We start from the raw sequence: 71,643 nt of genomic DNA on the forward strand, positions 1-71,643 counted from the left end.
GGATAGACCTCTGCGCTCCCCGGGTGGGAACTCCGGCTACATCACCATCGGGTACAGAGGCACCTACACCATCGGCAGAGACATCCAGGCGGACGCTAAATTCCGCAGGGTGGCCAGGATAACCGTGTGCGGGAAGATTTCTCTGGCTAAGGAGGTGTTCGGGGAAACCCTGAATGAGAGCCGTGACCCGGACAGACCGCCGGACAAATACACCGCCCGCTACTACCTGAAGTATAACTTTCTGGAGCAGGCGTTTGACCGGCTGGCCGAGGCGGGCTTCCACATGGTGGCCTGCAGCTCCACCGGGACCTGCTCCTACGGCAGCAATGACCCGTCCGAAGACAAACTGTGGACCAGCTACACTGAGTACGTCTTCAGCAGATGAGCTGCTGGACTCGCACCACCAGCAGCTTTTGTTATAATTACTAAAAAGTAAATCAGCTTTGCCTTTAGATTCAGCTCATAACCTGCGGGTAGGGTCAGCTGCTGCAAGAAACTTCAGTCTCTCCACTCATGGGCGGTTCTAGACAGGGGCCAACGGGGGCCAGTGCCCATACCTGAAGATATAATACATAAAAGAAATTCCAATGATAAGAACAGACATGGTTACTGATAGGTCCTTTGGATTTATTTCATTTTTTTTCTTTACAAATTATGTTTTACTAATTATTTAAAAACAATAAGGTGATAGCTTCAGTGGTATTGAGATAGGGTCGCAGTTTTCATCTGCTAAATGTTGTTTTTAACAAATTTTTACAGCTGATTTTATCAGTTTTTCTTGAGTTCTAATTCAGATTTTATAGAAAATGTTAATTGAAACTTAAATTAAGTGAAAGATATGTAAAATTCCTCAATTATGAATGTATATTGACCTCATAAGAAATATAATTTTAATTAAACCTAATTGAACAGAAATTTCACTTCATGCAGCTATATTTATATATTTGAATCCCTTGCCCTTGTTTTTTATTTCGTGCTTTTCTGTGCCCCCATGAAAACACGCTGGCCCCCTGGTACATTTGGTCTAGAACCGCCACTGTCTCCTCTAGAAGCAAAGACAAGCGTGACTTTTCAGATAAAATCACAGGGATATTTTTATGCTACACTGGCCTCATGGCCTGTATGGCTTTTAGAGAACTTGTTTTGTTCTTAAATTTATTCCACTGTATGCTCTAGGGCGGAGGTCTTCAACAGGGGGTCCACGACCTCTAGGGGGTCCACGGAGATACTGCATGGGGATCACAATAGTTTAGGTTTATTAGACTTTTTTTATATTTCCCCCTGCAATCTTTTCCACTAATTGAAATTTCTTTAAATACACATTAACATGAATTCAACACAGTAGTAAACAAATAAATGGAGGCAGAAGATGTCTTTCAACCATTAATGCACACATTAAGCGACACACAGGAGCTCTTTAAAGCTGTGCACCATTTCGTTCACAGCACCTGTCCCATCAATAAGGAATCAGAATCAGAAATACTTTAATAATCCCAGGGAGAAATTACTTTCGTTACATTAATCCATCTGTAATAGAGTGACTATAGGACCAGTTTGTTATAATACAATTTCATACAATATATATAATTAGGGGGTCTCTGCTCCAGCTCGCCATCAGTTTGAGGGTCCTCCTTAGCCTGGAAACTGTTGAAGACCCCTGCTCTAGGGCGGAGAACTGAAGTAGCTTCTCCAGTTTTCCCATTCTCACTGTAATGTTGCTGTGGAGATGCTTTTAAGGAACATATTCATTAGGATGTTCTTCTTTAACACCCTGGGTGTCTCCCCTAACTGGGTCTTTAATGTTAAGTGTTGCCTTTTTAGATTTTGTCATAGTTCTGTGTTGCTTTTATGAAACTTAAGCATGTTTTTGTGCCTTGATCTGCTGTAAACATTACTTCATTCGAAACACAGCCAATAAAGTGTGACATTTTAACACTATCGTTTCGTCCTTTTGATTCCTGTTTCCAAACTGTTGTGTTTCTCTGTGAGTATCAAGGTTTCTTGAAGGGAACTGAGTTCAGAAAGATACGCATAGACAAATAAACTGACCCCTTTTAATCACCCATTTCTGTTAAGTTTATTGTTTTGGTGGGGTTGTAGATGATGCAATGACTCAGTTTAAAAAAACAACAAAAATACTGCAAAAGACAAAATGTTGATACTAAATGGTCAGTATATTAAAATGTTTGTGTACTGTCTGGCATAGTAGCTCAATACTTTTTCTCTGCTGCTTGCATGCTCTCTCTGTGCGTTAAGGTTCCCCAGCTTGCTTTAATAGCGTCCTTCGGCTTTTCTGCTGTTTCGCTTGACAATATTTCAAAGCTTCTCAAACAATAAATGGCATCCCCAAAACATGACTGAACTTTAAAATGTTCTAATGAAACTTAAAAATAATTTAGATTCCTGCTCCAGAATCTGGGACCTCCATGTCCAAATAAGAAAGAAACAGAAAAAGTTAGACTGTTTCTAAATCCTCTTATTAATCTGGTTATGTTTATTTATCCATAACCCCTTTTTCTTACACTTATCTCGACCACATCTTTTCCTTCCCTTCGCCTCTCTATTAATGTTTTTTGATACACTTATCTGTGTACAGCCAGCCTCTTTAACAAAGAAGTAAATGGCCTTTAGCACCTTTTTCAAATGAAAGGACTCCAAAGACGTTACCCTACATGCAGTCGCACACACTGATGGTGGCAGGCTACATAGCTACAGCTGTCCTGGGGTCAGCTTGGCCCTCTGACCCCTGGTCCAATCCAACCCTTCGGTTGCAGGGCAGAATCCTTTATCTGATGCCACTGTCGCTATAAGATTATTCAACACCTCCCTTTGAGGGTGTCACTGAGTCTGATTAGGTCAAAACATCCGTGTGTTCTTCTGTAATCTCAAATTATCTTATTGATCTATGTGAAACTGAGTGGTAAGTTTCCATGAGCTATAATCATCAAAATTCACTGAAATAATCAGTTAAAATAAACAAATCATCTGTTGTGTAATATGTACTGGAGTTTTATTAGATTAATTATTGCAATAATCTTTGAATTGACTTGAACCTTATAAAGCATGCACTGGAGAAATCTCTGCATTTGACCCATCCCCCTCAGGGAGCAGTGGGCTGCCACTGTGCAGCGCCTGGGGTTAAGTGGCTTGCTCAGGGACCCAGAGTGGCAGTCCATGGGAGTGGGGCTTGAACTCAGGACCTCCCGCATCCAAGCGCAATGTTCTAACCATTAGGCCACCACTCCCCCAACAAATCTTAAGTGTCATTCTACTTAAAAAAAATTGTATGATCTTCCTCCGCAACTTTAGAAAATTCAATTCAGATCGTCACTCTTCCCCTGATCTACTCATCCCCCATCTTTTGTTGCACCCAAGGACAAATGGCCTTAAGCATAGAGGCAAGTACGCAGGAACCACTACATAATTATGTCAGCTGGCCATATATGAAGAAAGTTTGCTTTCAACAGTTTTATAACTAAATCGTTGAAAGGTCACTAGAAAAAGAAGACAGGAAGTTGACATGAGTGACAGTTTTACATCTAGATTGAAATAATCTGACAAAAAACATCAGTGTTTGAGTTTCCTGTGTTTTAGTGTCAGAATGATCAGCTACTCAAATACAAGAGAAAAAGCATTTTAGCTCAACGCTTTTACGATTTTTTTTATTTTTTTTTTATCTTGCATATCTAGCAGCTTTTAAACCAAGCTAAGACATGTTACCTATTGCTCTTTTTATGTTTCCCAATCAAGGCTCTCATTGGATTCAAATGATTCATAATGAATTTCCAGCTAAAGGCTACACTGCAGAAACTGCTGAAAAATGTCTGAAAAAAAGACAACTTGAGTTGCTGTTTTTCCAAAGCAGCACAACACAGAAGAGGTCTCTTTTTTATCTCCCTTGGGCAGGAAGCGAATGAGAACGGGGGGGTCTCTTTGGCTGACAAGTACAGTAATCAAATGTCTTTTCTCCTTTGGGATCCTGGGGCTCAAACCCAAGCGATCCCAGGATAAAGCCAAATACAAAAAAGGCTTTGTATGTCAAAGTGAACTTGAATACAAACCTGCAATAAAAGTTAGATTTGAAAAAAGCCACAAAGTGAATCATTCATAAAGAAGAATCTGTCTCTAGACAAAGCCTATGTTCGTTAAATTTCTGATTGTAAATTTAACAACACAAATGAAAACACAGTCACTTCTCAAACATCCCTCATGCACGTCTACACTACTGAGACGCTTCAAACACTGTCATGTCTAAAGAAGATACTTTCTGTGTCCTATCAGCTGATGCTGCCATCTGGACAGGAAAAAGGAAGGATGGACTGCAACTCTTCCCCTAATGTCATCTCCAGAAACAGGATATAGTAGGCCATGCTATTTTCTACCAGACAGAAAAAAACAAAGCTCAACAAAACGAGTTAAATTTCATTCTATTTCTAAGAAAAATTGTGTCTATATTTATTTTTATAAAAGAAGAAGATGCTCTAAATAAACAAAGATAAATATTGGTTAGAAAGATGATAAAAAGACTGAATTTTTCTAAGTGTACTGTAAATTCGAAGCAAATTCTGCAATCTCTTTTTGAATTCTCTTCCTTGTGAAATAGATTCGTGTCGCTGCCGATTAAACACCTCCCAAACACATTTCACTCACTGCATGTTATTTTCTCTTTTGAAGAAAGCTCTCATCACCAAATGCTATTAATGTTCTCACATCCATGCACAGGCACACACACACACACCTCTGAGTGCACAAAGCGCAGAAGGAAGACCAACGAAGGGAGCCAAATTAGCCAAATTACAGAGCTGCAGATCACGCCAGCCTGCTGGCCTCCTTTAAATCAGCTTCATGTGCTAAATCTTTCACACTTTCCCTTTCAGCTTCTATCTGAAGCTTGCTGTGACCTGCTTGTGTTTAACTCTTTTTTTTTTTTTGTTTCTTCAGTGTACACACTCAGCACACTGTTCACACAGAGATGTGGGCATGAATAAATAATTCAAGCTTTGTATATATCAGGTGTGTGGGAGCAGTAAGAACTGGAAAGGATTAGTAGTAAATGTGAAAACGTTTAACCTCAAATGTCCTTTTTAATACCATAGTTTTTTGTTAGGGCTGATTTTGAGGGCAGATTTGAAGCTTTATTTTTAGCATAAGCATTAAATACAATATACAGGTGTTTTTAAAAACTTTTCTAGACAATATATTTTACAACCTTAAGCCTTTAAAAAATCAACATAAAAGTTTAAAAAATGTGCATATGATGCTTTCATTTGGAGGGAATAAGCAACATCCTTTCAAGCAAGTGAATTAGTTGTACATTTTTTCCACTCTTGGGAAGGAGGTTAATCCATCTAAATTACCATTTTTCTACAACCAATAAACTGTGTTCTGCATTAATTACATCCTAAGTATAACTTTATAGGTAAAACAGCAAAAGTTTAAAAATGAAAGAAAGTTTGCTATACAGAATGTACAGTATGGTTGAATTAAGTTATAATAACTAAAGGATCAAGGTGTCCTTTCGATGTAAGGATTTAAGCTCTCAAGGCTAAAGCTGTATAAACTTAGCTGAAAATGATCCAACAATAAACAAAGCATAAAACTGAAAAGTTCTTTTGGAAGATTTGATGTGTATGTTTTTTCTCTTAAGGCTCTGTCACACTTTATCTTGCCACAAAATTTGCTGTATCTAAAAATACTTTTTACGTGGGTGTAACACAGAGAGATGTTGTGAAACATCAAGTCCCGTCATGTTTATGAAAAATGCTTGTATATGTCTATGTTGCCTAGATACTTACACATATTGCATGTGTATGGTTGAAAATATTACAGTATGCTATGAGTACAACCCTTGTAGCCAAATCATTTAGTTTTCTTTTTTTTGTTTGCATACTTAAAGATTGGTTTATTTTCAAGGCTGACTATTAATACTGTATCTTTCAGTCAGTGTCCCAAGAGCCACAGATTATTTAATGTTAATCAGGAAAACTAAATAAATGAATACATAAAAGTCTGGGCCGCTCAGTGCTGCAGTGGGTAGCACTGCTGCGGGTTCGATTCCGTGCCCAGGGTCTTTCTGCATGAAGTTTATGTTCTTCCTGAGCATGCATGGGTTCTCTCCGGGTACTCCGGCTTCTTCCCACAGTCCAAAAACATATTAGGTCCTTGGGGTGTGAGTGTGTGAATGAATGAATGATTGTTTGTCTCTGTGTTGCCCTGCGATAGACTGGCGACCTGAGTAGGCTATAACCCGCCTTTCGCCATTGACAGCTGGAGATAGGCACCAGTAGCCCTCACAACCCCAGCTGGGATACACGTGACAGAAAATGGATAGCTGGATGGATGGATAAAAGGTCCAAGTCTGCAACTTTGAGAATTTGTCGAACCCTGACAGGAAAGGTTCAACAACACAGACAGAGCATTGGCAGAACATAGCAGGAGAATAAGTGATGACATCAGCGTATCGCCATATCTCTAGCAGTCATTGGGCCTGAGGTTTGGGTGACCAGGACAAGCAGACGGTCCATCATGTGAATGATGATATAATTATATATGATATAAGTTATTTTGCAATTTATGAACTGAACTGATATAATTACACTGAGGTCACAGTAATAATTAAATAACAACGTACAAAGTATTGTGTGTGTCTAAACTCTTTAGGGTCAAATAGTCATAGTAAGAGTACAACTTTTAAGATGATGACATGATTAAAGTTTTCAGGGTAAATACTTCGTGAAAATATTGTAGATTTGCACTGTGTTGTTATGTGTTGCTTAAATATACACTTCATTACCCACAATGCACTAGGCAATAGGTTACCTCAGAGATTATGTACACAGATAGGGATTTATTTAGTAGTTTCAGCATAAACCCATGCAGACCGTGTGTGACTTTTCATTAACGCATTACACTGCATAACATGCAGCTTGAGTAAAAATCATCCTATTACTTACTTTATGCATCCAAATGTTCCAACAAACATCTAAGGACAAAGAAAAAGAAAAAAAAAAAACAAGAAAAAAAAACAAAACATTGTCCTATTTACTTATAACATTTTTTAACTTTCATATGATTTCCTAATAAACAATCAGGAACCCTTTGCAGATGTGTATGACCTTAAAATCTATTGCTCCATTTATATATTAAATAAATAAAAACGACTTTTCTTGTTAGAAAGTGGTTCATTATGGCAACACCTTAACAGACAGGAACAGGAAAGACAAGTTTGATATCTTTAAAAGCATCTTTTTGGCCGTCAAACATCCTTATATTAGCAACTTGAAACAAAAAGTTGGTATTTGGCCAAAGCAGTATTTTGAGCCATTACACTGCCTTACTTGCTGATGTCCTTGTAAAACCATTAGGCTTTAACAAAGTAAATAATCAGTCCAAACATTAGGTTTTTGGTTCATTTAAACCTCAATCACTATTTGTAATGAGAGCTTAGACAAGACTATTAGCCTATCAGACACCCTTAAGTCCAAAGGACCTCATAAGTGCTATTGGATTGTCTTTAGCTCATTGTTTTCCTTTGTCAACCCTAAATTGCTCAGATTAAACCTATTTTGATTTTGCAGAAAGACATTCGTGAGATTCCAATGATTTTTAGTAAAAAAAGAAATTGAACTATATTTTAACAAAACTAAGCCGAATTTCAAAAGCAAACCTCAAGTCTGATTATTAGCTCACACTTTATGATAAACAACTCAACTAGAGCATCGATTGCAGCTGATAGACATAAAAAAGTAACGATAGAAATAGAAATGTAACAATAGAAAAGTAAAAGCAAATGTATCAAACAGCAGAAAAAGTGAGTCATGTGGTCTGCTAAGGCTTGCAACATCATTTTTGAGATTTACAGAACACTTACATACAGAGGAGCAAAATTAAAATGCACAACTACAGAAAACATGCAGGAGGGAACTTGCCGAGGAGAGACCAGGAAACCAAAACTAGTCCAAGATCACCTTCAGCGAGAAGCCAACAACCCAGAACCATAGGAATGAATGACTTGGAAAAAGTGGGCCCATAGGAGAGCTTTAAGATAAAAAAAATAATAATATAAAAATACTGCTGATTCAAAAGAGCATAACGTTTTGTCACACAATTACAATAAAAAATCCAGATGATACTCAAAACTTTAAGGGAAAGTATATGGGAATAAGGAGACATATGTTGACCCTTTTTTTCATAATGACAAATCTAGTGTTAGTTGGTGAGGTTGACATTGTTTTGCTTCCACAATAAGCTGGAGGTTTTTTCCTGTTAAAAGGGAGTTTTTCCTCTCCACTGTCGCTATAAGCATGCTTAGTGTGAGGGATTGCCTTCGAGTCAATGAGTCGATGCAATCAACCTGTTTTCCTTAGATTGAAAACTTTGACTGTACAATTTGACTGTATAATCTGGTGAACTGTAAAATACCTTGAGGAGACATGTGTTGTGAATTGATGCTATATAAATAAACTGAATTTAATTGAATTGAATAACTGGATTATTTGACATTACTGTTATAAAAATGATCTCCACCAGAAATCCTTAGATCATATTCATCAGTAAAGGATCAGATTACCTGTTACAAAAATAGGTCTTTGAAAAATTCATTCCCTATTAACTTGCGGTTCATCACCAAACCTTTCAGTATGGGTGAATTAAAACATCCATAAAGGAAGAGGGTAAAAATTAAAGTCTCTGAGGTGATGTTCAAAACTCATTGCCAACCATCACAAAGTCTCAATATCAGTTGTTGCTGCAATGTGTGGGACAAATAGCTTACAGGGCCAGGTGGAGTTTGATGGCTTCTTTATCCTAATTACTAAATTTTCATTTGAAGTTGTCTCAATATTCTCTGAAAAATTAAGGCAAAAAGCAAACCACCAGAAATGTATCATCCATCCATCCATCCATCCCTCCATCTATCTATGGTGGGACCGATGCCTATCTCTGGCATTCTATGGGCAAAATGTATCACAATACTAAATATTGATGTTCACATTAAACATTTGTCATTTTAATTGTTTCTGTTACAAACATCAACACAATCCCCTGCCCTTTTCTGACACTGGTTTTCATCGTTTTTTTTTTTGTTTTTTGTTTTTTGTTTTTTGTTTAACTGTTTTGGATATTTAACAGAAAATTTTCATTGAAAAAAAATCCTCCTTATGTGTCCTGTTTCTAAAGTAAACACTTCACTGGTTGATTTAACAAGTGCCTTGTCATAAAGAGCTAAATTCTGTATCACAGTGCAGACCTTCAGTGCTTAGTTACCTCATAACAGTTTGTGTTTCCAAGCAGTCAAAAAATCAATTGTTAATGCTATTTGTGAATCATTTACATTTCTAAAGAGTGAATCTCCTTTCGTTTGTCGATGTGTCATTGTAAAAATGTTTGCATTGTTAAACTGTTCTAGTTCTCCGAATTGCACCGGCCCTTTTATAAGAAAACATCTTCTATTATATATCCATGCCGATTATCCTAGATTGATCCAGTTCCAAAGGCTGCACCTGGAGTAGACATCTCACAGGAACACATCTTTAAAGTCTCAATCTATCATCCATAAACGCTGATAGACTTCTGAGCTTTGCCTTTGGATTTCAGTTGCTGGTATCTGTGACACTCAGACATACCACTGATTTTTATAAATTGACTGTCACTGTCGCAGTACATTTCTGGAATTATTTCGAGCTTCGATTCCAGACATAAATGATTATCTAGCCAGCTTGTGTTTATGTTAGAGTGAAGGGATTCATTGAATTCACCAAGAGGCAGACTCTAATAACACATTCCAGACCAAACCTCATTCCCCCTGGATATCTAACACTCACTTCCCTCATATTAAAAAACCACCAAAGAATTTTGTGGTTGTATTCTTTAAAACTATGGCCAGATATTTTAGTTAAATGGACAGGAAATGGTTACTAAACAATTTAACAATGGTTATGCTGCATAGCTAAAACTCTCAAAAAGTCCCCAATAATCTTAATACTATTTTTTTTTTGAGTGATATATAAAACACATATGAATGAAAATTGCATGTTATAGTCGCATCTACAGTGAAGACAAAATCCAGATGTAGCTGAAGACAGCTACAACTCACTGTCTCCATGAAGAACTACCTCAGCTTCCCTGACCAAAAAGCTTTCTCTTTCTATCTGTCTGCTGTGGTTTTCTTTCTGTTACAGAGGCTGACGAAGCACATAAATGTCGCCAGTCTCTGCTGGGCGACTCCCAGTGCCCAGCAGCAGACCGGAGGTCGGTGCAGCTCCCAGTGACAAAGCTAAGCCTTACACTGAGCTGGTGAACTAAAAAGTAAAAGGCTGCCAGCATCAATCAACTGCAGGGAATAGAGAGGAAGAGAGGGAGCATCCTCCTCCCCTGCTGTTGCTGCAGCAGGCTTCCTTTCAGAAGAAGTGCAGCTCCCTTCTCCCTCCCTCTCAAGGCTGTTTAAAAGGGCAAGACGTAAAAGATCCATTTCAAAGTCCCAATTATGAACCATGTAAGCAAGTCAGTCTCAAAGATTTCAATCGAGGTCTTATTTCTGCTGTCATTCAACTTTTGAATTAGAAGAAACTGCCTTATATGTTTTATTTTAGGAGAAAAATAGTTCCCATCAGAAATAATGGATCAATACTATTAGTTTGTAAGGGGCATGTTTTCTTTCTAATATTGCTGATTAGCATCATTTCAGAAATGTTGAGTTCTTTACTTCACATGTGCTTTTACTAGATGACTGTTTGCACAAGGTAAAATAAAATACATTTCTTGAAGAACAAAGCAATTCTTAAATGAATCAAAAATCAAAAAATGTGCACAAGTTTTAACAACTATCAGAGTGGTGCCAAATGGCGGCTGTGAACATCCCAGCTTGTCACCATTGTTATGTAAGTGAGGCCGTTATATTCTACTCAGAGAGGGTTAGAGGGAAGGACAGGAGTGCCAAAGTGCTTTACAGTGAAAAACAGCCCCTCCTTTTGAGCAATGTGGAGAATAGATTATTTTTCATAATTGTTTGGTCAGGATTAATATTGCTTTTTACATTTCAGTTACATTTGCATGCTGGCTTCTCAAAAAGTTTCTGTTTTACTGGAATATTAATGCATGGTTCACTGGCCAGCTCTGTGCTGTCAGTTTTACTGGTACCAGAAATTAAAGATAAAACAGTATTGTTTTATTACAGTAGAACAGTATTAAAATATCCAGTATTGTAAACTATAGGCCCATTGCATTAGCAAGTGTGCTGTTTAAAGTTTCAGAGAGAATTATTTTAGCTAGATTCGAAAAATATGTACATACCACTGATGAACAAATTGGTTTTAAAAATAAACACAGCACTGATATGTGTTTCTATGGTTTGAAATAGGCAGTAAGCAAATAAACAAAACAGAACACTATGTTTCTCTGTTTTTTGGATGCTTCTACGGCTTTTGACTGCATCAATCATGGTAAATTATTTATGAAATTACAAAAGCGAGGGCTTCCTCCCAATTTGGTTCGGGTGTTAGATGTTTGGTGTACAAACCAACCCATGCAAGTTAGATGGGGGAAAAAAACAACTGATCCTTTCTTTGTGACAAACAGTTTTAGGGAAGGTGGGATTTTGTCTCCTGTGCTCTTTAATTTGTACATGGATGACGTATCAAAAAGTCTGTAAAACAGGCTGTGTGGTGGGAGATGGGCTTTTAAACCATTTCCTTTATGCTGGTGATTTAGTTATCATATCTTCCTATTCTGCTGGGATACAGCAAATGCTCAAACTCTGCTCAGAATATGCTCATCATTATGGAATAATATTTAACCCCCCGAAAAACTGGTTATGATTTTTAGGAAAAAGGAGAATAGAACAAAGACATTCCAACTATTCACTCTGTCAGACAATGTACCGGTAATAACTGTTATGGACAAGGTTAAATATCTTGGTCACTTTAGCAGGAGTGATTTTTGGATGATGATGAAATAGAGATGATAAAATAGAGAGATTACGTCAATGGTACTATATTTAAAGCCTACTGTACTCCACTATATGCTGCACATCTGAGGGCTTCTTACAGTGAGGCTAAAACACATAAATAACCAGTGGCGTATTATGATGCACTTGAAGCTGTACGAGTAAAACAATGTACCTACATTAAAGGCTGTGATCAGGAACTTTGTGTACTAAATTATAGCCGTTTGGAGGACTCAAAATAATTAAGTTATTGTTTTATTAAGAACATTTTTGTTTTATTTATTTAGTAGCAGGAAATGCTGAAAGTTGCACCTATGTGTTTTTTTTTTTATATGGACCAAACAGTGTCTAACATAAAGAATGGTTGAATTGATTGAATTTGCATGAAGTAACTTCAAAAACAGAATGCAAGTATATAGATGTTTTTTAACCTATATTTATTCTTGACATACATCTTTTTCCCGCTTTGCTGCTAGTTTAACAGTTCATAACCAAAAAAATTTTGAATATCAACGATAGCCAGAGAAAATTTTAAAAGAACATTTAACAGGACAACTGTTCAAACCAACCCTATGTGAAATAGCACTTGGTACCCTTTTAAAGTTTTGAGATAATGGCAGTCATCAATAGTTTTTCAGAAAATTAATTTCAATTTTACCAGCCACCCATACCGTATATGAAGATAGTCATACCTTGGTATTCAACAAAATTAATTGAATACAGCCTGTCTGAAAACATGAATTAGACTAAAATATCTCAAGACAGGACATCATGCCATAATCTAATTCAATGAGAGCCATCAGTGTGGAATGTATTTAAAAAGCCATTTCTAATTAAATTTAAAAGACATTATCTATAAATAATGAAAAAAAAGGAAAAAAAACAAAGACATTTCATTGCGATAAACTTCCCTTGAAAAATAAACCAATAATGTGTTTTTTCCAAAGAACACAAAACATCAACATCTCATTTGTTTCAACTAAGAGCTAATTTAACTATAAGAAAGGCAAGCTAAAATGGCTTTCATAAGATAGGCAAGTTTATTTGTATAGCACCATTAAGTGCATGGATAGTTCAACGTGCGATGATAGAGAGTGCGATAATAAAACAGAAGAAAAATAAAAGCTAAATAAAAGCAACAAAGATAAAAACATGTGTAAAACAAATAAAACAATTGGACAAATTGTTTTATTTGTTTTAAACAAATGGGTTTTTAACTTTGAACTCAGAGCTGAGGCTTTCAGCAGTTTTACAGTCTTCTGGGAGTTTGTTCCATAGTTGAAGCATATGAACTAAATGCTGCTTCTCCATGGTTTGGTTGTAGTTCTGGATGTACAGAGTAGGTTTGAACCAGAAGACCTGAGTTGTCTGGGAGGTTGATACACTAACAACAAATCTGTTATGTATTGAGTTGCTGATCCATTCAGTGATTTATAGACTAACATAGATTTTAAAGTCTATTCTCTGAGCTACAGGGAGCCAGTGGAAGGATTCAGAACCGGGCTGATGTGTTCTATATTCTTAGTTCTAGTGAGAACATGGGCAGCAGAGTTTTAGATCAGCTGCACCTGTCTGATGGACTTATTAGGCAAACCCATGAAGACACTGTTGCAGCAATCAGTTCTACTAAAGATAAATGCATTAATGATCTTTTCTAATTGGAGATTAGTCCTTCAGTGCTGGAAATGTTTGTCAGTTCATAAAAGACTAACCTGTTAACTGCCTTTACAGTATGTGCCTCTGAAGGTTCAGGTTGGAGTCCATCATGACACAAAGCAACACTGATGGGTTCATAGTCAGCTGGTGACATCGTGCTGTAAAGCTGTGTCGTTTGCATTGTAATGGTAACTAGTCTTGTTTGCTATAATCTGAGCCAAGGAGAGCATGCATTTAGATTTTGAATAGGAGGGGCCCTAGAATGGATGGAGCCTTGAGGAGCCCAGTATGTGATTTTTCTGGTCTCTGATTTTTTAGTTCCTTTCTGACACATTAAATTCCCTGTCCTTCAGGTAGGATTTAAACCATTTCAGTGCTGTACCAGAAAGGCAGACCCAGTTTTCAAGACACTATAATTAAATCGGGTGATCAACAGTATCAAATGTTACACTGAGGTCTAATAATGCCAGCACTGTGGTTCTTCCAGAGTATGAATTTATATGAATGTCATTGAACACCTTCATCAGGGCAGTCTCTGTACTGTGGTTGGCACGGAAACCTGACTGGAAGACATCGAAGCAGCTGGGCATTGTTAAGAGGGCATTTAACTGTTAAAACACAACTTTCGCCATAATTTTACTGATAAAGGGGAAGTTTGAGATGTGTCTGTAGTTATGAAGGACAAATTTGTCCAAGATTCTCCTTTTCAACATTAGTTTGATAATTGCTGCTTTTAAGGCTCGGGGGAAAACACCTGACACAAGGGATGTGTTTATTTGAATCAAATCAGTCTAAAAACAGGCAAAAACCTCTTAATAAAATCTGTGGGTAAAACATCAAAACAGCAGGAAGAGGAGCTTAGCTGCTGAACAGTTTCTTCTCAATGTTTGCAGTTTATAGGGCAGAATCGGGACATTTTAACAGAGTTTATTATAACTGGAGACAGTATTGGTACTGGAGTTGTCATTGATGTGCAGACTGCTTTTCTAATGCCTTGTATTGCTTCACTTAAAATTTTGCAAAGTCATTGCTGGTCTTTTTAGTGTGGAGTTCGTCAGTTGCATCAATAGGAGGGTTTGTTAACCTGTTGACTGTGGCAAATAAGGCGCGAGCATTGTTGATGTTTTTGTTAATCTCTTGGAAAAAAGATTATCTTGCATCTTTTAGTTGGAAATCATATGTGTGAAGTTTCTCTTTACAGATTTCATAGCTCACCACTACCCTTCCAATGAAATGAAAAGACTCATTAAAAAAAAAAGACTATTCATTTGTCTGAAATACACCTACATGATCAAGGGATTTGGGAAAATATTTAGCTGAGGAGACATTTTTTTTTATAAGGGAATGTTTAATGTTACATTGTTAAACATATATACACACCAACATCTCACATGATTGTGGAGGCTGATGGCCTAGGGCTGTCTTTCTAAGTCAGAACTTAGACCCCGTGTTTTCATTTATAAAACCATTACCTTTATGCTCTAACAGAAAGCTTTTGAGATTAGATGACAGATAAAATGAGACTTTGGTTGTTGAGGACTGTAGTCTGAAAACAGCTCCATCTTTAAAGGGCTTAAGAAACCCACAGAAAAACAGCCTTGCAGTGGTGAAGTCGGTTTCTTAACTTAAATCAGTTCTTGCAAATGCTAAAAACACGTTTTTGCCAAGGATGGCATGAACAGTTTTTAGATATACAGGGCTGTATCTTTTTCAATTAGGAGCAGGTTGTTTTGATGTACTTCACTCTGAATAAATCTTAGATACATTTTTTCCTTCAATCACTCCTTTGAGATTAAGATTTGTTTGATGATATTTAGCATTTAAATTTAATAAAAGTCCAAAACAGAAACAAGAACTTCATGGAAACTAGCAAATTTGGAACCAACAAGGGAAATTACGAGCAGTTTGCAGAAAATCACCAATAAATCAAACAATGAGACATCTCTGTGCTGCTTTGTAAAATAGTAGACTCTTTACTATTCCTGATATCTTTCAGATGCTATCCTACTTCTACTGGATTAATATACTTTCTCTTCACTTTTACCACCCAAAACATTCTACTGACATTTCCAGGTAAAAGTATTGGACAGAAAAATAGTAGCATATTCCCCCAGAGGAAAAAAAAAAACAACCTAATGAACATTTAGATGCTACAGTTGCCAAATGTTTTTTTTTCTCCAACAAATACCAAGAACTGTCTAAGAAGGTGGAAATTTTAATGGATGACAAATATTTATCAGAGAGGCTTTACCGATGAACAGAAGCCATTTTATCTAAACTGTCCTTTTGTCATTTTAACTGCTGCCTTTCCATAAAAACATCATAATACTTCTACTTTTGGAGAAAGATTAAACGATTCCAAGTCTACACCTAGAATGAGGCCCCGCACAGCTTGGTCACAAATCATCTAAGCTTGGCTACGTGATTTACTAAGTGCGTCAACAATCATATTTTCAAAAGTACTACACTTTTATAACCTGGAAAGAGACAAACATTTATTTATGATCACATTTAAATTTCATGATTATCATAACACATTCCACATAAGCCTCCCTGGTTTCTCGTGAGCTGAGCGTCTTGCGCCGGCTGTTTGGGCTCTGGATAGTGTTACAGTGACGTTTTCCCTCACACAACATTAATAGCTGAAAAGCAATGTCCCACCCACTTCTTCCTTGTGGGATAGCCACATGCTAGATCATGCAAGGAGAGATGAACGGCAAAGCTTAGGCCACATTTGCAGCTTTAAACCATTTCCTCTTGTCATACTTTCCTTGATAGGATGAGCAGCCACAAAAAGAATAACTTTAGAGGCATTTTTACATCAAGCTGTATTCTCCCAGTTATTTGACGCTTTCTGAATGTGTGCACAACCAAAACCATTTCAGGTTTCGTAGTTATAAACACACAGGAAAACTGGAAAAAATCTTTTCTGTACTATATTTTCTAGAACTACCCAGATCAACCCAGGATGGATAAAGGGTCTTTACATATTTATTGCTTGTGGTAATGCAAAGACATTCTCACAGTGAGGGAAGGCGTTGTACATTTTAAAAATAACTTTTCTTCACATTGTCAGTTCATCTCTAACCATCTCCAGTGTAAAACAATCAAATTGTACAGTCTTATTCTCAAAGGAAGTAATGAGCCTTAAAAATTCTTTAGATTCTTCAGTAACAAAGGTCAAGAGTTTCCGCTCAGTAACAGAAACTCTTAGCAAACCCATACTTCTATATGTATCCCAGAGTTACATACTTACAAACCACTTAAAAGGTTTAAAAACACACAAAGGGTTGGCTTCTGCTTTGGGGTTTTCCCCAACTATATAAAACTAGGTAACAGAACATATTGCATGTGGTGTTCAGGATTTAATTACAGCATTTCAAGATAAGTTTGTTTTCCCAAGAAGCATAATAATCAATTTCTGGTGAGCTAAAGGGCAAATGAGCATCTGACAATTCAATGGAAAAATGAATGATTTAATATAGAAATGGGATAAAGACATTTAGTCTGAGAGGGAAAAGCAAGCCATTTCACTGAAAGGAATGCTTGCTACTGTAGCTCTGTAAACACTGGTCCGCACTATCGATCAGTTCCTTTCAGCTCAAGTTAAATTAAAACAGATGCCTTGCAGCCTGTGGGTTCTGGCCATTTTGTTTGACCCTCCGGTGTTTCCACCTCACTCCACTTGTGGTATTTAAAAAGGTCGCAGTGGATCCATTCTCAAAAAACATGTGGAGTAAATCAAACTGAAAGAAAAAAAACAACAACTTCCATTTGTGCCTTTGGGGAAGTGAATCCTCTTACAAAAGAGCAGGGTGACATTAAAACCGTAAAATAACATTTCCATCGATTAGGCAAGGGGTGATGAAAGTTATATACAGTTAAAACTCTGTCTCTGACCTAGATTGTACCTCTAACATTCTTCCTGCTTACTTTCCCAGTGTCTACTAATTTAATTGTGGCAGAACAAAAACATACTGGACTACGATAGGCCGTTTGGGAAGTTCTGTGCAATATACAGCAGATGTGCATATTTGCATGAACAACTTCCTCATTCAGACAAAACTAGTGTGGTAAAAGCAGGCTTTGTTCATTTCATGTACCACGTATACTGGTGTTATGGTCACACAGGGGAAAATGAGAATCTGGAAATATGAACTGCTTTACATACGGAGACATTTAAGTTGGATTCTGTAAAATAAAAGACAATTTTCTCCAAGTGTAGTTAGCAAAAAAACAAACAAAAAAGCCTTTTAAAGCAAAGCATTTTTACACTGAAGAGCCTACGACAGAAAAAAGTCAGTTTTTACTCTGCAACAGCCATACAATTTTTTTCATCAAATTAACGTTAATTTTAATCTTCTTAAACCATTTTAAAAGCACTTGGGCTCAACCACGTGTTGTAAAATGGTAATGCAATCCAGCTTCATTATAGAGGAGCTTTAAACAGCTGTCCCAATAGCAGAAGCAGAGGTTACTGAATGAGGTTTCCATAGTTTGAGGTAATGAAAAACGGGTCCATTTGCAGAGTTTGATACAAGTGACACTAAGTTATGAGATCATTTGTATATTTAAATGACTGGTAAAAGTGGAGTTATTAAATTCCTGCAACTGGGCTGCCTTTTATCCCAGCTTTTTCAGTCTTTAACACTCAGTTATTTTAAACTACAAAACACACATACATATGCCGGTTCGGGGGTAAGCTATGGTTTGGGGCTTTGTTCAGGGACAAACATGTAGTGGGCGAAGCTAGAATCGAAGAAATGCCTCTCCACTGGTGAAAGACTACTCCCCTCCTGCTCTACAAAGGTCATATCTAAAGCTAAAACTGTTTTCTTTTGCACTGGAGATTTTTTTTCAATTACCCAGTAGAGTTAATATGCAGTACATAACGTAAATATGTAATTTGCAAATAGAAATGGATAAACAAAAAAAAACTAAAATCCTTTAATACAAGAATTTAGCCAAGTAAGTTTATTAGTCTACATTTATCTGTGGTAGTTACCAGTTCAGTAAGATCCTTATTCAAAAACATTAAAGCAATGAAGCAGAAACCATTTGTCAGTTCTGAGAAATGTTTAAGTAATACACAGTGTTGCTGCATATGCAACAAAGTGGAAGAAGGAAAAAAAAAGAAAAAGAAAAACAGACACGTCTTCCCTCAGCCAGGGCAAGAAGACTTCCTTTGCCATTCAAATAATTGCACATTTCCTTATTTTGGTCTCGCTTCTTCTGCCGACTTTTCACTTTTTGGTGACACGAGGCAAAGCCCACCGAACACAGATCTACTGAAAGCATGAATCCTTCTGGAAATTCCATAGAGGAAACCACTTTTAAAGTCTACAAGGTCTTCACTAGTAGCATGAAATCATTTGGTTATATTCAAAAGAAACTCCCATTTTTATCAACAGTATGAGATAGTTTCATTCCAAGACCAACGCTGCCATCATGTGGTTATAAAACATTATGGAAAACCCAGGTAGTTTGTGTAGTGTACTTTTATTGACAAATGTTATAATTAAGACAACAATGATCCTCTGAGAAACATACACACTGTATCAATGAGTTACCCCACGGTGCACTCTGACTTTTAAGTGAACAGGAAGTGCTTTAGTACATTGTTTAAATGTTCAACATTTTATGCATCTTGATAAACATCTGATATATTTAAACCCCACACACAGCAAATAGATTCTGATTAACAAGCAAATTACATCACAGAAAAAAATTTGATTTTTAAATGTATATATTAAATCTAGTTTTTGCAATTAAATTAGCAGAAACACAGTTCAGCTATACACCATTATCAGATAAAATCAGCCAACAGTTGTGTATTCCAAGACCTAAGATAGCACATATCAGTTTATTGTACAAATAATCATGAAAAAAGAAAGAAAAACAATGTATATCAGGTATGACACCATTTTCCACACCCTAATCTTGTATCTGCAGCACAGCGTGTTGGTCACATGCGGAGGGCAGAGTCTAAAATGGAACACAGTAAAATCAGATTTAATTTAAAAAAAACGAAAACAGTAATTTCTCCAAAAAAGATCAAGTGTCTTTATTTCCTTCCCAACAGGAGAAATAAATAAAAAAGGCTGCATGTTTATTGACTTGGATACTGTTTATCCTCTATTAGACAAAGAGGTTATTTGTTTCCTGCATTTGGGGTAAATCAGTCAGGGTCAGTCTTGCAAAGGCCAATACTTACACTTGAGTTGGAAATAGCAGTAATCACAGTAGGGCCTCCTGTTATGGATGCGAACCTGGACTCCAGTCTCTGTTCCTCCGAGGTGTCGATTGCAGCCCACACACTAAGAGCAGGATGGAGAAGTGAGAAAGGGATCAGGGCCAATTTTAGATCCCAGCTGATCTGAAATGTCTCAACATTGCTTCAAACTGTCCACCACCTTAGCACAAAGCAGATGTCTGTTTCCGTGTGAACATGAGATGCATGGCTGTGTGCAAGTTACTCTCAGTAACAAAAAGGAAAGTCATTTTACATCTACTGGTTAATGAACAATTTGTCCATGCCTGTGACATTTACAATTAACGTCTAAAAGCGAAGCATGACAGAGTACTGTCATCACCCATTGGCCAATTACACAAGTTAAAATAGAACCTGGAACAGAAAGAGCACTTATCACTACTTCTGAGAGAGCAGACACCACTGCAGAGGCTTTAAAGACTTAAACACAAACCATTATGCAGGCGAAGCAAGAATAATGAACACTACAAATTGAAAGTTCTGATTTCATTGGACAGAGTCAAAAAGGAGAAACATCCCAATAGAAGGACCCCCCCACCCGACAAAAAAAAATTAAAAGCAGGCAGCCTGGTCCGATTATTTGAAGCGACAAGAGTTTTGTGACCACACCCTAACCAGGCCTTAACCTCTCACCTGGAAACAGGTCAGGTGGAAACAGAGACTAAGGGTCTTTATGATCATCGCAGCCCCACTACCCAGGACACGCTCACACACACAGCAAGTCCTCCTGCCACTGACCATCCTGGGGCGCCACATGTTAACAGTGTAAGGCCACCATATGGGAAAAGAAGGAGAAAAACACTTGCACACCAAAGGTAGGGAAAATTTAAACAACACGAGTTGTTTACCTGGGTTGATGAGAGGACTCCATGTTCACATGTCTCTGGAAAGACAACGAGCCAGTGCTGTAGCGTGAGGAGGCAGTCCTAGTCTGAGCACTGTAACCTCCAGCAGCTGAACTGGGGCGAGGGTAAGTAAATGTTGCAGCACAGTCTGGGGATTGATGGAAAATATCCAGGTTGTCCAGAGACTCATATCTGTGGAGAGATGGCCACAAAACGATCTAAAAGACAGCCAGGACGCAAAGTGAGTTAAAAACCTAGTTTATTATTACCTCTTCATGGCGGTGCCAACATCATCATCTTTATGAAATCCACCGTTGCGTTGGCGTATCCAGCTGTTGTCGGTCAGAAGCTGAGTCCTCTTCTTCATCTCCTCCAAAATCTGCTGTCTCTCCCTCTCAGCTTTTGACATGGTTAACCCTCTTCTTTTCCTTGGATCACCTAAACCTAACATTTTAGAGGTTAGCCCATTGCAACAAAAAGAGAAGGATGGAGTAGGGTCAACTAACCTCTTGATTGTCTGCAGGGTCCAGATAAAACCGGAGTCGACATGGACATTGCCCTGTTAGAAAGATTTAAAGAATATGACATTTCTAGCTCCACATTATTGCTAGAAGTTTGTTGATGGCTCTATTAGGGCTGTACCATATGGTGGACAAAATTATTTATATTGACTGATATTGATATCTTAATACATTTTTCAAATGATTTAAAATAGGGACAAAGGATAAAAAGGCTGAACTTAAACTAAAGCCCTAACCCTGTTTGGACATAACCTTTAAAAACCCAGCCAACCATGCATCGTTTAGCTAATTAGTTAATCCTTTCCTCTGCCTATACCTCCCATATTATAGAGTTAAGGATCAGAATTTAGTGGAATTATTAAACATTTTGGAAACATTTTCTGTTTATAAGGTAACAATTGCAATAAATATTGCACAGCCCTAAGCTTTACTTTTTACAGATTATTCTAAAACTTGTCACCCTAAAAGAAACTAATTTCCGGTGCAGTTAAAAGGAGAAAAACAAAATGCATCAAAAGTCAATAACATTATATCAAGACTAATTTCTACAGGGAAATATGCTGTGTTTGTAAGCAAGGGGATGAAGGCAGAGTGCAATAATAAGTGGAAACTGAGCTGAGCTTGTTCAGACCTGTGAGCATGGGACAGCTGAGCGAAACCACTGGAACCCTCAGCCCTGATGTTCAGCAATAGGAGCAAAAAGGCCCAGCCAAAGCACAAGATGACCCAGCAGTAATGAAATGGGGAAAGAAAAACATTGGAGATCATGCAATGTCTGTCATTTCATACGTTTGCTTTCAAGAACACTTAAAGAAAAGCTTGTTTACCAGTCTTTCTCAGTAATCCTGTTACTCTGCACTCTGTGGGCAATACTGGGATGCATCAGTCCAGCTTCTTTCTGATATTCTCCATCAAGATTCACTTTCTCTTCTTTTTTTCCCTTTGTCAGTCCGTTTGCATAAAGCTGGGAACTGGCAAACAGCTCAGGACCACTGCCCATCTCAACAGCATTCTCCTATAAATTACAATTGTGTTTGGATGTAGCATTTGTGTTGGTAGGGAATAAAACAAAAGCCAAATAACCCATTAACTGACAAGAACAGTAACTAACTAAGCCAACCACTGCTTTGACCTGTTGGGGGAAGAAATTTATATTATGTATACAAAAAAAAGTATATCTCATGCACCTTTTCCTTCCTTTGGCACCTTCTTCTTTGACTATTTGAGCTGATGTAACGAGTACATTACAGAGATAAAAAAAACACCAATTTTTTTCTATCAAAAAACAAATATTAACAGAGCAATGCCACATATCACTTAAAATGAAGCAAAACAAACACTTTTTAAACAAGCTTGAATAATTAGCATTTCCTGGTTAGAAAAAATAAAAGATTCTAACAGGGGAGACTGTGGAAGCTAACCAGCAAATCACTCGTTAACTTTAAACTGGAAAACCAATTTATTCTGTCCATATTCATCTTCTTGATTTTTGCTTTTGTAATAATTGAAATTTATTGATCTCACATTGGAGAAATTGACCTCTGCATTTAACCCATCCCCTTCAGGAGCAGTGGGCTGATATTGTGCGGCACCTGGGGAACAGTGTGGGGTTAAGGGTCATGCTCAGAGACCCAGAGCGGCAGTCTGTGGGAGTGGGGCTCAAGCTCAGAACCTCAGGATTCCAAGCTCTATGCTCTAACCACTAGGCCTCCACTCCCCTTATTGAGTTCATATGTTTTTATTTGCCTTAAATAAAGTTCATTGCATGTGAAACTAATGAAAATTAATCAACAAGCATCACAAATGAGTTTAATATGCATGTTTACTTTTACAACTACAGGTAACTACTTCTATCTTAAAAACATGCATCCAAAAACAAAAAGATTTTAAATGGCTTAATTTGAAAGTTCTCTAGTTTTAGTTGAGAGCAAAACCGTTTAAGGACTGAACTTGATCATGTTAAAAATATCTACTACTGGCACTTTTAACATTGATGGTCAATTCTTTCATATCTAAGCATCAAAATGAAAATTGCTTATTGGTCAAGATAATCTTTAAGAACTAGATTGTATTTTAAAAGCTACCGTAGTGGTTGCTTTTCTGTTTTTTGGCATTTTTTTAGATGGCCGACAAGCTGTGAAAACTTATACCAGTACCATTAGATAACATTAACTATTTGGCTGTGTGTACACAAACCCTCCTGACCAAAAAGCAAGTGAAGGTATGATGCCAGTATATTCAGATTTAGGAATATACTAAAATCATAAACTGAGCGTTTAAGAAATTTACCCTCAGCGTCTCGCTTTCCATTGCATCCTGTTGTGCCCTTTGCCACTCTGCCTCCAACTTCTCTTGATCTCGCTGGTACTGCTCCTAAAGGAATAAAAAAAAATTGTAGTTTTTCCTATAATAAACAGTATATTATGATTGAATTAAAGCATTTGCCTGCAGAAGGCGCTCTTGCTCTTCCTGCCACTTCTCCTGCCGCCTACGATCCTCCTCACAGTCCCAAGCCCAGCTGGATGAGGATGGGTTGAGGGAAGGCACCTGAATCTGGAAGTGCAAAAACAGGTTGTAATTTTCAAATCACATGGATGTTCGTCTGAAATAAACATAGCTCAGGTACAGCAATGGAATAATTATATATATATATATATATATATATATATATATATATATATATATATATATATAAAAAAATATAAATAAATAAATAAATTATTTAACTTACATCAGATATTGCTGATTCCGAGCCTCCTGTGTGAAAGTATCATAGAGGATATGACATTACTTTATATAAAAAAAGTGCAGCCTTATATTCAGTAGATTTGACACCAGAGTCTGGGGATATATTAGAATGCTAAATATATATTTTACACCACATACACCATCTTTGTTTCCTCCCTTAGGCTGTACCTAAGGTTCTGTTTTCAAAATGAAAACAGAACATCTTGGTTTGTGTTACAGTGACTTCTGGAGGCCAAAACACAAACATATACTCCAATATGAATACAAGATTTTTTTCTATGCTCATTTTTATCAGAATAAATGTGTAAAAGCAACTTGTTGCAAGTTAACTGGACCCAGATTATAAATGAAATGCTGCTTTTACATCAGCACACTGATATTTCCCCAGCCTGAAGACAGCACAATGAAAAACACTCAGATGGAAACTGTTCAAGCACAGAACAAAAACTACAAAAAGAAAAGGCATTCATCTGTCATTCTGACAAATTCTAAACCATTTGGTTTTCCTTGCTGCTGCTCAACAAATGGTGGATTTCCAGATTTTAGCATCTAGCAAGCTGCTCAAAACAAACATGAACTCAACACAAAGCAAGCATTTACCACACAAGTAAACCCATGAGCTGATTCCTGCACAGCATGAGGAGAGAAACAATTGTAGGAGAGAAGTCACGTAAAGCAACAACCACAGCTTGATACATGGTGTGGCTGTCAAGTCTCCTGTTTCGACCGTATTTTATCCTCCTTTACTGTCGCTCTTCCGTATAGGCAGAGTCCCATAAATTTCCCAGATTATTGTGTTATAGAATATTATACATCAAGATAAAAAAGGTAGTAATAGTGCTGCTAGCACTGCATGAAAAATCTGATCACTTAATTTTGGTTTGCAATGGGTTGACAAGTATAAATTTCATGGGCACATCTAAAAATATAAGAGATACTTGACTTTGACTGGGGGAGTCGGATGGTTTACAGCAGATATTGTAAAATTTTCAAATCCAAAAATTGACAGTTACAACATTGGGAAAATCGGCCATATATTCATGGTCCGATTCTGGCCAGATAAATTCACAAAGAACCTCAAATTTTAAAATAAAGCTGTCAATTACAAAACGCTCACTACAGCATCTGTAAGTTGCAAACCATTGCATAATTAGATTAAATGTAAAAGGACAGGATCAGTGGTATCAGTCCTGTGATTGTGTGGCGTGATTAAGCACTTTGCAAAGGCTAGCACAATTTTGCTCAAACCTGCAGGAACCTTTTAATCTTGATACTCTGTATTATGAAAGGTCTATACAAAACTCAACTTTGACTAATCTCAAACGCCCCCTCAGGTTTTTAAATGATTATATGGTCAGAATTCTGCTAAAAGTGCACACGCATAACACCGATATGAGCAGTTTTATTTAATATGCATGCATATAAACTATTCTTCTCACACATTTCTAACATTGTAGTCATGCAGATTTAATATAATCTGCCCCAATATAACACCAGCATAATTGCATGCTTTCTTTTAATGCACCTTTGATTCTCTCATACTCTTATGGGGATCTGTCTGTGCGCTCGTGTCGACCTTTATCACTTTGAGGGTGGAGCCCAACAGAGAGAATAAGCTGCCGGTGATTTGCCACTTTTGTGGAAATCTCACACAGATGGTACCGTTTTCCTCCTAGCTGCGGCTAACTATGTCAACAACTGCATCGTTAGGCTTATCAGTGTTCTCTTCAAGAATAAAATTCTTACAGTAGCTGCAAACTGACTTGCATTTACATTTCTAAACAAGAGTGAAGCCTTACTTTTCTTAATACAGTATAAAAGTGAGGATAAGGTTAGTTTATGTTATCTGAAGTTCAAATTAGACTATCCTTTTATAGAATATTGCTACCGCTGCCAGAACAGAATGATTGTGTTAAACTAAGTTGCTTAAGGATGACTTGAATTTATCAATACTTTTACTTTTTAACTTTGCTAGCAATACTAGCCACAACTAGGCAGATAACTGTACTGTCTTAAGAAGCAGTCAAGCAGTCAAATCACAGGCAGTTTAATTCCTCTGGTTGGTTCCAAACTTAAAGTCACAAATTGATACAGGTTCCACGAGCAAGTCAGAGAGAATATACAACATAAAAAGGTGCGTGGAGAGCAGTTTATGTGTACACTTTAAATGAAACTGCTCGTATGAATATTATTATGCCCTTTTGGAAGAATTCTGACTTCCTAAATGAATTCAGTCAAAGTAGCCATTTAAGTAAACAAAAAGCAATTAAGGAAATGTGTATTTATTTTGACTAAATCTAGCAAAGCATAGCAAAAGCCTTCCAAGCTGTACAAACAAGAACTAATTTTACCTTTCTGTGTGAAAAACTCTTTCCTCCTTTTTTGATTTTCTCTAGTTATACTAACATTTTCTACATGGAAAGAAAGACTGAATTATAAAGGAGAATGAGTCTGCATTCGAAATGATTTATGTAGAAATAGCTACCTTTACATCTAGCCTTGGTTGTGTTAACAGAGAAGGGCCCACCGATGACTTTTTCTTGCGTTACCTAGGAGGATGAAGGAACAATCACAGCAAGTGGAAAAAATGGCAAAGTTTAAAGGCTAAATTGTGAGATGAGATTGTCAGAATAGACCTACATTGTCTGTCTGCCCATTAAGTTGAGATTCTTGTGTGTCTGCCATTTCTGCAGAGGCTGCACTGTTGGCATGGTGATCGGAGCGGCCTATTAAAATGGGTGCCGTAGAAGTCAGATTAAGGGTCAACATGCTGTGTCCTGGCTGGTTGTCATTACTTCCTTTATTCGTGCTCCAATCTGGAAAAATAAAAAATAAAAAATGTGTTTTAACAATTTCTGAATCAAAAAATTGGGACAACTTCTGTAGTAATCATCATCACCACCATTGCTGTCACTTTTTATTACCCTTGATGCCATGACGCCGAATGTCCATTGTTAAACTGCCAGAATCCAGGGAGGATGCCATTTTATCCTTCCACTGACTGTAGGTCATATGTGCAACAGCAACTCCATCAACTGCCACAATCTCATCATCCACACAGAGCTGGCAGTGCTCTGCTGGACTGCCTGTAGGATGAATATAAGGAAGAGGAGCAAAAAAAAAAAGTCAGATATCAGTTTAAAGAACATTTTGACTATAGTTGAAATGAAGCCACAGCAGCTCACTTCTCAAAGTTAACAAGTAGGCGAGTAACCAAGCTATTGGGCAACATATACAGCAAGTGGTACCTGTGTAGCATCTTATTTTTCATGGTTGAGTTTTTAAATACACATTAGATACACATTTGGAAGTTTTAATGCTGTTATGTGCTTTAGGCATACAAGTATTTTTTTTTATCTTTCTTTCTAGATTGTTTAGTATGGACTTTAGTTGAATTATTTTTTTGTTTAGTATACTTTGGAGTTTACCTACTTCCTTTTTGTAATTAATTTGGCCTCGTTAATTAGTTTTTGTAGGACCGCTTATTGATAGGTTGGGTTTGGAAATGTTTGGGATGGACTCTACTGCTCTTCTTCTCGCTCCTCCATCACCACCACCGAGGATGCGTCCTGAAAAGGTGGGCCCGTCTCTATTAGCTGTAGGCCGCAGCTGACATCCCCGGCTTGCCATTCGGCATTTTTGCTAGACTTTGTTTTTGTTGTGATTTTGGTTTGGTGGTATCGGTTCTCCTGTTTGATTCTTTTTTTGCAGTAGATAATTTTTTGCTATAATCTGGTACTAGTAAGGGCTTTGGACTGCCCTGTATAGGGTTGGCCCCCAGTTGTACCATTTTGTTCTTTTTGATCCGCTGTTCTGGTCCGACTTTCTGTTAATACTTTTTTTTTTTTTTTTGAGGGGGGGGGGATATTTAATTCTCTTTTTTTTCCTCTACACAACATCCAAAGCAGCTGAACCGAAAGAAAAGTTCACAAGAGTTTTAAAATAAAATATATTTTTCTGACCCTCAGTTTTGCCTACTGTATGTGTCCTCAAATATGTTGTGCCCTTGTCGGAACTAACATATTTATAGAGGCTCGTCTAATAAAAATGTATCTTTAGCAAATAGTTGTGTCCTGAGGTTGGCATTTACCACATAAGTTAGAACAAAGTTTTAGGATGATAAATATCAAATTAAAATAGTCTAGGCTTAATGCCAATTGACAACAAATAATGTATTGTTTTAGAATATGGCTGGGGGATTAATCAATAAAATAATTTTTTATCAAATAAAATTGGAAAATATTGATTTTTCCTCACCAGTGCACATTTTGAATCTCCATAACATTAGTTATTAGATGTTTAATTATACACAGAGCTGAAGTAAATATAAAATCACTAGCTACACAAAATTAGCCATATATTTTCATTTCAGACCGTTTTAAAACCATGTTTCACAACTAGATGTTCTTTAAAATAAGATTGCCTTCTTGGTTGGGGGTGGCGAATTAATATTTGTGACAAGTAAAAAAATAAAAATAAAAAATTCACCCTGCCCTATTCTAGAAACAATAATTAAGCAAGTGAGGATACATTTTAAAGTCTTACCTGGTTGAATGCTTTTTATTCTCACCCCTGTGCAGTCCCAGTGAGTTTGGAAGCCAAAGTCTGGGACGCTGTTTGGTTTCAGAGTCAGGCTCACTCTCATGTCACTGTGATCAACCTAAAAACACATGCTCACGTAGGTAAAGGTGACACCTGTAACCTGAGGTCCTGTGCTTTCAGGTAGAAATAAGAAACCTCTTACACTAGTGCAGTAATGGATACCCTGAACAGTCTTTTTCCCCCCATACATTTCTTCAATGATTCTTGACCACTAGATCAATTTGGTTATGATTAATTTGCTTTGTCACGAAATGTTTGCTACCCAATATCTAATCTGCATCTTATTAGGAATTAAATTATACAAAAAAAATAAGCCTTTTAGAACAAAGTCTGCAAACCAATGATGTAGCTTAAAAGAAATCTATGATTATAACAAACCCAACAACCCAATTAGTGGTCATTTGTAACACTTTATTTTAACAACAGTGTTGCACAAGCAAAAACTGTTAAGGGATATTACCTTAATTCAAGTGACCAGCTGCGGTAGCAAGTCAGTAACAAACCGATTAAGTTATTCTTTCCCTTCCTACATAAGGCTAAAACAATGTATGCAGTATAGGGATGAATGGAGGAACGTAATAATAATGATGATGTGTATTTGTTTTTAAAACTCAAACAAAATTATTATGGGTACATAGAATAAATAAAATGCATCCCTAAATGTAAAAAAAAGCTAAATATACAAGAAAGTAGGTGAATATACAAACGTCATTTGAACACAATTGAAATTTCTGCCTCCAGTTGCAGTATTCTTGGTGCATAATGACTTTCTAAGTTATTAGGCTTCTCCATTAGTGTTATGGGCCTACAGTAGGGAAAATAAGACACTTTACCGTCTAAAGATGCTAAAATGTGTTTATTAAAAAGAATAGAAATAAGATGCCTCGAGATTCAAAGTTAGTGGACATAATTATCCACTTAGGTACCATTAAACCACAACAGTTAAGGAGGCATAGCAAGGATTAAAAGAACTGCTGTCAAGCTTTTAACAGTGTTGTATAGCATTTCTCTGGCAAAGACATCGTTTAGAGTGGCACCAGCTGGCCAAATTTTAAATGACATTAAAGAACATTACCTCCACCTTTAGGCTTTAAAGATTTGAATGCTTTTTGATTTGTTGAAGTTAGATGACAGGTGATTGTTTAAGATCTGAAAAGATTAAATTTCATTCCAAATAATTGACCCTATTTATTTCAATATACAGCAGTAAATTTTTCAGGGTCCCACTAACTGAAAACCATTACCACTACCTTCCCATGTACGTAATGACAATATGCACATTGACATCAGTTATTTTATAGGACTGTCAATTAAAATGAAGCCCTGCAATCAATAATGAAGCACATTTTAAATTATGAATGAAAATAACTAACAATTTACATTTGCAAAGGATATAAAGGGAAACTGTTCTGTTAAGGTGCTTCACTTACATATAGTGTACCAATTTAAAATCAGCATTTATATCTTCATGATGTAAAACCTACCATCTGAAAGGTTGCAGTCAATTTCAATCTTTTGGTAGGACTGTTTTTAATACATTATCTTTTTAGCCATTAAAATATTTGAGTAAGATGCCTTAATGCTTAATAAAATATTTTGCACCAATTTCACTTGTAAGCATTTAATTTCAGTGCACGTCTCTTCAAACAGTGAACAAACAAGTACTTTACAGCGGATTATGCAATTAAGCGGAAGCATTAAAAGATCAGCTTAATTTGTCTCAGCAGGTGGAAGCTATTCTTGTTGTAAATAGATGAATAGGATCTTGACAATTATCATAGAAAACATTTTCAGTGCACAGTGCAGAGTCAGACTGAAATACATTTCACTTTTACCTAAAACAAAAACATACCTTTAAGACTGTACTTGCATTAGATGCAAGAACAGAGCTTTTGTTGTTGGAAGATGATTTTGTATAAGTCTGAGGGAAGGTTTGATCATTCACTTCCTTTCGCTGTCCTGCGGCATTCTGCCTCACCTGGTTAGCCTTCTTCTGCCTAACCGAGGCCTGATACTGACCCCGCAGATGCGCTGCTGCAGTCTGCCTTTTCAGAGCTGGTTTGGTTGAGGAATGGGAATCCCCAGTGTTTACAATTAAACTCAGACTGTCAACCTAAGGATAACAAACATGATCACACACCGAAACAAGCACATTTATAGAAAGCATACACATTAGGTTTAAAAATGTAAAAAAAAAAAAAAAAAAAAAAAGGAATTAAAAAATATTTTTTTTTTGATTTTCCACCTAACAAAAAGTGACAGCTCAGGTTCTACTTTTCCTAATTCATTAGGACAATGAATACCACACAAAATATACTATAAGATAATATATAGCAGAAATAGTCACAAAAATCTTGGTAGCATAAGTCTCTTAGCATTAAGACAAACTTTTTTTTGGGTGCCATTTATTGGATTGGATGACTACATTTCTAAAGTACCCCAACCATGTCAATTTATTACACTGCTGAAATAAATAGGCCTGGATTAGGAGTCACAGACTTAAAGTGGAAAAACACACTACAGGCTGATCTATCTTTGATGTAATGTCCCTAAACAGGTCAGTTGTAGGCTCTGTATTGTTTGTTCCCTCTATGTGCCTGTATGACCTTCCTACAATGGCAGGACATGCTCCTGATGACCTAATCAGCAGCAGATTGTGTCCTGAGGGATGTCCCCACCAGACCTGGACTAAAGAATCCGCCAACTCCCAGACAGTCTGTGGTGCAATGTGACATTGGTGGATGGATCAATACATGAGGTCCTAGATGTGCTAAATCATACTGAGGTCTGGGGAACAGGTGGGCCAGTCCATAGCTTCAAGGTCTTCATCTTGCAGGAACTGGTGACAAACTCCATCAATATTTATTAGGAGGAACCAAGAGCCAACCGCACCAGCATATGGTCTCACTATGGGTCTGTGAACCTCATCTTGGTAACTAATGGCAGTTATGCTACCTCTGACTAGGTGCACTGAAGCATGTACAACTCTCTAAGAAATCCCCACACCATTACTGACCAACTGCCAAACTGAAGGATGTTTTAGGCTGCATATTGCTCTCCATTGTGTCTTCAGTACCGCACAGTGTTGGACTGTGAGAACAACCCTCAGCTATGAATGCGATGCCCTCATACCATCCTCATGGAGTCAATTTCTGTTTGTGCAGACACATGAACATTTTTGACCATCTAGATGTCATTTTGCAGAGCTCCGGCAGACCTCCTCCTGTTCCTCCTTGGACAAAGGTAGAGGTAGCAGGCCTGCTGCTGGGTCGTTGCCCTCCTACGGCGTCCTCCACGTCTACTGGTGTTCTGGCTTGTCTCCTGGTGGCACCTCTAGCCTCTGGACAATATGCTGACAGACACAGCAAACCTTCCTACCACAGCTCGCCTTTATATGCCATCCTGGATGAGCTACACTACCTGAGCCACTTGTGTGGGTTGTCCCTCTCGTGATACCACAAATGTGAGAGCACCACCTACATTCAAAAGGGACCAAAACATCAGCCAGAAAGCATAGGTAGTGACAGGTGGTCTGTGGTCCCCACCTGCAGAACAAGTCCTTTATTCAGTGCATCTTGCCAACTGCCAATTTCCACCAATTGTCCATTCCGTTTGTAGAACAGCATGCGAAATTGATTGTCAATCAATGTTGTCAATCAGTGTTGCTCCCTAAGTGGACAGTTTGATTTCAGAGGTTTGATTTAATTTAAGTTATATCGTGTTGTTTACATGTTCCCTTTATTTTTTTGAGCAGTGTATTCTATTCATGCAGTAACCAGCAGCATCAATATTAGGCTAAACAATCGAGCACCAATAGTGTAGCAACGTGTACTGGTCAGCAGCTTTTCCTTAAACGTTTGTGGAACAACGTCAGATTCTTCAGCTAATAGACGGCAGCCAGTGTTATTGCATTTCTTACTTAACAGCTCATCCAAGGGGATCCAGCAAGTGTTTTTGTCAGGACAGCACGCAGGTTATTCCATCCACTTAACTAGGAATTTCTGGGAATATATATGGTAAATCCTGCTCTATGGGGGCTAAGCCGTATCATCCATAGGAGCAGAGATGTGGAGTTTCCTACTAGTTGAAGAATGTCATCCTGTCGAAAAAACATTTTGCAGTGACAGCAAGCCAAATGTTCTAGTCTGAAGTTTTCATCCCAAACCATTATACTGCATCTACCAAATGCTGTTTTGCATTTTCAGATTAATTATATATTTTTTTCATGTGGACAACTCGCCCATTCAAGTCTACTGCTAAACTCAGAAATGCAATCTCTTTACAACTATGGACCTTTTCAGGGTAATTAAAGCCATCTTACCAATTGTAAAATAATGTCAAGGAAAGTAAAGAATTTAATATAATATACACACACTTAATTTAGCACAGAGACACTTTTTTTTAATCGTAGAGTGTGAACTCACATTGTGTTGTTTTGGTAGTGTGGATATTCCGGATGGCTTTGCCTCGAAGGGTCTGGCTGTGATCGGAGTGGAGAGACGAGTGGAACCCTCAGACCGACGGTACCCACGAGGAAGACTGGCAGAGCTGGACCATGTTGCATTTCTGGACAAATACTTGGAAAGCCTTGCAGACTCCTGTCTACAGACCCTTCCATCTTCAGCTGAATTTGGATATGATTTTGGAATTCCATCAGATTTCTCGATCAAATCATCAGTAACATCAACTCCTGAATGACTAACTACATTTGGAGAAAAAGTTTTCCCTTTCAGATCAGTGCTGAAGGAATGCATGTATGAAGCAGAATTGCAGGTTGTAGCGGATTCTTCAGAGTCAAACAGTTCAGGCTGTATGATGTTAAAAGAAGAGGAGATCTGGTTTGGCAAACATCTTTGTGGTTGCACCTGTCCAGAACTGGAATGAAAGGTAGACTGGCTGCCTAGGGCTTTCACTTGGGTCTGAGAGGTGAAAGCTTGGTGTAGAGAAGGTGTAGTAACTCCAGCTCTTCCATCTGAAGCTAAGGAGGCAAGGGCAGGCTCCCCTCCGATGATGGACCCACCAGATTTAGAACTGGCTCCCTGGTGACACTCCTGTACAGACATGGAGAAACAGTTTTTGAAAGACTGTCCCTTAAATCTGGTGATGTTAAAAATACTTAGAATAGTTGTAGAATAAACCTTTGTTGAGATAAAAGTTAAGCTAGAACTATTTACAGGTAAGTAACCTTACCTGTGGATAGCTTTGGGGTCTGAAAGGGGTGTCAGTGGCATAGCTGCTGGTGGAAATTGCTTCTGTATGTGGCCTGAGAGCAAAACTCAGAGGTTTGGATGGAGAAACGGAATAAGGACGTGGTAAGGAGCTGTGCCGCCATGGTGACTGATCTCTAAATAAAGGACAAAGAAAATAAAATCATCAATAGTGTCGATTTGCCTTCCAAGTTGCATATTTCCTTTCTAGTTTTCCTTTTATACATAAGGTTTTCTATCTTAATGTACCATTCACATACCTCTTTATAGGCCCTCCTGGTGCTTCATTACCCTCATAATTTCTCACAGCCCCATTGGTCATCTCTTTAAAGATATGCTCCCTTTCAAATGACCTCCTGTACAGTTCAGACTTGGTGCTCCTGCGTCGATTCTTCCACCTCGTCAAATCCTAAAGCAGAATCTAAAGTCAACACCTTATTTGATTCTCACTGCAATCAACTACTATTTGCAATATGACTAGTATTTGTGAAACCTCAGGGGTATTCTATATGGCATCTCCTTGGGAAGACTAAATTTAAGTTTATCTCTTAAGAGGTACACAGGACTTTGTAAAACAGATATTCAAATGGTTTTACTTCTAACTAACCTTTTAAAAATTCAACAGTTTTGTTCATCCAGGGTGATAAAAGGCAAAATTAGACTTTGTAATACATGAAACTGCAAATACAGACCATATAATGAGACACTTTGTCAAAATGGACTTACATCCTGCCACTGAACTTCACTGTCCCTGGCAGCAGCACTACAGTTTCTTTCAATTTCTTGATTCCAGTCCCTGGTGTCTTGGCCTTTATCAGAAATGGCATTTCCATTTGAAACTTTACGCACGGGGTACACCATAGGGATGTCACTGAGGGATTTGCTCCTAGTTCAGAGAGACAAAAAGAGAGAGAATGTTGAAATATTGATGAATGAAAACAATATTGGTTGCTGTGCTGCCCAGGAAAAGCAAATGCACACCTGAGACAAAGTTAAAGTATTTCAGAGAGATGTTCATATAAGGTTTCCTAGTCGGTCTTTCATTTCTGTGCCACTGCATCATATTAACATGTTTACAAGTGAATAAAAAGTGATCAACATGATGCAGAAGAGCAAGAATGATATATTTTTCTTACATGAGAATAAGTGCCAGCATAATCAGCATATTTGATAGCAGCACTTAATGACAACAGATCACAGCTATGCCAGCTGTAAAAACATGCTGAGCATACGAACATGATAAATGGGTAGCAGAGTGCAGGAAGGGAGAAGCATTGCAATCAGCTACTGAGCACTTAACAGATGTCTTCTGCAAATCATAACAGCTATAACTTGTACAGTAACAAGTTATAGCATGGCTGTAAGCAATAGAGTAAGGCAGATGTGAAAACGAAATAAGCTACAGTAGCGTTTACCAGGTGGTGTAATAAGACAGTGGCACAAGTTAATTTTAGGAAGACAGACCGATTACAAAAACAATGCTGAAGTGGCATAGATCCTGCCGTCTGGAAAATGAACGGGGATGCAACCCTGGAACTCCATTTTGAGAAGCAAGGAACATTTAACAGATGGGAGAAAAAAAAAACACCAACATGAAGCAGCAACGACAACAAAAAACTAAACATTTGCTTGAATAACAGCGCTTTTTGACTCACCAAATCCAGCCAGGGTTGACCTGAACTGGTGTCTCAGACTGAATCTGACATGCTCTACAGGACCAGAAAAAAAAAATGTGAATAATTTGTACCCATCTGAGATAGCCATTTCTTAAAAGAAAACCTAAAATAAGAGATCTGGAAGAAGAAGTTGTATACACTACAACAAAAATTTAGAAGCCAAATATGATGGAGAAATGAACCGGTTTAACATCAAGCAGACATGAATTAGTCTGACAGTTTGTTAGCCCACTGAAAATTTATTTCCACAGCTATATAAGACCACAGCAAACTGCAGAGAGTGCTGACATAAAGCTGTTAGGTTTAACATGTTTCTATTATGGCTGCACAGATGAGGCAATGCATGATTCATGTTTAGCAGTTACTAACAAATGAGTCTTGTCATCAACATGCTGGTAAAACATCCTTACATCAGTGCCATAAATGGAGAGAGCAAATGTTCCATAACATACCACAGCACAAAACGGTCAAATCTTAGTTTTACAAACGGGGGGGAACAAAAAACACACACACCATCGGAATATACGTCATAAGAATGCAAAAATAATAAGCATGGGAAAGATGAAGCCAGATGTTCAATCTAGTGTTAAATCACAAATGTGGGTGTCAATTAGTGTCAAATCTCGGGTTTGCAAAAGGTTTCTTCAACGGCGTTAGGATGCATTCCTGAAGTGGCAGATACATCTTGCACCATATGAGGTGGCAGACTCCTGGAAGTGTTCTCCAACTCTTCAGCAAAATGCAAAGTTTTCTGGCTACAATCAAAGACACAAAATATGTTGCATGAAATTATTCTAAAAACAATTTGTTGTTGATAAAAAACATATTTATAAAAACAGAGCAGAGTCTGCTTTGGGTTATGTTCACATTCCATAACTAGCTGATTATATGTAGTAGGCAAACTACAGCTTATTTTTAGTGGCATAGCTTCTCATGCAATTTTAAGTACATCTTTTTTGCCAGAGGGTTATTACATGGAAAATGCTTGAAGACTTAATACTTGACAATTACAAATTAATTTATAAAGGCAATAATTTCCTATTTGTTAAAACAATTTTCATATAAGCTTGTAGTGTAATTTAAAAGTAATGAACCTTTCCACATTTTGTCACAACACAGTATTCAATTGGGATTTAATGAGAAAGACCAACACAAAATAATCAAAAATTGTAACCTGGATTGAAATTTTGAAGTTTAATGACTTTTTAGACTTGTTTTTTAGACTTGTTTACAGCCAAAAGAATGTATAAGTAGAATACAACCAAATGCCTTCTTCTTTTCAGATAATGTTCACTCAACGAGACCATGAACATTATCAAAAGGGAATAAACATCTTTAACAGTGCACATGTAAGAACTACTTTAACATCTTTTATCAAGTAAATTAGTTACGTTTTAGAATTATGCTGTAGTTTAGGTGATTGGCTAAAACAAGCAGACCTTTCACTTAAATAATTTTAAAAGAACAATGAAAACATATTTGCTAAATGTCCTGAATTGTATATTAGTCAAGGGACTCCACACAGATGGTGGCAAGCGACATTGCAGTTACAGCTGCACAGTGGCATGCTGACAGGCACGAGGCAGCTGCACACAGACGCCATGTCGTATACGGTCATGACTACTTTTGTCATGTAGCTTGAGGATCAGAATTGTAACAAATGTTAAATTGAACAAACAAATCATGAATGAACAGATGACCACATACTTTTGTGGAAAGCTGCAACACCACTAGTCTCAAAACTTGTGTAGCTTCAATCTTAGTTTATTACAAGATCTGACCAGCTTTTGGTCATTGCTGAAGATAAGCATCCATATAGCATGATGCTGCCACCACCATGTTTAAAAGGCATGGTATGTTTTTGTTTTAGGCTGATGTGCAGAATTTTATACTGACTCACACCCACTTAACAAGATTGCATACCTTCTTCCTATTCAAGACAGGCCAGATTTGTTAAGTGCACCACTGATACATCTCAGATTCTCCTACTGTACCTGCGCACCTCCTACAGACTTACAAGGCGCCTTCCTGGTTCTATCACTCTCCATGTGAAGCTGGTGAGTGTAGGGAGCCCACCACTTAAACTGACCTTTGTAAGTTTGTAGACGTCGTATACCATTTCCATCACCATAAGCGCCATGATGTTTATCCAGTGTTGCTGCTGTCTGAACCAGGCTTTGTAGGGATATCTCCTGTCTAACCGCAGATGTAACATCCGCCTGTTAGTCTGTCAACCCCCCTTTAATTGTTTTGACAAATTAATTTTAACATGTTTTTATACAAGTTTGTATTAAATATTGACACCTAGAGGTTCAAATTCAAGGAACACACTAAACATACAGTAGGAAATACAGTTTTCAGATGCATAGATCTGAAGCTGGAAGTCAAAGGAAACCCGGCCGCGTGTTATTACTGCCACTTGTTGGACTGACATTGTTGTGCAGTTTTTCCTAAGGCTGAATCTCAAGTGACGGGAACACCACAACGACCAATTCCCTGTGATTCCTATAACCAGTGTAAAAACAAATCTGGAACTTTAAATCCAGTTGCTTTAATGGAAAAATTGGCTAAATTATTAACAGACCAGCAGTTGATGAGATGTTCTAAGCATCTAATCACTTTATACACCAAATTTGGTTTAACATGTCCAACTACTTTTTCTCTGGACCATGTGCTTTTGGTTCATTTAGGTTTAATAGCAAATCTCCAAGCTTCACAGAGAACTGCTCTTTTCATAAAGATACTTAGTTACATGCAGATATACTGCATTAACTAATAAGCGGACTAATCAAAATAGATGCATCAGATTTGACTTAAGTATACAAGTTTAAAAGGGATATAAAAGCATATGTTGAGCCCTTTAATTTAAATTGAACATCTTCGCACAATTAAGTAGACCTTGGTGCTGCTCTGTTATATAATATCCCAATGGAATACACTGGATGTGTTGCTTTAGCAAGAAAATCTGAAAAGGATCAGGGGCTAAGCACACTTTCCAAGCACCTACTGTACGCAACACTGAAGTGTTGCTAAAGCTTAGCCTTGTATTAATTTAGTAGGATAAAGACAGACCTTAGGCCAAGCATTTTACGATACCAGGGCCGTTTCTGGGAGCCAAGGTAGATCCTGTGGACATGAATCTCTTCTTCAGGGGTCCAGTATCGAGGCAAAAAGCGATCATAATTGCGATTGAAGGAGGTCTGATGTAAAGTCTGCTTCAGTCTTCGTAAATAAAAATCATCTTGGACAGGGTCTGCCTCACTAAAATTATCTTCCGAGTCATCCTCGTTTTGGGCTTCAGGTGAAAGTTCTTTAATTTCTTCTCTGCTCCAAGCGGGAAACCCAGTGAAGAGTGGTTGATGGGACAAAACTGTATCAACAACACTGCAGTAAAAAAAATAAAATACCCAAGACTGATCACTGCCTAGATCCTTTTTCAATTCACTGCTTATGTTAGAAGCTATGTTTAGCAAGCAAAAGTAAATTAGAGATGTAAAAGTTAATGAGATTATGTGTAAAAATAGTGCAATTAGACAACTGTAAAAGCATTACTGGAGACTGGTGGTGTCACACCCTGATCATGCAATCCATTTAATACTCCTGGAAAGGTTCCCTGAATATTGCAATGATCTTTCACTGTGAGTCAGTCAGGACTCGGCCACACAATCAGGAAGACTGCCGACTTGACAGAAGTCTGACAGACAGTCTGGCTGCGTTTCTGTGACAAATGCACCCAAAACTGTGTGGATATTCTGCCAATTTTGAAAATAAAATTTATAATTGCATTATTTCCATTAAATGAAAAAAAAAAAATTGCACAGTCTCCCCCTTCCCCCCACACAACAACTCCCAAAAACAACATACCAGCAGTGTATGTATCATGAGATGCATCCCTATTTCAGCCAAAAGCTCTAGTTGTGATCATGCCAATCATCACAAACCAAATGTGTAAAAAAAAAAAAAAAAAAAAAAAAAGGTCAATTTCCTCATAAAAATCAAATATGCTGTGCCATCATCTTCCAAATACATCTTTTTACAAGGCAGGAAGGTCTCAGGCAGATCAAGTGACTCACATAAGACAAAAGTGTTTCCATTGCAGGTTTGCAAAATATAAGAATTTGGATACAACTGAAAAACCACCTCAAAGTGTAAAAACCTTTTATTGAAAAACTTGTTTTTCAATAATTGACAAGATTGACAGTTTTTTTTTTTTTTTTTTTTTTTTTTACACTACACTGATCTGCTGATCACTGAATAATTTGATTTAAAACGTATTTAGACCATTGACCATAAGTACAGATCTCAGATCAATGTCTCTGCTGCCAATTCTCACATAAATACTTGTTCTCAAGATTAAGAATCTATTCTTTTCAGTCAGATCCTTTCTAAAATTGAATTTTCTGGTATTTTTTTAGCCATTAGGACTGTGTAGTTATGGAACAATACAACTATAACTGGCATTCAAATGCAAAATAGTTAATAGTGTCTGTAAGGACAATAGAAAATGCATCTTAAAAAAAAAAAAAAAGTAAACATCAGAAATGGATGAGAATTGTAAAATATTAACACTTTCCTCACAGAGCCCATGTGCAACGACCATATAAGTTTTTGCTTTGCAGCCAAGTTCAGCCTCGTTTAAACTTCATTGTGGCACAGATGCTTTGACATTTAGAGGGAACAAACAAAAAACAGCTTGGGTTAAGGTTAAGTTTTAGCCAGCATTTTGTAATAAACCACATAATGAACACCAGCTCCATCTGTTATATTGCTACTAAATCTAAAATGTTTAATACATTTGAGACTGCTTTCAAGAAGCAGGAAAAGCTAGAACAAATAAGCTTGATTTCGGAAACCCCCATTCCATAAGATCCCTGATTAATCCACAATATAAAAAACAAACAACAACTATCAATTATCCAAAAATAACAGTACCGAATCCTTAAAAAGAAAAAAAAAAAAAGAAAGAAAAGGGCCAAGGAATTCTGCTACTTTGTAAATGTAACAAAAAGGATAAGAAAAAATAAAAAATTTAACTGATGTGTCAGTTTCTTTCCTACACTTTCAATGGCGCAAACAAAATCCAAACTTCTCTGGTTCAGTTAAACACCACCATTATCCCATGCTTCCTCTATGAAAAACCCAATCAGATATTAACATTGATACGATATTAGCCAGATATTGGCCAATATCCAAAATCTAATATATGCATGCTGATAGAAAGACTGCTTCCATTTTAAGTTTCTGTAACCCATTGGTTAATAATACATGGGTCAGTGGCTCTCATACCTATTTTTCTCCGTTTTAGTAATACCACTTGTTCAAAACCTAACCTTCTACATAATTAGTCAAAGCAAATATGATTAATGTCAATGTCAGTATTTGTATATGTCAGTTGTCTAGAGCTGCAATGTCAGTATCGTATCTCTGATAGAAAATTGTATTGGGACAGTCCTAGCTGCATCACCATTATATAGACAAACACTATTTGGACAACCCCCCTCCGAGTACAGTCAACTTGAAAATAAATAAGCATGAGTTGTTAGCAAAGGACATGCATGCTAGAAAACAAGAAATAAGCCAATTTTAATGCAGTTATATCAGGCATCCATAGAAATTGAATGATACAAAATACCAAACAAATTTCCAAGGAATTCTGAAAAGACCAAATGTCTGCATACACAGTTTGTTTAAATACGCACTAAAAAAAAATAAAAAAATGCACCACTGACAGTGCAGAGGAATGTAAATAACTGCAGCTGTTCTCAGGTGCAAGGTCAGCTGGAGATAAGCAAGTTTGTAGTAGTGTGTGAACTTTCTGTTAAAAGCAGCAAACACATTGATGTTACCTTGGAAGTTGGCTCGTATGATCCGCTGCCTTTTCCGACCGTCCCTGTTTTCTACCAAGCGGTGGTTGGACATGTCCTTTGCTCTGCTGGGCTGAGACCTTCGTACTGTCCATCTTGTACACCTGCTCTGCTTCTGCGTCACTTTCAAAACCTGGGGGGTATTTTATAAACAGTAAAGTTTTAAAAACAGAAAGTACAGTTAAGAAAACAAGTGAAAATGTATTTTTTTTAAAGTGAAACAAAACAGGCTCCCAACCAAGAAGAAGAGAGAAAACTTTGCATGAGGACTGTGTTCAGACAGCCTCTGGGGTGCATCCATAAAGGCATTATACTGCTTCCCATTACACAAACATTTATCACCAGAGTGTGGAACTTGTCACAATGAAACACTGACGTGCATCCAGCCAGAGGCAGCCATATGCACATATTTTTCCAATACCAAATTAAACAAACAGCAACTGGGTTATGAAATGACTGAACACTTGTGGATACTTCTTTAATCAAATTAAAAATGTTGGCAGTATACTAGTACATTCAACAAAAATAAAATTAACATAGTTTGAATCAAAAAGAACATCAATAGCTACAAAAAGACCATAGTCCTGCTTAAAGTCTCTAGAAATACATTCTTACAGCTCGCAATATATATTTTAGTGGTTAGAGTTATACAGCAGTTTATTGACAAGGACATTTAATAGCACAAATATGTACCTTCTTCATGTAGACAGACAGCTTTGGGGTCCACACAGTCAAAGCCAACTAAAGAGTTTCCTCTATTATAAGTCTGTCTTGTTTGCAGACTTTCCTCTCCCTCAGAGTGCAAGCACTCCTTGTAACTCCCATCTTTTACAAATGCATTAGTGCCCTCTTCAAGAGCCTGGTTTTAAAAGGAAAGGTTAATATGGATCAGTAACAAAAACAGGACTGAAAATGAAAAAATAAAATAAAAAACACCATGGTTGAACAGCCAGCTTACCTTGGACAAGGCCAAACCTAAAAGCCCCTCAAAAGCCTTGAAATTAAGCTGAGGACCACTGTAGAGTGTGTCAAGTTGAGCCTTGCGACCCAGCCAATAGATTGTAATAAGAACCTAAAATTGCAAACATTTGAAAATAAAGTACACATGCCAAATGAGATATTTTCATCTGCTAAATAGTTTGCCAATTCAGACAAAAAAAAAAGCAAAAAGCAAAACACAGCTTAGTACAAATAGACATTTCTCTGTCAACAATTCAAGGGTTTAACAAAAAAAAAAAAAGGTTAANAAAGCAAAACACAGCTTAGTACAAATAGACATTTCTCTGTCAACAATTCAAGGGTTTAACAAAAAAAAAAAAAAAAAGGTTAAAACCGTTTAACTTAATCTGATAAACATTTTAATAGCCTCTATACAATTGTCATGTTGTTTAAGAAAAATTTGGCTATTATAATTTTTTGATGCTATCTGAAGCTGTATGCAAAACGACAACATTCATGACAGGCATTGGGCCTGGGCTATCACTGATCTATATAGATAATGAAATGAAATAACCATGTATGGATATTTTTTGTTTGGTTGTAATACAGCAGGTCTGTATTTGAAAATCTTTAGAATATCCATTTTACAACATGACTCTATAATGCTAATTTCAAAGGAACAAAAAAGGACATATATAAACTATGCAAGATAAAATTTGACTTTCCGGATAACTATTCCCAGTACTTTAGTTGAGGGGGGATGGCATCCCCTTCTTAAATTACCATCTCCCCATCCGTCCCGTGTGGCATTTTATCACTGAATGTGTAATGGCAATGATATTGCACTTTCAATATTTGGCAGGCTGTGCGTTTACAAGTAGCCGGACCAAATTACGGTGGCCCAGAGGCACATGTGATTTCATTTTCAACCTCAATGATGCAACCAGCGGAGCAGGCGGCCAATCGGCAAAGACAACGCAATTTGAGGGACTTCATTTTTAAGAAGGCAAAAACTAACGTCAGGCAAATCAAGAGTCAGAAGACATTACCTTTTATAGCTTACCATTGTGTCACCAAATATGTAGAAGTCCTAATCTCTGGACATAGCGATAGCATGCAAAACTAGGTAAACTAGTTTGAAAAGCAAACATTTTTCTGTCTTTAAAGTTGTCATGAAACACAAGAATTAGTCTAGAGTGTAGAAGCACTGCTGAACTACTGACTATCCAGTTCATCAGGATCATAACATGCAAAAGGCCTATATACATTGAGATTAAGAATACAGAGAGCATACACTTACATTCTTGAGTCTCCTCTGGCTTTCATCACGCCTGGAAAAAAACAAAATACTTATTTTCATCCTGTACCATGACTCTTCCAAGATGCTTAAAGATGCTTTGCAGTCAGAAAAACAAAAGCTGCCTGCAAGGTATCAATACTTCTCATTTGCAACTAGTGCTAAACAGCAACTTATCAGGTTTAAAAGATAACAGGGTATCAACTTATACGAATTAAATTATATGGACATGGCTGAAGTCCTATTGATGCAAATTAGTGGTCCTGTTCCCTTATGAGCAAACTGGTTGTAAAACATCCATTACAGAAAGTTCTGGGTGTTGCCATAGACATATCTAGACTATATAATTACATTAATGTCGGACAAAGGAGAGGGCATTACTTCCAAAGGACATTGATGTTTTTAAAACTTCACCTGAGTGTCACCCGAGTGGACAGATCCTGAAGATCACCAGGATGAAACAACTGCGACTCGTTTAATCCGAGCTTTCCACAGGCTTTAAGGAAAACTGTCACATTATCCTGAAGACATAAAAAAAAAATATATATAGTTTTAAAACAAGAAGTCTATGAAATACAATTGTTTATTCCAATCGATTTTGCAAATCAATTTATCTGTCGACTTTTTTTTTCAATTAGTAATCGGATAGCACAAGGTTCCTCAAATAGGATTTTTTTTATTTGTTTTCATCTTAAATGCAAATTTTTTTTACATACATTTTTTGTATAATTACTGCTCTTAGTGGCAGACAGAAAAATTAAAATATATTTATATATATTTTTAGATGTGCAAGATAAATATTTTATCTTTAATGACGAGTAAAGCGGTTTCGTTTTTTCGGGGGAATGTATTTCTCGATAAATGTGTACATGCGCATGTACTCTTCTGCACTACAGAAGTGTAGGGGAGCTCTGGGCGACACCAAAGCTACGCCCTGAGGTGACAGGATCTGTCGTTACAGTTGCTGCTAACTGCAAGCAGCGAGGCTAACACTTTATTCTGCGGTCTTGACTGCATTCCTCCTTTTTCAAATGTCAGGATCTGACCCAGCATGGATAAAGACAGGTAGGACTGATTTTTAGAAAAGGCAAAGAAGAATGAACAATCTGGGATTCACATGCAAAAAAATATAGTGTACTTTTTCTAGAGGTTAAACACATTCTTATAAAATAAACCCCAGAAAGGCACAATTTATGTACAAAAAGTAAACCTGTACATGAAAATATGTTTCATTTTTATAAAATGTTTTTAATTGTTGGAATTCATATAAATATACTGGTGTGATAACTTGTTATACGTTTGATTGGTTTTTGGCATACATCTATTTTGAATGTATAGCCCCTACATTCCATTTCATATTACTTTCAACAGGTCCAAACCATATAGTTGCACCTAAATGAAACAAAAAGATTCCAGGTTTGATTTAAAGGTTGTAAAAATGTTCTTACTTTATAATACTCATGACTACTAACTGTTTCACATCACAATAAAAATCGAAGAGGGATGGGGAGGTAACGTCAGACTCTAATGTCCATCGTAATTTGGGTAAAGCTCCAGAACTACCCCAGACACCTGCCCCTTATACAGAAATCCACCTAAGCACCTATGAGTGTGACGGATAACTTTTCGTCCTGTAAAACAGTTGTAAAAAACATCCAGTAATATGAAAAAAAAAACAAAGACCCAACGTAATATCCTTCAGCTAAGATGTCAAAAACTTTTCAATAAAATTATTTAAACTTTTTTTTCCCGGTTGAAGGGACAATTCGTCTACTCAGCCAACACTTGCCACAGTCTACCCTAAACTAAAACATAATGCACCCATCAGGTGCTGTGTTAAGCAGAAAAAAAACAAAAACACACCAAACATGGTTTCATGGCGAGACATGAGAGACCATGAATAAAAGTCAACCATTCTCAAAGCTGATTTTTTTTTTTTTTTCCTGCCCATTGTTAAAGCTGTGCAGGATATAGCAGCTCATGTTTTGACTGGCACAGATAACCATGAACATATTCCTCTGGTAGTAGCACCCCTGCATTTGCTGGTTGCAGCAAGAGCAGATTTCAAGGTTCTGCTTTAGTTGGCAGGCCTTGTGATCCATTTTACACCTGCAGGTGCTTTGCCATCTATACTTGTTTTGAGCATTCCTGAGGTTCACAAAGGATAATCTGCGAATAAGCTTCATCTTTCCATGCACCATCATCATAAAATGATTTGCTTGTAGATATCTAGGAGGCATGTAAGGCAAACCTTTCAATACTTTGTATACCTCTTTGACTGTTCAGCTTTCACCTTTTACATGTATAGTGATTTATCCAGCCATATAAATATAGAGTGTCAGTTTTGTACCTCACATCATTAAAAATCATAGCTAGTGGTGGACTTATAGCTGATAAACATCTCTACGAAGTTAGTCTGCACTGTTAAATCAACAATCTAAAAGATGATGAAGCATCGACATCCGTCTTGAATATCACCAATAATGTTACAATTAAAATGATTAAATGTGCACACTATCAATATGGTCCATTAAGCTGTGAACAACACTAAGAGACCTCCGTTATAACAGCAGATTACATCACAACCACCTCTCCTGCATCCTTTGTTACGGTCTGGCAGGTCATTGGCCTCTGTCAGGAGGGTTAAAAATCGATACCCCGATGCATTTGCTCTGGGCAGTTTGGAAAAGTACACTGGCATTGAGGCACTGAAATGCAGCCCGGAGTCAAAAAAAGAAAACTAAAAAAATTTGTATGAACCTCATTTGTATTAAATGTTAAATAAAACTTTATAATCAGGTTTACAATTGACCCAAAAATACCGTTTAAGCTTCATTCAAATTCACATACCCTGTCTGGGTGCCTTAACAGGAAAACCACACGTGTCAACACTTCCTGACTGGCAGGTGCTTAGTTATATTTTGAGTAAAACGAAGTGAAATTTGTACCAGATGGATGAAGTCTAATACTTACCAGTCCAGCAATGGGAGTGGATAGCCTGTTTACTCGTCTGATGATTCCAGGTTTTAACTGGTTGATTAAGCTTGGAAGACAAAAATCAGCAGAGAGAAAAACATTAGGGGAGGGTACAACAAAAAGTTAAGTATAAACGAAACTGACTTTTACTTTGTGATAAATACTTAGCTTACATAAAAAAAAAAGACTTAAATTTAATGGTATAGAAGACTTAGCAGCTTAAATATGCAAGGTAAACTTTATGCTAGTTCTTGTAAACAAAAGAGTTTTGAACAACTACTATGTCTAGTAAAACAACAGAATACCTTACATAGTTTACAATAAGCTCCTTGAGTGTCATTACTTACTCGCAAAGCAACACACCATTTTCTAAGGCAACACGGAAATCACTGCAGCCAAAGGATTTTCCAGTTACCTCCTATTTTGGAAAAAAGAAAAGGGCACCTAAATCTATCATGAATTGCTTCACAACACATACACAACCTGAAATAGTAGTTTAATGTGCATAGTAATAAAATGTTTTGCTCCATTTCATCATCTTAATTCTTTCTTCCCCAGATACAACTTAGCTCCATTGGCATCTGGATGACTTGTTGAGATAATTACTAGAGTACGGAAACTTGGTAAGAGTGCTGCTCCATCTACGGTCAACAAAACATTTACTTACTGAATGAAAGAGACATTAACACTCCAACCCATGCTTTAGTTCAGCTGGGATTATCAACTGTTTCAGTTTGCTTAAGTGCAAAAATAATGAGAATCTACTTTATTACAGGTCAGAGGTTTACATAGACTTACTGTAGGTTATGGCTAATATATGAAATAATAATTCTGTAGGGGTTAGGGCTATGATTGCAGCCAAGAATGATAAATTTCAACTACCTGGTGGTATATATCCATGGATGTGTTTCCATAGAAAAGAACCTTAACACATGGCTTCCTTGTGATAATGTATTATTTTTATCTAAACCAAATGGTGAAAACACCACAGGAACATCCAGCCAACTTATTGTGCAAAAAGGAGAATTTTTTTTTTTTTTTAAATCCAAGATATTTATTTTTTGGATAATCCACTATTAACCCCAGAATGCAAGCAAAACATTTTGTGTGATGAGGCTGGTAAGAGCACATCCATTTACTAGGGTTAAAAACACTGGTACAAACATGACCTGAAAAGCCATTTGTCAACTTACTCCAATAGCAATATTAACATAAGTCAGATCCCTGTTATCCCTGTTTAGAAGGAAGACTTTACCAAGTACTGAAAAAAGTATGCAAATCCTCAGAATTAGAAGATCAAATATTATAAATGCAAAAAGGTTAGAGCGAGTTAACAGTGAGGAAACAAAAAGTTGGTTTTAATTCCCTTCCTTCAAATCCAGCATATAGAGATATATTTTAACTGTACAAAATTACAAAAATGGATTCTAGTAACTAAATTAGTAACTATATTTGTACAGATATTGTTGACCACGGTTTGTAAAAAACACTCAACTCACATTTCTGTTGAAAAAGTTTTTTTTTTTTTTATATTCTGGAAAACTCAACATAATTATTTTCATTGAAAAGGTCTCCATACAGTTTGCCATAAACTGCATACTACTCACAAAACGTAACATAAATTTAAGCAAGATAATGTATATAATCGTGCACGGTCCTAAAACAAGCCAGGAACCAGGAATTTAGAGACCAAATCATATGCTTAATAATGTAATCTACTAAGCACCATAACAAAAACATATTAGGAAAACTAAGATCTTTTTTTGTTGTTGCTGTATGTAAAAACACCATCTTTGGTACTCCTGAGCTTTGTGTAATTCAAACCACAGGTGTAGAGTGGTGAAAAAATCTGTTTAACAAAATGTTTCACAGATTTTTGTAAGTAAATTTTTTTACTTTACAAATTTTTGTAAGTAATCATTAACACAAACATTTTCAAATTATTTTTTTTGTGAAAAAAAAAAGAAAGATTTCAGAGGACAGTGGGATGATCAGGGCAAGGGTGGGTTTCGTAATGAGGACATTAAAATGGAACCATTAAAGTCCGCCTCTTTAACAGAGGGCCCCCCAAAAGGCTGCTCGTCTCACTAATTGGTACCCCCAGGAATCCACAATCCAAATTCATTTTTAGTGAACCGGGCCTAGAGTATAGCTTCAATGTTTCCCAGCAGTCAGACAAAGCAGTTCAGTGCATGGTTAACGTGGCAAAAACACAATGTGCCACTGAGGGGCATTGTCTGCATAAGCATGTTAATCTGACATTTCAATAAGAGCATGCAAAAAAACACTTTAGAACTTGCAAAACTATTGTTCATTTTACCCATCAGCTCTATTGAATTGTTAAAGGGTAACATAATAGATTAGTTTTAAACCTTAAAAAGTTAAGGTTTTCAAAAAACAACAACTATTAAGAAGAAGATTAAAATTTAATATGGAGACGATTAAAGTTTATTATTGAGGGTTTAACAGAGCTCAATTAAATAGGCAGTTCCAGACCAGATCTGCTTCAAATGATACAATTTTTTCTTTTAACAGTTTGGTGCAATCCGACTGGCCAACAGCCACTGAGCAAACATTCACATATAGCTGAAACCATAAAGAGTAAAGCCAAAGATTCTGGAAGCTCATCTTGCAGCTTGTAGCTCGGGGTATTAGTGAGACCGCATTTACATTATGATTTGGCACAAAAAAGAATGCATGACACAATTTATCACTTGAAAATCCATCCGCTTTACTTCCCTCCAGTCTAAAACACACACAGCTCATCATTGTTCGCCCTCCTTTCATCCGTTAGTGCAGGAAAATAGGAGTAAAATTGGCACGGGCTGCCTGCCAAGAGAGCTCTGGACAAAATCCTCATAATGATCTACTCAGACACAAGTGACATTAACAGTCCCATTTACAGTTGATTGACATTCAGCATCCAGATGTTGTATACATCGGTAATGATTTGAGGATTACAGCTTGCAGAATTACTGGTCACAAGTGAGGCTGAAATATCAGGGTTATGTTTTGCTGTAAAAGCCACATCCTCCACCATGGCGTGCCAACCATGCATGCCACAATAGCTGACAGAGATCTCTTACCTCATCCCTCTTAAACATAAGGTGAAAATAAAACCTGTCAGGGCATAAAGACAAGCTGTTGCATATTGATTTTTCCTGTTTAAACTAAATTATCTCGTCATTTAAATGCTGCATTCAAATAATTTTTTATCTGAGAAGTGAGGGAGGTTTTTTTTTCTTCCAGGGGACAGACTTGTTTTAAAGTCTTATCAAAGCATGCTTTGCATTAAGATAAGTTTGCAAAGTGACGCCTGGTTAAATGCAATAGTGCTTAAAAGGTCATATATAGGGAGGTTTGTTATCACAAACGATGCACAGGTGAACTTTTATACATTTTACTTTTGTTTGTGTTTGCTTTTAACCCATATATTGTCTTTATGTGCAAGAGGGAGAATGGGGGGGACAAAAACACGCATTTTAGCAGTTGATAATCACCATGTGATGTAATTAGACAGACCTGAATCCAGCGCTGAGCCTCTGTGAAGGCGTCCTCGCAGCTGACGCTGCTCTGCTGCCGCCACTCCATCTTTAATATTCAGCTTTGGGGAAAAGGTGCAGCTCTAATTGAGGGGCAAAATGGGAAACATTTCATTAGTTACGGAGCGCAGCAGTCACAGACCTGCAGCAAGCATTTTAACTTAGTTCAATTAATGACATCAGACATGAGCAAAAGGACAATCAGCATAGGAAAATAAAAAAATTAACATTTAATGAGAAATAAACCACTACCTGAGGCCGTCTCTCTGATTAACTTGAGCTGTTTGATGCTCTCCGGATAATTGACGTCCAGTTTATTAGAGACACGCTCCACACTTCTGCTGCTGCCTTTCCATCAACGTGTTTCACTTATGAAGTGCAGCTGACAGGAAGGTATCCGCCCACCAGAAAACTTCAAGCAAAGTTTAACAGAGGAAGTGAAGAGGGTTAGCGACCCCCTAGCGGCCAGTTGATGCATAACTCCAAGGATTATGAGAGTAAGCTGATTTAAAACCTCATTTGAAACTTGAGATTCAGCCTAATTGTTTGTTCTGAGCAGGCCTATTTAAGAATTTCCTCCTAGTAAAATAAAAAAGACACATTATCTCTTATTGCACAGATCTGATAATTAAACACCCCAAAAATTTAAACTAGTTCATTCTCATCTGTCTTGGATGGTGCTATATGATAGTAAAATTAGTAAGTATTGAAAAAAAAAGTACTATAAATACTTCTATGTATTAATCAAAGAAAAAGAAATCTGATTAAGGGTCAGGTTCTAATGGTTTCAATGCTGGGTAAGAGTATCTCCAAAGCTGCCTCTCCTGGGTGCAAAAGGCCACATTTTGCTTCACCCATAAAGGTGTCCACATCTGGGGTGCAGGCACTGATCCCTTAGTGTGCTTATTTAATCCTTAAGAACAAAACCATTTTCAGGCAGATGATATGTACTGCCTTAAATCACAAATGTTCCCCATACATACACACTTCATCATTTCATAATTTTTTACTTTCACAAGACATGGATATACTTTAATATATTCTGCTGTAAAATGAGTCTTATTGGGCTACCTTGAGCTTCAAAGCCCCCCTCCTCACCCACGCTCTTTCCATTCATCTCCTGGTCGCAATCTTCACTCACTGCAGAAGCAACGTTCTCATCTCCGTCTTTGGTTCTTTGAAAGAACATGTTTATTTTGGGAAGTTCTTTCTGCTCTTCCAGCAACTCTTCTTTCCTTTTTTTTTTTCTGGAATCCGCTTAAGCACCTCTTTTTGGTATCCATCGTTGCTAACACTTTGTACGTAACAGTAATGGTTTTAATCTACGCTCTGGATTACCCATAATGCCAAGTCATAGTGTAAAAAATAAAATACTCAAACACATTGTTCTTGTAAGATCTTTATTGCGGTTTGAAACATATTATATGAGTGTATTTTGTACCGTCCGTCTAATGAACTATACACAGTTATTAACATAGTAATTAAAAGTACCACTGTCTGCTTTGTAATTGGTGTTATGTTTAAATGGCTCACCATCAGGTTGAAATCTGGCATGTGTTGAGGTATAAATAAAGTCATTTTAGTATCAGGTGGGTTTAAGATGAATTTTTCGCACTATTACATCTGCAAAGAAACGTCCTAGTCCAAAATTGCGTAGGGGGTCAGCCATGTGTCAGTGATGGGGCCCCTAAGCAACTGCAGTCTCTGCTTAACGATAGTTACGCCATTGGCTAAGGTATTGTTTGAGAAACACCAGTGTTTTTTAACATGGCCTTTGAATTCTATACAGGCCCTGTTATATTTTGAATGATATCTCAAATGTATTAAAACTCTTTTAAATGAATGTATTGCCCATTTTTCAGCAGCACAGCAAGAGTCCCAGTTTGTATTAGAAAATACAAACCTGTAGCCTGGTAGTCAATAATGAAATAACGAATGGAAACATGCAAAATGCTGGTCATGAATTTTAACATTGGTTTTATTAGGACATACAATACCAATACAAAACATTCCATTGATTATTTAGAAGGGCTATAAGTAAATTATAACATGACATTTTTAAATAACATGCAAACAAGAGAGATACGATTTAATCAAAGGTAAACCTATTTAACCGAAATTTTACTAACACTGAGATATGTCTGTCAATGTTGATTAAAAATAGACAGAAAAAAACATTCTTGCTTGAGTAAAATTTATAACTGTTGTACTTCCACTTATCTAAGACCTGGTCACAGGGTTCCATCTGTCTCAGCAGAGTTTCCCAGACTTCCTTCTCCTGAGACACTCCTCCGGCTCCACTGGGCGAAGCCAGAGGTCTTTCCACTTAAGGTCGGAGGAGAGTTCCTGCCTCAAGTGGAGGAGTTAAAATATCTTGGGGTCCTCTGTTATTTTTTATTTTTTTTTTTACTTGATTTCTCTTTCTTTAAAAGAAATGCCTCCACTGTATGTTCATTCTGATATTTGGATAACCTTTCTAACCAACATTTAATTTGTTTAAATCCTGTTGCATCAATGCAAGATAGGATCAGCTTGTGGCTCTGCTAAGAAATAATGGTACCCCAAGTTGCTCAAGTAGAAGTCATCAAGTCATCTGGATTATTGGGTTTATTGTCTCTCACCTTCTTCCAGATATAATCTATGGAATATTGCTTCTCTCATTCAACCTGAAAGGTGGATTTTGGATCAATATCCAAAAGTCCTTTTCTTTCCCCTTTAGTTCAGGTACAATGCTTGTAGCACATATGTAAGATTTGTTTGTACACTGGCTCTGGAAGCTCTGACTTTAGCCTTATTCGTTTTAAGTGCAGAGAACAATCTAAATATGGAATATAAATCCATGTCCATAAAGTAACGACCCTGTCTGATTTTCCTAATCAGGTAATTAGTCCCTGTCCATACTGTAGAGCAGAAATGCAAATAGGTGGAACCACATGCTTTTTAACTTTGTGAACCTCAATCATGATGCCGTAATCTCTAATGCTGGTGACTATTTTACCTACCACTTCTTTTTCTTCAACGTAACTTTCTATGGACATCATTTGATACAGCAATCTGTGAACAACTGACATCTTCAGCAATGGCATTTTGTGGCCTGCCATCCTTAGTGGTCATAAGTAACAGTCTTCTGGACATCTGTCAAATAATCACTCCTCCTTATGGTTGTGCAGCATACTCACCCTGACTGAGAGACCATTTAAAGGCTCTTTACAGGTGTTTAGAGATAAAGGGGTTTAAATATGTCATAGATAAGGACCATTTCAGTGTACCTGCACGTCTGCAGCTATAATTACTTTTATCTTTGAGACTTTTGCATGTTACATGATCATTGAAAAGCCTCCTGCAACATGTCCCTTTTTGCAATCTTCCAACTGTCAGCTCTTCATATTGATTCATGAATCAGGTTTGAGCTCAAAGCTAGCAACAGGGTTTGAATAATAACAGCCATGCAATACATGAAGTTCAGTTTACTGAGCATTTAATAAACCTGGAAAAGTCCAATGAAATCTTTTAAATTGCTGTAAGTACGGATGTAAAACTTGTGCTTCTGCTCTTAATTTAATTCCTCCCTCATTTTCTAGCTGTCTTTGCACAGATAACTGCTGTTTGAGACAGTGCTTTGGAAATGACGGAACATTTCAAGGACAGATCTCTTTACCGCCTCATCTTTTATACTAATGTGATAAAGGATGGCCACTGACAATTTCATTTCCGCACATTAACCGATTTGCAAGCAAAAGAAATTTGTTTTTATCTTACTTTTTTTTGTACCTGAAAGCAAAATGAGAGTTTCGTCGATGGGCCTCGTTCTGTATTACAGCTCATGCTTACTCCAAACCAATTTCCTGCCAAATGCCTAAGGATTTGCACTGCAAAGGCAACAAGGACAATGATGGAATCACCTAATTGTAAAGTAAAATTAGGTTCAGGGGTGTAGAACACTGTCGCAAATGTATTAAATAATCCATTTTTATTTATGTTGCTTCTCTTAGACAAAAAAAGGGATAAGCCAAGGTTTTAAACATTTTTGCCTTTCTTGATAGTCTCTCAGCCTATATTCTATTTCATATCAGTACCAAATTCTTTAAATGTACCTAAACTGCAGAACACGCAGTAGTTTTGAAACTATATAAAGAGATTTTCTATAATTTATAATAACTTCCAGGCAGTTCTCTGTGATCACAACTGCATCTGTTAAAAAAATCCCACATGCTCAGCTTCAACACTCAGAAATGAAACGTGGTACAAAGGTGTGAGCTTTATTTTCAAACCCAAACTTCAAACCCAGCCGTCATCACGACTTTCTTTTGTGTTGGCAAGTTGCATCTTTCTTAGAGTGAATTACATATATTATCAGGTCTAAATCACTTGCTTTACTGTTGGGATACTAATGGATTTTGAAAGATAAAACACTGCCATTAAACAGACCGGCTCACCCTCTTTATAATGAAGGATGCTACACACTCTCATCCATTGATTAGATAAGAAGCAGGATTACTGTCAGTATTACCTCATCATGAGACAGCTCCAGACCTACAGTAATTACAAGAGCTGCGATGGTTCATCCTGATGGTAAAGTAACAAAATTTGTCTGTTCATTGTCTTTACTTGAGATGACAGAGATGAGGATCAAAGCCAGAAAGATTATTTCATTTTATCCTAATATGCTGACCAGGTATCCAATACACAGTTTAATCCCTTGTGCTTTATATAAAGCTTTTATTTGAATTAAGATAGACAATCCTTTATTGTCGCACAACAAGATATGTTACATCCAATATTTGGACTTCAGGTAGCAGGAGAATTTCATAAGCAGTTGTACCATGTTGCAGAAATATTCAGCAACTGCTCTTGCAAAAAATAAATATTTTTGGTGAATTGCTTGAAAGAGTGCCCTTTTATATTAACATGTCATGTCTGTTTCCTCTTTGATAACAAGCCCAACAATAAGGGAAAAAAAGCTGGAAAAATGAAACATAAAGAATACAGCAGAATACCAAAATGAAACGTATTTCATTTTACTTGTTGCAGGATTTTCTATGAATACATCACCTTATCAGAAGTGGGGAATTCATATTTTTGTTGCACTTGAATGCCACCAGGGGCTGCTGTAAGTCTGCATGTGCATGCATTAACTGAAGGTAGAGAAAGGAGGAGTGGGGATGAGGGGGTCTGGTGTTTGCTGCACAGGGAAATGGACATTGCAGACGATCTGATCTGCCTGCACATGAAGTAGTTCTCTCCCATATTTTCCATCTCTGTGTTCCCCTGAGTCTAGTCCACAGAAAGGTAAAGAGTAATGCGATCCGTTTTCAGTTATATCCACTATCATTTCTGCTGTCAGCAGCAACTAATCAGCTTTCCATTATACTCCAGATAACATTTGAAATGAAAAGAAAACAAGACTGACATAAAAAACACTTTAGCCATAAGATATCTTTGTGAGGAAATTGCTATTTACATATCTTAGGCATAGCAAGCAGTTTCATGATTCAAAAAATGTTCTTTATGTAAAGTTGTTTTGACAGAATTTAACGGATGGTTGTTTAGTACGAATGACACAAAAGGTCTTCTACACAAATAGGACTGAATAAATACACATCATTCTATTTTGTGCCCATGTGGAACAAAATATTTTCAGGAAGGTCATTTTAAACATCTGTGAAATAGAAATTGGTGCAGTATAAAATGACTAATCATTTCAAAACTTTTGGAAAGTAATTAAAAAGTGTCATTATCTATGAATTATTGAAAACATGATCCAATAGAGAAAACTGGTAGAATTATAATGGTAAGAGAAAAGAGCTTTAATTGATTCTTTTAAGTCACAGTTTAAAACATTTAGTTATGTCTATTCATGTCACTTGTGTTAAATACAACATATAACCCCAAAAAACAAATAAAATGACAAGAAAGACACCAGATCTCAGTTTCATCTTTTTTACTGTATGTACACACAAAGTCAGCCCTTTATGTCTGTGTGGAAAGCCAAAGGACTTCTTGAACACTATTATATCAGCCCTTTTACACAGCAAGAGCAAGCTTTACATTATACTCCTCTGCTATTATGTGGATATTATTGGAGACTCATTAAAGTCCTGGTTCTAAAAAATTTAAATAATTAGCTGGAAGGTTGCCCTACAGTTTCTTTTCTGAACTACTTGAAAGGCAAATTAGGGAAAAAGACAACCCTTAGAAATGCAGCAACTCTTTACATATTTTATCCACAAAACTGAGCATTTGGATCAAGTTGTTAAATATTTAAATATTAAACATTTTTATTACTTGGCAGTACATAATGACAATTTTTGTATACTAACACTGTTTATTTAAACTGGGAAAAAAGTTTTAAATTAAACCAATTGTAGGTTTTTATAAGCAGTGTACAAAAGGCCAGGTTTGTCTTTGTTGTCTTAGAAATATCAATTCTATCTTTCCTGATAAAGGCCAGAGTACTTTTGTGAATTTTTTACAGTTTGCTTTTAGTTTTGACATTAGGTTAAATTTCATTGGTTTAAAGCACTGCTATGGACCGGCAACCTGTCAAGGGTGAACCCCGCCTCTCGCCCGTAGACAGCTGGAGATAGGCACCAGCACGCCTTGCGACCCCGCTTGGAAAAAGCATGATGGAAAATGGATGGATAGACCATTTAAGGCAGAATTTTGCTTTCTTTGTAGAATTTCCACATTTCAGTTTTTTTTTTTTGTTGTTCCAAGTTCCTCTCAGTAGTTTGCTAGGAATTTGGCCCAATCCTCCTGACAAAACTACTTTAAGTCTGGATCGTAGGTCATTTTACTCGTGTTAAACGCCTTGTGAAAACCACTTTAACACACTGTGTTGTCTTTAGACACTGTGTACCTACTCTTCTGGTATTCTGATTGAGATCTAGTCTATGTTGATGACCTTTTTGAACCAAAGATTTAAATTGCCTGCTAATTTCCTATAATGTGTCTTCAGCTTGTTTCTAATTATGTAATCTACCTTTTGAAGTGCATTTCGTTTCTAGAAATGAAATAATTGTTAATAAAGCCAAACAATTAAATTTTATTCTTTTGGGATAATGAACACCTATGATGGCTGGATATTCAAATGTTTTTTTTATATTTTTGTATAATAGTTTTAAATGTGACACTTCATAATGTATGACAGTTTTTCTTTTTCCAATTTTGTATCTCAGAACACCAAGAAGGGCAACAAGAATTTTCCTGATATATCATTATGAACTTGCCATGGTGCTTCATAAAGAATCTGAATGTTTGAGGTGTTGCATTAAAAATGATTAACAGGAGTGTCTCAAATAAACCTATTTACTCTTAATTAACTAGACTCCCCCAGATATTTAACGGCATTACATCACTGTAAATATCAGACCTTGAAGAAAGCAATAAAAAAGCATTTCTTTTTTTTATCATATTTTTTATTATCTGTTTGACTAATAGAATAATTTTGATAAATCAAATTTTTATAAACAAACAAATGCTTGAGAACTGTAAGATGATTTAGTTTTTTACATCATGAGAAAAAAAGCTTGATTTATTTAAATGATGTCAAATCTTTAAAGGTATCCATCCATCCTCTCCTGCTTATCAGTGAGGGCCATGGTACAGTAGGCCTGTTATCTCCATCAGTCTATCCGCACATCTGGTCAGGTTAACAGTGGATTGCACCTAAGGGCAATTTAGAGATGCAAAATCGACCTAAAAGTCATGATTTTGGACTGTTGGATAAACCTGGAATACCTGGAGAAAACTCAAGGATGCACGGGGGGAAAACATGCAAACTCAATATAGAAAAACCTTAAGCTGGGAATGGAGCCCAGGACCTTCTTAATGTAATATGAGGAGATATAAACTGTGCCACCATGCAACCCCTTACTAAGGTCAATAGTGAATTAAAACAGTTTATTTACAGCATAATGGAACTAAATATTCTTTTACAAATTTTAAGAGTTTTTTCATACCTAATAGATGTTTTGATAACTCATTTTAAACCTTCTTTATTCAATTAATTAAAAAGGAAACGCTATTTCTGAGATACTTTTAAGAATAAAAATCCAAAAGAGCATACTATCAATAGTTTTCATAGCTTAAAATTTCTGTTTCAAATCTAAATATAGAAAGTTTTATAATCCATTCAGGTTAATTCCATTAAATTCAATAATTTGAATTTATTTGCTTTTGTTTCACTCCTTTTATTCAGTTCAAAAGGCCCTGTCAGCTTTAGCCCGCTGGTGTAGATTTACAGTTTTTCTTCTTTACCTCAACTGCTCCCTACTCCCGTGTGGCGGTTGTGTTTTGTCCCAGGGAAAGACTGAAACATTATCACAACAGGATGTGGGTTGGGATAACACTGAGAGTGCTTCCTCTGCAATGAAAGTCACCTGGGACGCTCTCCAATTATCATTGCATTTTAATGCAACATCTGAGTCTGAGCTGAGCTGGGGCTCAGAAGAACTAAGGGGAGAGTCTGACATGGATGTTTTTGAAGAAAAAAAAAGTTGCCTTCTTGGAATAATTTTGAAGTAGTCGTCTGTGATTAATTTGCAAAGAATACTCTGCAAGCTGATAAATTCAACATAACCAGAAATCTTGCGTGTCTCAACCTGTAGTTAAGTTTTATAGTTTATATTTGCAGAAAATAAAACAGGAAGAGGGCTATAAAATACTAGTAGAACTGCTCATCCTGGGGTGAAATATTATTACTCTTGACTCCTATACAAAATATGTCAAAAAGGTTTAAATCTGTATGGAAAATAAAATGCAATTTCAACCACAATCTTTCTCTGCTTAATCTTTAAATCTAACAAAAATTTGTCTCATTTATTTAGTCATATCTATTTATGGTCAATGACTGTTTTTAAGCTGGTTCAGGTTTCAAGGGATCAACATCACTGAGAATCAGAGCTGATCGAATTACAAAAATAGAGATATCTATATGAATAATATAGAGTGTCTCATCTTTCTGCTGTGAGTGAGGAAGTAAAACACCAGAAACCTCACTAACTTTTGCTGGTGACAAAGTATAAAGTTTGAAATATAAAAACATCAGAAATGCCCATAGTGATTGGATTAATAGTGTATACTTGATGATTATTGTTGGAAATGTTTGAATTAATGATAACTTTGTAATTTTCTTACTTCTAAAACAAAACAAAAAAAACAATAAAATCATATTTTATTCTCGTTTCAGTTTGACAATTTATGTTGATGTTCCTCTAAGACAGCATTCATGGGTCTTTGTCACACTCCTGTGTAATTTTTGCTTTTGGCCTTCATTGTTGACATGCAATAGACTTTCTTTAAGGAAGAGAGTTTAACTTGTCACAGCAGGCATATCAGGGAGGAACTAACCATTGCTGAATCCCAATTAATGGAGGTCCTGCTTTGGTTGTAGGTTTGGTCACTGTCATGGCTCACTGAAGCACCCTTATCGATTTTACCTGTTCTATCATTACTCTCACAAGACAGAATGTCTTACCCAGAAAAGATGGAGAAAGAGTTCCCAACCAAGTACATTTATTAGGAAGTCTCTAAGTGGCAGTCAAGATCAGAGATAGCCTGACTGATATTCTATTTGACATACTGTCTTCAAGCAGATGATACTCTCAAATATCATTTATGAAGAGAAAGGTAATATGACTTTCCATCAGTTGTTTGTAAACTGTACATGTTAATCAATTAAATATTTCCCCACCAGATCTCTTGGTAGATTAAATTGTATGTATTATCCCCACATTTTGAATCAAACCATTTTAATTGAAAGAATATGTTTTATTTTAAATTAAGATGTGTTTAATTGCAATACAAGATTCGGACATAAAAACTAAAACTTATCAAAATTAAATTTGCCTCCCTCCTCACCCACTTTTGGCTCAATCTTAACACTACAGGCTGACATTCAATGTTATAGCTAGCATTAAAGCTGGCACCATACTGGGCTATTGTAAACACATCATCCATTGTGCTAATTAAATAACATTTTTATCTGGGCAATGAAAAATATAGTTCAGCAAATAATATACAACTGCACAATCTAAACTTTGTTTTGTTTATTTTAAGCAGTAGCATTCATTGTCACCTACAGGAAGCATAAAACTGGAGCAGAGTCAACATGACCAAACAAATTTATTAGGCTGCAACTAAAATATGTCATTGGAAAGAATGTGCATTAAAGCAAAGAAGAAAAAATAGAAATGCTTTCAAAGAATGCAGTGAACCTAACCTATACAAATTGTGGTTTTGATTTACCCTTAGTTCACATTTTCCCACATGTGCACTATAGGTTCATATGCCCTGCAGTTTTTCTACAAAAGGAGAGAGTGATGACATCTCCAAGTTATCAGGGAGAGATTAATGCACAGAGTTGCCTGTAAGAGGACATGTTTGGAATGCTAAGAAAGGCACTGCTCTTGCTCTGGGACAGAAAAGAGTTGATGCAAATTCTTTATGACAATGAGCGACCTGAAAAGAGAAGCAGAGGAGGCAGCAAGAGGTGTCAGCACCTTTTGTCTCTCTACTAAGGATGGAGAGCAAGGCAGTGGTTCGATACAGTGGATCTTTAACAAATTGTTTTAACCACATAATTTCTTTTTTTGAGATCCAAATACAACTAGAAATATCAAGAGAGTAAACTTCAATATAAAATGTAGATTATCTTGTGTAGATTGCTGCTGTCACTGATGTGTCCAATTCAAATCTCGCCTACCTTCTATTTCTCAGTTTTGCACACAAGGTGAATTTCACCATTACAGCATTCTATGTACATCTGCTGCAACATATTTTTTGGATATCTAAGTAATCTATCTAATTGGTAGCTTTTGAAATCCATAAAACAAAGCACCCTCAGTTATTTTGTTGTTCTCCATTTTTAGGCTATATCATGCTGGATTTATCAACAAAACAAAGGCTACATTACAGAAAAAGTGGCTTTGTTTCATTTATTTCAGTTTATTCCACTGCATGCAGAATACTGTTCTGCTTGGTTCTGGAACAGAAAAAGCAGCATGGAGTACATCTGTTCCTCCCGTCATGCTCCTCTCTGACTTCCTTGGAGTTTGAGGAGAGCATGCGTGATATTATTAAATTCAAAGCAGCAAAACATGCGGAAATGAACCAACGTTACAGCGAATCATTACAAATCATTAAAAGTCATTAAATTCTATATTTTTTCAATTATGGCCATAATTGGCACAAAAATGTGATTATTGTGGCATTTGAAATGCTTTATTTAAAAAAGAATTTTATCAAAACTATTTCGTCAGATATATTATATCGTGATTAATTTGCGCGGAACTGCTGCAGTTGATCGTAAAGCAGTTGTTTGGAAAAGAAGCTCCAGGCGGAGAAAAAGCTAGAGAATGGAACAATGCAAAAATCAACAAAATTGGCTGAAAAACTAAGAATTCGGGACATGGCTGCAGCCTGTCGACAGCAAAGATGATGGATTTTGCCGTGCATATATATGTATATATATATATATATATGTATACAGTATATATGTGTATATATATATACACACAAGAGTCGTGGAACTGTGCTTACGGCTCCTTCATATTTAATGTACACAAATAACTTGTGTATATAGTACTTGTTGATGGCATTAAAATTATTTCTAATAACATTAAAAGAGCATTAAAAAGCATTAAATTAGAGTTACTCATTCCTGTACAAACCCTGTGAATGCTTAATTTAATATGACGCATTAAAAAACTCCCCATCAGCATCCAGCAGATGTTCAGTTTCTGCCCAAATATTTCTTTTTGTTGTAGATTTTTTTCTAACAGGGATAACTAGGATCGTCCATGGTTTGGATAAACTCTGTTCTCTTCTTCCAAACTCAGCATCTCTTCATCCAGGCCTGAGATAAGAAGTTTCTTTTGACTTTGATTAAACCTTTAAGCCCCTCGGTATAAAATAAATATTTTGATGGATTGCATGGATACAATTGATAATCTCATCCAGTCAAGATTGGTTAGGTTAGGCAAGTTTATGTAGACCATAGCTTTAGTGATTTTAAGCGCACAAATTATAGACATTTAATAGACTTTCATATTTCCAGCAGTTAATTAATATAAGACAGACTTTTCAGGCACTCACCTTACCATATGTTGAAGTTTTGGCAATTGAATCTCAGTCGGCTCAGATGAAGAAATGTGTTTCTAAGTTACCGCGGCACAAAGGTCTCAGCCGAAATGCAAAAGCGACAAGAGAAGTACAAAGCCAAATCAATCCATAATCTTTATATATTCATCCATCTATCACCATACTGTATGTCCATCTGTTTGTCTGTTCATCCATCTAGTTTTTACTTTATTGCTATCTTACCTCTTGTTTTAAATATGGGGAGGGCAGTTCTGCAGCCCTACATAAACAAACATCAGTGTTGTGGATTTTGTATTCATGTTGTGTTTTTTTAATGCTTCCGTTGTTGCTTTTATATTTTGTCTGAGACCTCTCAGCCACCGTACAAACAGTACTATAGAATAAATTAATTTCCAATTTGCAATTGAAAAAAAACAAAACAAAAACTTCACATAAATCTTTGTATTATCTGTTTCAGATTATTGCTATATTACAGTATGGTATATTACAGTATGTGAATTGGTGAAACACTTTCACTCTGAGTTTGATTTGGGTACTGCATTAAAAATGCATGTTTTGTTCAGGTCACCACACAACCTGATAGCATAAACAAATCAGCCTCTCATCCATACATTGGTTGGCTCAGGGCATTAGTGACGCAAATCACTCCTAGCTCTCAGCGGCAGGCCAGCAGCAAATCCCGTCTCAGACACAGCTAATAAGGCCTGATTTGTGCGGTCACTGAGTGAGACCATTGCTATCACAACCCAAATCAATCACTGATTTATACAAAACCAGAGAGGGAAAATCAGCACCATTTTTGGCTGCTACTATTCTATTTGGCCAATTACTCCTCTGCAGCATTTCTCTGTAGTTTTCATAAGCAAGCTTGGCAAAGCTAAGATTAGGTGCCTTGACCTGGTAGTTTAGTTTAGATTGGAGGTATTTTTAGGCTTACTTTCACCATTAGCTTGTAGTACCAGATGCTATTGTGTGAGTCACACTCAGGCTTACCAAGTCATTTTGGCCTCTTTCTGTCCCAGTGTTTTTAACTCACCACCAGGTGGTGATTGGTAGAGAACCCATTCTTTGAAGACATACAACAAGTCACAAAGTGCAACAAAAATCTCCTTCATCAATCTTTAAACAGTATTTTTGGGCTGCTCAAATGAGACGCTTGGAAGTAGAACTTGTCGAATTGCAACCTCAGTGGCTTAATATCAAAAACTGTCTGTGTGATTGTTCTATAGGTTCTTAGGGATTTTGTAAAGTCCTGTTGAAATGATCTTTAAAGATCTGGTGTAAAAAAAAACAGACAAATAGTCTCCCAAAACAAATCTTAGTTCTCTCAGAAGTCTCCACCTTCCAGGCTTTTGCCACATCTCTTACTGAAGCAGGCTTTAAATTCTGGTAAACTTTTGGTCTTTGTGAAGTAAGCCATTGTATGAATAATGGTTGCCTAAAATCCTTTGAGAAGCGAAAATTTATTTCAGCTTCTCTCCTCAGATTTCATTTGATATTTACAGCTAAGTAGCTTTTTGACAAAACACAAAGAATGTAAAAAAATAAATCTTAGATCCCTAACCAATTGAGGAACTGCTTTTAAATATACAACAGGGCAAAAGACTACCTAAAACTTTGAGCCTTTCATACAATTAATTTTTATGATTGAATATTAAAAAATATCCTAAACATTAAAGCAAGATGGGAGGCTGAAATTGGTGCTCAAATGACCCCTGAGGTTTGAAAAAGCATCCGATATACTTTGTTACTAATTCCAGTCTGTGAAGAGAGTTAAAATGAAAATGAATCCTAAGGTTCTTTAAAACCCTGCAAATTTGGCACCTGTTGGTAAAGCTGTGGCCTTTTTCTAGGGATTCATACCCACATATTATGGACATGTCCCAAGGTAAATCTTTGGAGTGATGTTTTCACTGCACTCAGTGTTACATTTCACCAGCTGCTTGGTAAAGAACCACAGCTCGTCATCTTAGGGGCAGTTCCTAATAGTTTTAGAGAAAATAGGAGATAATAGATCTTTTAGTGTGTTCTGCCAATCAGCATGAGCAGCTAGCGTCACAACCTTCCCCCGTCCACCAGTGCTCCATGGACACAATGGCCCAACCGCAAACCTGCCCCTTAACACTATCTCTATGCCTTAACCCTCCATTTGTATGTTCCCGTTAGAGGCTCCACCAAATCAAGGGCCATCCAAAATCACAAAGTTGGTAGAGCAAGTGGACCATTCAGCCCTTAAATGAAACAGAAATTTGGTTGCAGGAACCACTGCGGCCTCATGGTGGAGGAACACCTGCATTTGAATGTTGGATCCACTGGCTGCCTCTTTGTTACACTGACAGAAATTCACAAGTTAGGTCATTATTCCAAAATGAAAAGTCCTGTTGTAAATAGAGAAGAGGGTATCCCAATTTCATCTATACCCTCCACCTTCATTCAAGGTCCTTCCACAGCTGCAAGTGGGACTTCATAAGGGGATAGTGCATAAGTTTAACTAAACAGAAAGTGATGGGATTTTGTATTATCCAGAAAGGGACCTAATTTCTCCTTGGTTGCTTCAAAGACTCTCAAACTTCAGCATGAATTCCAGATAGAGACTGAAAGGCAGTATTCTGCTGCTCCAAGGTGGAGGGAAAATTGTGCAGAGAACAGGCTCAATAAATTTTTAATGCGCAACATACCCTTGAAATTAAGTGAATTTTTTTCACACATTTAAAGGAATGCATTTATGGGATTAGCACTGTATTTTAACTAGGTATTTTAAGATATTTACAGTGGAGGTTTAGAATCCTTAGTATCAAATGAGAAATCACCAGTGGTCCAGATCCACTCACTTGGACTATGTGGACTAAGAAAGTAAGAGATATATCAGATGGTAGAGATCACTTATTCCTTAAGAATACAAAGAGACCCATTCATGAAGAGATGGTGTCAGATGGTGACTTAAAGCCTAGCATAGGTTTATTTTGTTTTACCTCTTTTCTTCCCTTCATATTTGTTTTCAAATGTTTGACCCACATGCAGAGCACACACAGGAGAACGATTTCACAGATTTATTCAGGTGAGAACCCAACAGGACCGAACCTGGACTATAGAAGGCACTGGCACCATAGATGGTTGGGCTTGACGCACTAACTGCGGAAAAAATAAGAAAGTTAATGTGGGACAAGGAGGGAGAAGACGATGCAGTCTTACTATGTGCGTAGAGTGGACTCTACCCAGGGGGAATGAGTAAGAGCGGATTCAGCAGGTTCTCCAAGAGGTGGAACTCAAGAGTTCAGTGGCTGAGGTAACAGGGAACTGCCAAGGAGCAGCGGCTGGCTGACAGCTGGAGGGGTCTGGGATATCTGGTGGGGTCCTCAGCCTGGCCTGGTACCACCAAGGGAGCCTCGGAGTGGGGTCTTGAGCACAAAGGAACAGAGATAGACGAGAACCAAAAGGCTTGACTTGAGACGTCTAAGCTAGGGGGAGATAATATTGAACGGAACTCAGAGCGATGAGAACTTGACAGCTTGGCTCAGGAAATCTGAGCACGAGAAACAGCGCTTAGATCGGAATCCTCTCATCAACTGGGTTGAACTCCAACACAGTATGGCAAAGCAGAGGGAGAGACAAGCAAACCCACCCCAGCCCTCTGCCTCACTGCACAGGCCACTCCGGAGTAGATGAGAGCCTGGCCTCTTTCAAGCAGCTGGGTAATGTACAGTAAGTGAGGTAGACTATTTCTAGTTGGTATCCCTCCACCTACAGCAAAATCTAGGCTCCTCTACTTCGGCAAGGTGACATTCCACGTTCCTGGAACCAGTTTAAATCTCAGTGGATCATGACGCCACCTCCATGGACTGCTGCCCAATCTTATTTAGACCAATCCCTTATGGGGAGCGATTGGGCCCATTGGAAGACAGCCTTGCGACAGTCAACTGGGCTTGGCCAGCAGGCTGTCACCACCCTGCTATGCTCCCACCAGGAACCCAACCACCAGGGGTTAGCTGACAATCTCCAACCCCAGACTTGGCCCGACTGTACCAGGTGACTTTGCTTCCCTCTATTTTGTTGCTGTCTTCAGGTGTTCTTTAATCGATTCTTTAATCACTCAGTGACCTCATCTAAGCCACCCAAAACATAACCATCATCTGAACGCTTAAATCCCTCAACCACATAAGGTGGAGGTTCTTTTAGAGGTGTTTGTTTTTATTTAATCTCAATGCAACATAGCTTGTAAAATGGGCCATTATTCTCCCTTTTATAAGTCTTAACATTTTAAACCCTGCCTATACTGTACATAATATTAACAGATTAATCATCCCCTTACTGGCAAATTACATCTGTATTTTATAGCATTTAGAAAAATGAACTTTGCTCTCCTTTAAAATGAGAACATCTGAAATTAGTGCAAATTCTGATTAAAGCCTAGAGATAATTCAATAAAACAATAAATCTATCAAGGCTGGAAAAATAACTTATTCTTAAAGCCATCCTTCCAATCAATTATAACCTGCTAATTGATTTGTGGAATGTGGTGCTAGGTTACATCTCATCGTAAACTGTATGCAGCAGCTACACATCAAGCCTGGGCAAAATCATACATTTTTAATTGTAGTAATCACCTCAATTATGTTACTTATTCACACTCCCTTATAGGATTATATCAAACATTTAATCACTGTGAAATATTATGAAAATGAACAATTTCTTCTCCTGCCTACACAAGGAAGTCAAGGCAAATATTTCATTAAAGCAGGTGTTATATACACTTTCATACAATGTGAGCTTACAGCCTGAATCTGAAATTGAGAAATAAGTCTAAGGCTCCTCAAAATGTCAGAAACTGTAAATGTAGCCAGATATATTTACTTAAAGAAAAAAAAAGATATCTTCCCTGTTTTATTAGGGCATGCTACTGTATAAACAACACCCAAAAGCAAACCTAACTTTTAACAAAAAGTTAACATGGAGTTTCTATCTGCAGTATAGAGCTCAATGCTAAAAACAGTAGAGATGTCAAGGCTCAAAACAGAGAATCCAGTTTGCAAAGCAGACAGACAGATTTCCCAAAAATGTGTATTAAGTAAACAGATCTGCAGTGAACAGCTGGGGTGTCTAAGGCAGAAACCTCTCTAGAAAGAGAACACAGGTTAGTGACCACGATGATCTTGCAGAGGAAGATTATGAACATGTGAGTCACTAACCTGGTCTTAAAGTTTAGGCCGTGTGCAATGGACAAGGATAGTTCCAGCCTGACGGCTGCCAGACGCTGCCCAGAGAGTCCCAGAAGTCCAGGAGGCCGGAGATCAGAACCGAGCAGACAAAGGAAGGCAGGATAATCCAGAGGGGGAAGCAAAAGCCGGTGTCGAGGGGGTGCTCAGGAGTCCGGCCCAGGAGATCAGAGAGAGGTCCTGAAGGGAAATCCAGGACAGTGTCAGCAGTAATTTGCAGAATCGAGCCATAGTCCGAGGACAGTTGTGCAAATAGATTTGAAAGGTAACACTCCAGCTCAGAGATCCAAATGAAGAACGGGTCAGGATAGAGCAATCAGAAACACTTAGACACGCTTGAAAACTCTCACCACAGGCTCAGATTCATCTGGCACTGATGACTGGTAGAAGGCAGGTTAAATAGAGGCTGGAGCAGATGGATCAGAACGGTAATGACAAACAGGATGGAGCTAGGCAGGTGAATGAAATGAGTAATCAAGCCAGTTATCAGTGCCAAGATCATGACAAGAGATGGTTGTAGATTTTAGAAAGAACTGAGCTCCACCCTCCCCAGTCATCCCGTGTGACTCTCCAGTCACTATAATGGACTGTTTCCCCTACCTGGGCACCATAATCTCTAAGAACCTTTTGTAGCTGATGAAGTTCAGCCTGACCCAGACAATGATGATGTCTTTGTCATTAGAGTCAGTTCTCTTTTTCCCAAATACTGTCTGGTTCTACTGTATGCTGCTCTCACCCTCCCATCCACAAAGGCACAACGCCCTTTTTTTGCTGGGGATTTCAAGCTAAAATTTTCAAGGCCATGTTTGTTTTGCTTCAGCTCTCCGCCTCTGATTGACATGTTGATGTCATACAGGTCACTCGATTTTATTGGTCTAAACATTTCTGTATCCAGGCTAATGCATCTATTGGCTTCTGGCAAAATTTATTTTTGGGAGTTTTTGCAATCACAAATCTCTGGACCAAAATAGCTTATTCTTATCTGTTGCTAGCCTCACCAAAAAGACCAAATTATTTCACTGTTGGTGAATGAGAAACATCCTCTCGAGTCCTTGTTTGTCTGGTGAATGTGAAGAATTGACATAAAAGCTGACTTTGACTTTGAAATGTTATAGGCTTACTGCATATTGAGAAAATTTCGATCGATATTGTGCAATAATCGGGAGATGGGGACCCCCCCCCCCCAAATATTGACAGGTATTTCGCAAACTGCTAAACACTAATGTATAGTGACAATAAATCCTACTTTAAAAGATAATATCTTCAGCTGAACATTGAGCAGGAAAAAAATTACAGAACCCGGTGGTGGAATTATAAAAAAAAACAAAAAAAAAACACATCATCAGCCAAGGCTGAACATACAGGGAAAAGTGTTTGTCTCGTGCATTTATCATTCATTAAAATTGAAGGAAAGAAATGATGCACCATTACGTAATGATTTCATGATTGACTTTAAAAACATTATCCTCACAGGATTTCTATGTTCTAGTTGAAAAATCAAAACCTGGGCATAATTATTTTTCAATGATTACTGAAGATGGGTGCTGTAAAATACAAGTGGTGCCCAATTTGAGAGTGGTTATCTTAAGTGGTGAGTAAATGTTTATTGACTACTTTACTCCTTTAGCATGTTAAGTTTGTTGGGAGATTAGGAGTTTAGCTTTTAACTAATAGCTGTTAGAATGAGGGTCAAAAGAAAGCAGATATGTGTATTATTGTAGTATTTTTTACAAAGAATAATTTAAAAGTTTTACAGCAGGTTATGCAGAAACTGCTTTTTAGAAACTTTCAACTCATCTCTGCATGTTTGCATGTTATTAACACTAAATGTTTGGTGTGTCAACTTTTGCTTTAGTTCTATAATAGATGGTTACTCTGGTCAAACATGAATAAAAATAACTTAGTGAAATGTGTGATTTACATAAAAGCCTATTGTTACGGAGCAGAGCTCTGTGTTTATAAACAAGGGCTTCAGTGCTAACAACTATAATTCAAGCATGAAAACAACCTAAAAGATTAATAGGACTCCAAGGTTGTTTTTATTATTTTTTTGCCTCGGAGTTGTTTAAAAGAAAATACATTTATTTTCTGACGAACAAGTACAGAAAACAAATCTCTGTTTAAAGTAACAATGTCAAGAACATTTTCTGCTGCTGGTTATAATTGACTTATCATACAGTAAGCTATAAATAATAACCCTGTTGAAAAGAAATCAAAACTGTTATTTTATGCTTCTTTGCTAATACCTTATAAACAATAAATCAGAAAATGTCCCTCTTGGGCCTGCTAGGCTAACCACAGGGTGTCTTGCCTTTTTGCACGATTAAGCTCTGACACACTGAAAGTATGTTTAGGATAGATTATATGAAAAGAAAATATTTAATCGGGTCAATTTAAGATGAAGAGTTTTCTAGCTTTAATTAGGTCAAAAACTGCTTAAGTGAATATTAAAAAAAAAATGTTATTCAGTTTAGAAGTTTAAGCCTTTTTGATTACACATCAGCAATCATGAGAAACTCTCAAAACCAAGTCTGTTTAGTTACAAATATTCTACTAATGCCAATGTCTGACAATGTTTATGTATTAATCGCTAAAGAGGCATGAAAAAACAGACTTTAAAATTAAGAGTTCTTTCAAGTGATGCATTTTTGTGTTTTGATAGCATAGCTTATGCATTATTACTGACATAGCTGGGAGATCCTTTGAAAACAAAAAAGAAATAATCACAGAAATAGCTGCCACTGTTGGTCATCTTTTCAACATCATAGAACTAATTTCACCATTGCAATCAACCAATGCATCTCCTTTGTAAGCAGTGATTGAGAGACAGACTCCATCTGCTTTGGATTCTAAAGGACTATTTAGCGAATCCCACATTTCTTTTTGAATAGGTAGAAAAGTATTGTGAATAGCTTGCAAAAGCTACCCTGAGAGAACATATAGATTATTAACAGGTCAAAGCCCTATCCAAGTAGGCAGAGAGACAAAGTTAATATAATGTGGAAAGAATACTGAGTGTAAAATAGAATGAGAAAATATAATTATGATATTACTGAAGTTCCTGCATTTGTACTATGACTATGGATATTTCGAAAATAAAGTTCATTTCTACCTGTGGCTTTTATTCTAATGTGCAATCAAAGCAATGAATATATTAGTGTTTTCTAATAGCCTTTATTAGTTTTCATTTGTAGTTCTACAATGTATTTAAGATACGAGGAAAAGGTTCAGGGGTGTCAGTGGACTTATTTTACAGTAGCCATGGCTCACGTGTTTCTCTGCAACGTGAAGCACCTGAATTTATAAAAATGAGTAGATCACTATAGAAGCACAAAGCCATTATAAAGCCATTTACCAGACAGCTCCCTGTACAGTAGCAAGGTAATGAACAGGCTTCATCTGAAGAGCTCATTCTCAAAGGAAGGCTGCATTTACTGCTTTCATTGAGGCCAGTGGAAAAACAAAAGATTACCCAAGACTCAGAAAAGATAGACTTCATGTCGTGGCACAGTATGTCTTGTCTGCAATGTGCTCTTTCTTTGAAAATCAAATAAACGATTGGTGTCAGCGCTGCTTAAAAGAGGCACCTCAATCAGTAAAGAAATGTGTTATATGTGCTTAATCAAGTAGAAATTATTGCTTAGGATTCAGATGAACAACCTCTGCCAAATCCAAGGCCACAGCATTTGTGCAGTTAAAAAATCACATAGAAAAAAAAACAAAAAAAAAACAAACAAATTAAGTGTGTCTTTTTGGCCAAATGGTGCCTTTAAATTTGCCCAAGGATTTGTAGTCTTGCATATTTCTTTGACGACAACCTGATGAAATGGGGATCTGTGCATAATTTACTCTGTCCCCAACCTCCACAATCCTAAATCACGCTGGTTACAAAATGACGGTAATTGGATTATTTTCTAGTACATCAATCAAGTTTGTCCAAGTTCCTTCCAGTTGCCTTCAGAGCTTTTTAGGAAATTGTTAGAACAGTTAATTTAAAATTCAATTATTATTTTCCAAAGAAGCTAATTTGCAAATATGAATAGGAAAGAAAAACATACAACGTAATTCAAATTTGTTGTCAAACTTTCTAGCTGAATTTGGCTGTACACTAGGTATCAGAATTGATGTTCATTAAATTATATTCTACAAAGAGTTGATGTCAGGCTGTGATATCCTAGTGTTCAGAGTTTGGTCACTGTAGCTACTATATATATATATATATATATATATATATATATATATA

General features: G+C 37.0%; 2 protein-coding genes across 7 annotated transcripts in view; one reads left to right on the top strand and one right to left on the bottom strand.

Annotated features, from left to right (window-relative positions):
* The window catches only part of LOC107090771 (BTB/POZ domain-containing protein KCTD12-like), a 1,208-nt gene extending 488 nt beyond the window's left edge, over positions 1–720 (top strand). The window contains exon 1 of the mRNA XM_015384340.1: positions 1–720. This exon is cut by the window's left edge and continues 488 nt beyond it. Within this exon, the coding sequence (XP_015239826.1) occupies positions 1–385 (385 nt within the window). The 3' untranslated portion in view covers positions 386–720.
* Positions 721–18,593: 17,873 nt separating this feature from the next.
* LOC107090562 (LIM domain only protein 7-like) lies at positions 18,594–50,462 on the bottom strand. 6 transcript variants are annotated; one of them, XM_015384026.1, is made up of 31 exons: positions 50,338–50,462; positions 50,066–50,168; positions 46,891–46,961; positions 46,541–46,610; positions 43,982–44,088; positions 43,571–43,601; positions 42,290–42,403; positions 42,025–42,190; positions 41,314–41,464; positions 35,447–35,500; positions 34,518–34,677; positions 34,052–34,200; positions 33,775–33,928; positions 33,009–33,635; positions 30,437–30,697; positions 28,528–28,642; positions 26,907–27,068; positions 26,623–26,798; positions 26,468–26,531; positions 24,583–24,609; positions 23,966–23,991; positions 23,680–23,787; positions 23,524–23,607; positions 22,062–22,249; positions 21,866–21,910; positions 21,220–21,272; positions 20,983–21,157; positions 20,717–20,905; positions 20,502–20,610; positions 19,812–19,914; positions 18,594–19,582 (listed from the first exon to the last, which is right to left on the bottom strand). In XM_015384026.1, exons 2-31 carry the CDS (start codon positions 50,132–50,134, stop codon positions 19,563–19,565), a joined length of 3,828 nt encoding a protein of 1,275 aa, XP_015239512.1. In that variant the 5' UTR covers positions 50,135–50,168; positions 50,338–50,462; the 3' UTR covers positions 18,594–19,562. The 6 variants fall into 6 exon arrangements, with proteins under 6 accessions (XP_015239512.1, XP_015239503.1, XP_015239527.1 ...); XM_015384017.1 differs by lacking the exon at positions 24,583–24,609 and adding an exon at positions 26,334–26,393; XM_015384041.1 differs by lacking the exons at positions 24,583–24,609; positions 35,447–35,500 and adding an exon at positions 26,334–26,393.
* Between the last annotated feature and the right edge of the window lie 21,181 nt (positions 50,463–71,643).

Source organism: Cyprinodon variegatus, unplaced genomic scaffold (genome assembly GCF_000732505.1).
Source record: "Cyprinodon variegatus isolate N-32 unplaced genomic scaffold, C_variegatus-1.0 Scaffold15, whole genome shotgun sequence".
NCBI lineage: Eukaryota > Metazoa > Chordata > Actinopteri > Cyprinodontiformes > Cyprinodontidae > Cyprinodon > Cyprinodon variegatus.

Coding starts and splice junctions, on each gene's coding strand:
- LOC107090562 (XM_015384017.1), bottom strand. CDS start 50,134: ATGGAGTGGCGGCAGCAGAGCAGCGTCAGCTGCGAGGACGCCTTCACA. Junction 46,611..46,890: donor AATGGTGTGTTGCTTTGCGA/GTAAGTAATGAC, acceptor TTGTCTTCCAAG/CTTAATCAACCAGTTAAAAC. Junction 21,911..22,061: donor AGGATTACTGAGAAAGACTG/GTAAACAAGCTT, acceptor GCTGAACATCAG/GGCTGAGGGTTCCAGTGGTT.